The sequence below is a fragment of the Helianthus annuus genome, chromosome 15 (genome assembly GCF_002127325.2).
Source record: "Helianthus annuus cultivar XRQ/B chromosome 15, HanXRQr2.0-SUNRISE, whole genome shotgun sequence".
NCBI lineage: Eukaryota > Viridiplantae > Streptophyta > Magnoliopsida > Asterales > Asteraceae > Helianthus > Helianthus annuus.
The window spans coordinates 94,415,734-94,487,822 of NC_035447.2; the positions used below are offsets into that span (position 1 = coordinate 94,415,734).

General features: G+C 38.4%; 4 protein-coding genes and 1 pseudogene across 4 annotated transcripts; 2 read left to right on the forward strand and 3 right to left on the reverse strand.

Annotated features, from left to right (window-relative positions):
* Positions 1 to 10,603: 10,603 nt before the first annotated feature.
* LOC110913906 lies at positions 10,604 to 12,992 on the reverse strand (annotated as a pseudogene).
* Positions 12,993 to 19,690: 6,698 nt separating this feature from the next.
* On the reverse strand, positions 19,691 to 21,937 carry LOC110913907. Its single transcript, XM_022158724.1, has 2 exons — positions 20,085 to 21,937; positions 19,691 to 19,904 (listed from the first exon to the last, which is right to left on the reverse strand). The coding sequence occupies exons 1-2, from the start codon at positions 21,935 to 21,937 to the stop codon at positions 19,691 to 19,693; spliced, it is 2,067 nt and encodes a 688-aa protein (XP_022014416.1).
* A 10,301-nt stretch (positions 21,938 to 32,238) lies between these two features.
* LOC110913908 lies at positions 32,239 to 32,734 on the reverse strand. Its single transcript, XM_035984373.1, has 2 exons — positions 32,715 to 32,734; positions 32,239 to 32,605 (listed from the first exon to the last, which is right to left on the reverse strand). The coding sequence occupies exons 1-2, from the start codon at positions 32,732 to 32,734 to the stop codon at positions 32,239 to 32,241; spliced, it is 387 nt and encodes a 128-aa protein (XP_035840266.1).
* Positions 32,735 to 39,374: 6,640 nt separating this feature from the next.
* LOC110911958 (wall-associated receptor kinase-like 8) lies at positions 39,375 to 40,617 on the forward strand. The gene is made up of 2 exons (XM_022156621.2): positions 39,375 to 40,257; positions 40,424 to 40,617. The coding sequence occupies exons 1-2, from the start codon at positions 39,447 to 39,449 to the stop codon at positions 40,615 to 40,617; spliced, it is 1,005 nt and encodes a 334-aa protein (XP_022012313.2). The 5' UTR covers positions 39,375 to 39,446.
* A 1,301-nt stretch (positions 40,618 to 41,918) lies between these two features.
* LOC118487489 (wall-associated receptor kinase-like 9) lies at positions 41,919 to 43,210 on the forward strand. Its single transcript, XM_035984374.1, has one exon. The coding sequence runs from the start codon at positions 41,919 to 41,921 to the stop codon at positions 43,101 to 43,103; it is 1,185 nt and encodes a 394-aa protein (XP_035840267.1). The 3' UTR covers positions 43,104 to 43,210.
* The last annotated feature ends 28,879 nt before the right edge of the window (positions 43,211 to 72,089 follow it).

The window sequence follows — 72,089 nt, forward strand, 5'->3', positions numbered from 1 at the left end:
GGGGGGGGGGTAAAGTGTAAGTTTCAATGGTAAGTTAGATAATTTAGTTGGAAATTAAGTGTTTAAGTGTATGATGCATTATATAGTGTGTTAGGGTGTTCGGGGACCATAACTAGCTTAGAAACATTAAGACAATGTTTCTAGTATAATTTTGGTGTTTCGGGTAATGTCCGGTTATTCGGTTAAATACCGGTTCGTTAAAGTGTCAAACTATTCTGTTTAGTGGTCTTTAAGTATCCTTTTGTGACCCTTTCAATTCCCGACACTTAGGAGGGTATTCTGGATAATAAAACATGAATTCTGCATGATATTTATGTGTTAAAAAGCTGATTATAGCTGATTTGTGCAGAAATTTGCATTTAAAGTGCGTTTCGGGTGCTTTTTAGTGCATATTCTAGCTTCCGGAAAGTCTATATGTTAACCCTTGTATCCATTCTTGGGTTTTAATTTATTTTAGACGTTGGACCTACTCCTAGGCCCCAATTCTACTGTCTGTCTGCTTTTTGCAGAATTGCTGACACAATGTATCTTACCGGCGAGTTTACTAGTCTTTCTGACGCAACGCTAACATTAATGCATAAAGCAATATTTTAAGTATAAAACGTGCATGAATTCACATGTATAGCATGAAAACAGACAATGTTGACATTTAAGCACATAATTGCAGTTATTAAATAATTATTAAATTGTACGGAAATTACCGGTTTTGTGCCAGTTGTCACAGAAGTCAAATTTGAAAAGTCTTTAAAAGAACTTAAAAACAAATTGGCTGAAAAGGATAAAGAAATATGCAGTCTTAAAGATAAGCAGAGCATAACGAAGAACCAACTCCAAATAATGATAGAAAAATATCAAGTTTGCAAAAAGGAGTTGGAGTCCACCCAAATCACTTGTGAAAAATGGGTGAAATCTTGCAAAGGTTATGAGGTCATGCTTGAAAAACAGATCAAAAGCAATGTAAAATTTGGTATTGGTTTTAGAAAGCATGATGAAATTGAAAACAATGCTTTAAATGATTCTGTTCAATCCACTGTTGAAATCATTCCCACAAACAAGGATAGCCAAGAGGTTAAAATAACTGACAAATTTGGTAACAAGATCACTCTGGAAAGATCTGTGGGGTCCTCAACCTTTGAGGAAATTTAAATACCAATTTAAACCCACATGGTCTGATGAATGTGACATCCTTGAAAATTTCAAACCAATGGACTTCACAACCACTGATGGTGTAAAAGCTCCTAAAGCAAAGGTCATTCCTCTCAAAGACATCCCAACAGTGGTTCAAAACTCTCTTGCTAAGGAGTCTGAGAAGAAGAAAAGAAGAGAAAAAGTTAAAAACCTGTTCTGTGATTTCTGTGAAAAGAAGAATCATCTAACAAAAGACTGTTTTCATCTAAAAGCTTATGATATCAACAAAACAAGTGTTATTGTACCTGCTGAGAGCTGCACCATCTATGGTAAATCAAACCACAAAACTCAGGAATGTGTGTATCTCAAATTCTTTTATGTAAAAAAGAATGAGCACACTGCAAAAACATCATTGAGTTCATCAACATCATTTGTCAACTTCACCAAGAATCAACCATTGTTTGTGCCAGTTCAAACAGCTGTTACAAAACAGCTGAACCAAACCTCTGTTAAAAGAGATGTTCAGGTAACTGATACACCCCCTACCAACCAATACCGAAGAGGTAAAGGTCAACCACCATACCAAAGGATCCCACATGTTTATGAGGTTTACAAAAATCCTTCTAAACCAAGAGTGAATAGGCATCCTTTTGGGTATCAGCAGATCATTGGGCAAGACCCCCAGCAGTGGTTAGAGAAAAACATTCCCAAAAATCTTCAAACCCCTGAGCTAACCACTGTCCATCCACCTGAACAAAACACAGACACTGTTGAGATCCCATCTAAAGCCTTATTTGCTTTGGAGACCCTAATGAACTAATCCTTTTACTTCATGTGCAGGGAGCTTCTACATGCTTAGATAGCCTTTGGTATGTAGATAGTGGAGGCTCCAGGCACATGACAGGATGTAGAGCCCTACTCAAAGATTTCAAAATCCATGGAGGGGGTGATATATCCTTTGGTAATAATAGTAAAGAGAAGGTTCTGGGGTCTGGTACAGTAAGTCTGGTAATGTCAAATTTGAAAATGTCAATCTAATAGACAATCTAAAATTCAACCTCCTGAGTGTCTTACAAATGAGTGATAAGGGATATGGCTCATTCTTCACAAAGGATTGTTGTAGGATTGTTGGACCAGAAATGGTTAAAAAGATTGAAGAAATAATAAAAAATGGAAAAACTCAACTTGTTGCTCAAGGAAGTGGCAATGTTTATGAAGTTGATATGTCAAAAGAGAGCCCCAGGACTGATGCCTGTCTGTTCTTAGCTGCCTCTAACAAAGAGACAGAATTATGGCACAGGAGATTAGGGCACACAAATCTCAAGACAATCACTGCTATATCCAAACCGTGGTTAGTAAGAGGCTTACCTCAAAAACTGTTCACCTGTCCTGAGCATTGTGTTTCCTGTCTAAAAGGAAAACAACATAAAAGCTCATACAAATCAATTGAAGAGTCCAAAACAACCAAGTGTTTGCAAATGCTTCATATGGATTCGTTTGGCCCAGTTAAAGTCATGAGTCTTAGGAAGAAAAGATATTGCCTGGTATTGTTGATGGCTTTTCTAGGTTTACATGGACTTACTTCTTACATTCCAAAGATGAGATTGCAGGCATTCAACAAGACTTTGTTACACAGGTTGAAAAGCAGTTTGATCTTCCAGTAAAAATCTTTAGGAGTGACAATGGCACAGAGTTCAGAAACAAGGAGTTAGATGATTTCTGTGTGTCAAAAGGTATTGTAAGACAGTACAGTATTCCAAGGACACCAGAGCAAAATGGGGTTGTTGAAAGAAAGAACAGGACTTTGATTGAGGCTGCCAGAACCATGCTTGCTGATTCAGGTTTGCCATTAACTTTCTGGGTAGAGGCAGTAAACACTGCTTGCTATGTCCAGAACAGAGTTTTTAATCAACCCTAGACATCAAAAGACTGCTTATGAACTGTTGTATAAAATAAAGCCATTGATTTCATATTTCAAAGTTTTTGGCTGCCCATGTTTCATTTTAAACTTAGAAAATTCTATCTCAAAGTTTGCAGCTAAAATTGATTGTGGTTATCATCTATGATACTCAACCACTGCTAAGGCCTACAAAGTGTTTAACACAGGGACTAAGACAGTGGAAGAGACTTTGAATGTAAACTTCAATGAACTTTCATCAATGAAAATCCCAGCAAATCCTGCAGAATTATTTGATCTTGATAAATTCACATTTGAAAGTGTTGCTGTCAAGACTAACAATGCAGGTCCATCAGAAAATTCTCCATCAGACTTTGGATATGAAGTTATCATTCCACAACAAAAGTCTGCATCAAATGGTAGAGCAACAGATGTTCAAAACAGTTGTCAAAGTTCAACCACTGCTACCTCAACAGTTGTTGACCAAAGTAGCCCATCAACCCCTGCTTTCACATCATCAAACACTGTTGACAAAAGTCCCCAAACAGTGGATAAAAGTCAGCATGTGTCCACACCATTACCTCCTATTCCACCACCATTTGAAGCCACTGCTGGATCATCAAAGTCACCAGCAGTGGTTAGCTCAGATGATTCACTTCTGCAGGCTTCACCATCAAATGCCATTGTTCCATACCAAGGAGATCTGATCTTCTTGAAATCTCATCCACCTGACCAAATCATTGGCAACATCAATGAAGGGGTGCTCACAAGAAGTCAATCCCATAACATTTCTCTTTTTGCTGGCTTCCTATCTTTCCATTAGCCAGTCAAGTACCAAGAGGCACTAAAAGACAACAGCTGGGTAGAAGCCATGCAAGAGGAGCTCCAACAGTTTAGAAGACAACAAGTTTGGGAGCTTGTACCATTGCCAGAGGGTGTGAGTCCTATTGGCACAAAGTGGGTCTTCAAAAACAAAACTGATGAAAGGGGTATTGTTGTCAAGAATAAAGCCAGGCTTGTGGTTCAAGGGTTCAGACAGGAAGAGGGCATTGACTATTATGAAACATTTGCCCCTGTAGCAAGATTAGAAGCTATCAGACTATTCCTGGCCTTTGCTGTCAACCACAACATCAAGGTGTATCAAATGGATATCAAATGTGCATTCCTCTATGGTAAGATTCAAGAACAGATTTATGTTTGTCAACCTCCAGGTTTTGAGGATCCATTTAATCCAGATCATGTCTACAAGCTAAATAAAGCTTTGTATGGCCTGAAACAAGCACCAAGACCCTGGTATGAAACTTTTTCCACTTTTCTACTTTCCATTGGTTTCACAAGAGGTAAAATAGATAAAACATTATTTTGAAATAGAGAGGGAAAGACTTGATGATTATCCAGATTTATGTGGATGACATCATTTTTGGAAGAACATGTAATAAAATGTGTGAAGAGTTTAGGCATCTCATGACAGCTGAGTTTGAATTGAGTGCAATGGGTGAACTCCAGTGCTTTCTTGGTCTCCAAGTAAGGCAACTGCAAAATGGAACTTTCATCCATCAAGGAAAATATGCCAAAGAACTTTTAAAGAAATTTGAGATGGATGATTGTAAACCATGCAGTACACCCATTGCAACAAATAAAATAGTTATGTCTGATGAAAAGGATGATTTGGTTGATCAAACTCTATATAGAAGCATGATTAGGTCTTTATTGTACCTAAATGCATCTAGGCCAGACATCATGTTTGCAACATGTGTCTGTGCAAGATCCCAATCAGCCCATAGAAAGTCAAACCTTATTGCTGTAAAAAGGATATTCATATACCTAAAAGGTGCTCCCACACTTGGTATCTGGTATCCAGCTGATGGAAATATCAAGCTTTCAGGTTTCTCATATAGCGACTTTGCTGGATGTGACAAGACAAGTAAGCCACTTCAGGAGGGTGCCAATTCCTAGGCAATTGCTTAGTGTCTTGGCAAAGCAAAAAAGCAAGCAGCTATTTCCACATCCACTACTGAGGCAGAGTATATAGTTGCTGCAAGCTGTACAGCCTAACTGCTTTGGCTTCAAAATCAGTTGTTGGATTTTGGTATCACTGCCCTAAAGACACCACTCATGTTGGACAGTCAGGCAGCAGAAAATATCATCAAAAATCCAGTTTCCCATTCAACCACCAACCACATTGATATCAGACAACACTTTATGAGGGATTGCTATGAAAAATATTTGGTTTCTCTGCACCATGTTCCAGCTAAAGATCAGCTGGCAGATGTGCTAACCAAAGCATTAGACACATCCACCTTTGAAAACTTGATCTCTAGGATTGGCATGCTGAACATGGAATAACAGGCAAAATCATGTTTTTCTATGAATAAAAGCATTAAAATGTTTTCAAAAAATCAAAAATCCATCCTTAAAAATAGCTAAAAATGAAATTTTCATTAAAATCCTTAAAAGTCTGCCATAACCACTGTTTTGTTTCAAACATCTGTTCTGCTAAAAGGTTGTCCACTGCTGAAAGTCAACCTCTGTTCTCTCATCTCCTTGGTAATCACTGTTGTTCAAAATCAGTGTTTTATCCACTGACAGGCTATCCACTGATAGTTAAAGTCACCACTGCTTTCATTCTAACCGTTGCAACCACTGATCTTGTTCCATCAGTGGTTTCGATAAAACACCTGTCCTCCAGTATTCGTCAGAGGTTGGCACGTGGACAGTACATAGCGGTCAGATCTTTTGTAACTGCTGCCACGTCAGCATTCACTTTTTCCACTAGAAAACCCTGATTAAAACCCCCAAACAGGGTTTTTACTGTCGAATCGAATTCAAAATTCTTTTCTCAAGGCAGTTATCATCCTTTTCCGCCAAATCATTCATCAATCTTCTTCCTCAAAATGGCTAAATCACCGTCTTCATCATCTGAGAAATCCACTAAAAAATCCATCGAAATTCAAAACAAAGCTCCTCACAATTACTTGTGTCTACTCACAAAACCCACTCACACCGAAACTTTCGATTCCATCATTGATGCTCTTTCGTCTTCAAAGTACAAAACTTTGTTGACTGCTGATGCTCCGATTTATCTAAAAACCCAGAGAGAATTTTGGAAGAATGCCACACTTGAATCTCAAGGTGAGACAGTCATAGCCATCAATTCCTCAATAAAGGGTAAAACAGTCAAAATCACACCACAATCCATTTCAGAAGTATTTAAACTCGATGATCTGCAAGGTAAAACTTCTTTTCCCAAAATCGAGTATCAAACTGATTTTATTGAGAGGAGGTATGCTGAAGAAATGAAAATGGACACCTTACAAAAAGGTAGTTTTCCTCCTGCACCAAGATTTTTATTTCATACCCTCTTGATGTGTGTTTCAAATAAGACAACTGCTTTTAATGAAATACCATTGAAGATCCAATACCTGGGTTATGCTATTTTACATAAAGAAAATTTTAACTACTCTCAGGAGATCTTTGATGATTTGGTGAAAAATGTTGATAAAAAATCATTTTTATTATTTCCAAGGTTCCTAAGCTTTTATTTTCAAAAGAAATTTGGAAAGGAAGATGCTAATGTCCTTATCCAGGGTGAACCTTTTCAAATAAACAGCTTAACAGCTGAAACTTTTACAAGATTATCAAAACCTTCCAAAACAAAAGCAGAGGCTCCTGAGCAGAATTTAGCAGCTACCACTGCTCCTCAGGCACCTGCTGCTGAGCCCACTGCTCTAGGTGATCATAGCAGCAAAACAACTGCGGTGTAACCTACACCTAAAACCACCAAAAAGCCAAGACAAAAGAAAACACAAAAGCCCCCAAACCTAAAACAAAAAAGGCAACTCTGGAAGATGAGAACCCAGAGCAACTGCCAGTGACAACACAAAAGTCACCAGAAACCACTGCTGCTACTTCCTCACAGCAGATGGTAGAAAGATCTCAACCCATGCCTCAAACTCCTCCTGCTTCTTCTCAAAAAGAAAACGTTGTAAGAATAGGGACACCACAATATGATGCTCTGGAATCACTTGCTTCCATCATCCACAGCCCACTGCCCGGGGCAAATTCGCTTTCTACACCCATACCCACTGCCACAATTCCCCCACAAATAAAACTCTTGTTGGATGCTCTTGATTTGAACCAGACACAAACCAGTCCTTCTCACTCACCTGTAAATGAGAACATACCTCAACAAGTGACTGGGTCTGGTGTTTCAATCATTGCTAACCCACCAACAACACCTAAGGAGGTTACACCCCTTGAGTTACAAGTAACTCTTGGTGGTAGTTCAAGTGAAGTAGCTACTACAAGTGTTGAACCCACTAGTTTGCACTTGGACAGTAGTTCCATCAATCCGACTTCCTTGAAGGCAATTCCTTCTTTAGAAACCATGGTGTATCTAGTTTTTACTGGTTCACTAAAAGTGGTCACCCCAGCTGAAGGAAGAAGTCCCCAGTTCCAAGAAAAAGGGGCATCAGTGGATGACTTTTGGAATACATTCCCTGAGTCAACCAGTGTTACAACCACTGAATGTGGGAAATCAGATGATCCCATTAAGTTGGGTGATGGTTTAATGTACCAATAATTGACGGCTAGAGTTAACAAACTAGATACTTCTGTTGTAGAAATCAAAGACTTGCTGCAACAGTTGTTGAAGGTTCAAAAGGTACCACCCACTGCTGCACGAACTCCAACAGCTGCTCCATCATCTGCTCCTACTACAGATGAGCTGTGGAGTTTGTTTCAACCTCTGCTCCATCATCAAAGAGAGTTAGCTGATCAACAACATGAGATACAAGTTCAAAAGATCAGAAATCTCATGGAGGCAAGGTTTAAAGACACCCAGGCTGATATCAAGGCTATCAAGGCCCATTTATTGAACATCACTGGCACTGCTCCTCCCTCTATCATATTTGTGGATAACCCCCCAACAAATAATGCCAAAAAGGGGGAGAAATTAAAGCAGTTCAAAAAGAAGGGATATGAAGATGGGCTGTATATTGAACCAGACAAGTCAAGCATGCTTGCAGACATTCCCTTGCCAGATGGTACCAAAAAGATTGATGTAACCACTAATGCCATTGCTGATGCACAAGCAAGGGTAAAAAGGGATTTAGAGGCAAAGGATAAAGCCAGGTTTGAACAGGAGAAGAGAGTTTTCATGGAACTGAATGAGCAGGGTACTTCTGAGCCAAAGGATGATAAAAATCCTGAGCCAAAAAGAAAGAATCCCACTAGAAAAGTGAGGGAACCCAAACATACACCATCCAGATCCACAAAACATACTCCCAAACCTCCTAAAAGCTCCACACATCAATCTCCAAAAACAATAGCTGTAGTAACACCTGCTGTATCAACAACTGTTGGTACTTTAGTGGATTCAGCAGTTGTTAACCCTACAACCACCATTTCAACTACAATCACTGCTCCCACTTCAACCACTGCCCCACCAAAAATACCATCACCACCAAAAACCACCTCACCACCAAAAACAACTTCATCACCACCCCCACCTCCTGCCAAAAAGCAGAAGACAGCTGATGACACATCATCAGTTGTAATGACAACAGTGGTTGAAACACCAGTTGTTTCAACAGTTGTTAGTCAGCCACCTTCCACTACAATAACCACCACTCAAATCACCACTTCACAACCATCCAAAACACCACCAGCCTCTCCTAAACCAAAAAGGAGAAGGATGATTTTGAAAGATGATTATTCTTCACCACCACAAACAACCATACAACCACTGCCTCTTGTACCTATTCCTAACCCTATTCCTCTCTCTTCAGCCCAAATTCAAAAGCCAAACACTGCCATCACTCCTGCAGGTGTCCAATTTCCTTTAGAACTTATAGCAGTCAGATAAGAGATCAAATCTTTTTATTCTGAAGATGACCCTGCTAAAAGAGACCTACCATCTGCCCAAGGATATCCAAGGCCAAATAATATTGAAGAATATTTGAAGATAAAAGCCCAACAGACAGAGGATATTTCTAAAAGAGACACACAAGGAAAATCTGACAAGGAAATTCAAAGACATTATCAATTCCCGCTTTCACAAGTCAGTGCCTTGGAAAGGTTTGCAAAGAATCTCTGTCAACAGTTGTCAGAAAGAGATGATGAAACCTTGAAGAAACATTATGTTGAGCACATTATAGCCTTCAAAAGGTATAAAGGTGACAAAGCTCAATATAAAGAATGGACAGTGGGTGAACTCAAAGAGGAGTTAGAAAGGATTGAAAAGATGAATAAGAACAAAGTCAAACACACTCCTCCTGTTTGGTCAAAGTATTTGAAGAATGTACCAGACAAGGTGCTAGAGCTGAAGAGAATGAAAGGGGAACTTATTACTGCTGATTTTGGATCAAGAAATCAAGTAACAAGGTGGAAAGAAGACAAGGTCAGGGCAAGTTACCAAAGGCTGGAAGAACTAAGGAAGAAAAATCCTGACATTCCACAAAAGCCTGATTACCCTGAAACAGTGTTTTCAGCTGTGCCACAAAAGCAACAGTTCAAAAGATCCATTGCTCCACCCACAGCAGCAGATAAAGAATCAGGGGATTACCTTGTCAAAGAAGGAGTTAAAAGAATGATTATAGAAAGACTTTAATCTGCACAAACTCCAACTACTGCTGAACCAGTTATAACCGGGCCACCATCTCCAAACTCATCTGCAATAAAACCTCTCCCAAGAAACCCACTGGATTCAAAAATACTAAAGTGGAAAACTGAAAAACAGTCCCACGTATTGACTGTGATCAAATCCAGTGGTGAAGTGAAGAAAATATCAAGGGAACAAGCATTAGGCCTGGGTGTTGAAGATCTGCAGGATCTCCTTGATCTTCCACTGTGCAGGGATGAGGATGACACAGATGCCCTGGACTTTGAGTTACAACTTAAAGGCCAAATAAGGGAACTGCTGATGAGACAATAAAGATCTACAATAATGAAGGGTTTTGGCATCATCTGTTCTAGGGGGAGATTATTTGGATTGAACCCTACCAGAGGAACAGTTGATTAAAGCCAAAACCGGATCAGATCAGTGGATCCAAAATAAGCAGATGTTATGTTTACATTCTCTCCCTTTGAAAATGGTTCTAACATCTGATGACCTTCATCCACTGATCCTTTACAACAGCTGGTGCCTTACAACTGCTGATCAAGTTAAAGACTGATGAAGACTAAAGCACTGATGATCAATCTACTGTTATGGGTCAAGCACTGCTGAAGAAACAAAGTATTGCTGGAGTCACAACAGTGGAAGGATATAGCAGTAGTTTAGTCTTTCCTTTGTAATGAATTGTAACCAGTAGTTAGCTTAGCAGCGTTTGTATTAGATCAGTAGTTTTAGGTTATTAGGAGGTTAGATGTCACTTTCATGGTGACGTCAGCCAAGATGCTTCAGAGGTTTGCTCGTGCCTATAAATTGAACAGTACCCTGTACTGTTTTGTTAGCTCTTTCACCACTTGTCTTCCTGTACGAGCAAATACTGTGAGCTCAGGCTGAGGTGGAGTTTGTTTCATGCATGCAAAGTTGTAATCAGTGATTGGAATAAATTTAATCATTTGGTTCAATGTTCAAACATGTATGTTAATGTTGGCTATTACCAAAAGCACATCTCTCATGCCCTCTTTAATCACCACTGAATCAAAAATAGACATAACATTTCCTTCTTCCATAGCCAACATAAAGTGTGTAGCTAGATTTTTATGTTCACCAAATCTAGTTAAGGAAATTGGCTTTTCTCCGATCAAGAGTTCAACTAAAACAACTCCAAAGCTATAAACATCACTCTTTTCAGTGAATTGACTAGATTGGAAATACTCGGGATCTAGGTAGCCAAATGTCCCTTCAACTAAGGTAGTCAAATGAGTTTGATCAATTGCTACAAACCTTGAAGTTCCAAAGTCAGAAACTTTGGCCCTGTATTTGTCATCCAAAAGTACGTTGGTAGTCTTGATGTCCCTGTGGTATATAGGAATGGAAGTTGTTGAATGCAAGTAAGAAAGTGCTCCTGCAACCTCAGTAGCTATTTGTAATCTCACGTTCAAAGATATTGGGAACTCGTCGGTCTTGTTGTGAAGATGATCATACAAAGTACCATTTGGAATGAATTCTGAAACTAGCAAAGGAACATCTGTCTCTAGGCAACATCCCAATAATTTGACCACATTCCTATGATTGACTTGGGAAAGAATAACCACCTCATTAATGAACTGCTCTAATTGACTTTCATCAACTACTTTTGATTTCTTAACCGCCACAATCCTTCCATCCACCAACATCCCTTTATAAACCGTACCTTGACCTCCTCGGCCCAAAATCTATTCTCGGTAAAGTTATCTGTGGCCTTTTCCAACTCATGTGATGTGAAAAGTATGGTTTTATCAACTAAAGACTGGTTAACTTCTTGTTGTTGTTTCAAGAGTAAACCACCATTGCGTTTGAAAAACTTCTTTCTTCGTATCGTATCTTTTGTTTTCTTGATCAATTTGTACAACAAATAGCTGGTTGCCACAACAAAGAGTACACCTATGCTTATGCTAAGACCTGAGTGATGAAGCAATTCAAAAGGGAAAGTTAGCAACCATTCTAAACTTTTCGATATTTTCATTAGTGATTTCTAAATACTCTTGAAAAAATATACTTTCAACAAACATCCTAATTTATCAAATAGAAAAGTATAACACCTTTAAAAATATGCAACTTTAAATCATTGTATTTGACTAGACCCAATTAAAACAACCATAACACATTAACCTCATCAAATAACCAAACTATAATTTTTGAAATTCAGCATTATTGGATAATGTGATTTTCTGGACTCTGTGAACTACATATCACTGTCTAATTTATATGTTTATTGCTATCTGCATTAGTATAGTTAAAAAATGGGCTTACAAGTTAGGGAGATGGTAGGCCTAAATACAGTCTGATGAAAGAACACAGAGAGTAGGCATACCTAGAATAAAACCCAAAGATGTTTTTCCTGGTTTGTTATAACTGAAAGGAGTATCCGGGATACACCTGAATCTCACTTTGAATAAGCCATCAGCATCATATGTTGTGTCATAGTAACAGTCGTTTCCTCCTTCCTCGCACATTGCACACTCTTCTGTAGCTAAGATCATGTACGGAAGAGAAAGAAGTAAATGCATAGATTTAAGTAAGTAAATACTAACTATCCATAGAATTGCATACCATCGAGTCCATCGTAGACATAAGGGTTGCCTGCTTCCCTGTAAGAAATTGGATAAATTCGAAGTGAGGGACATTTCCAAGACGTCATTGTATTACCATTACCCAGATCTACCTCAACTATAAGTGGGATAGAGCACCTTGCTTGATTAGTATCATTTTTTGATAGGGTCCAAAGAAGTGATATTGGAATAAACGAGCTGTTGTCCTCTAAAACATATGAACTTTCATCCGCCAAAAAGGCAGACCCACAGGCTCCCTCATCTCCATCCTGCCTAGTTATGTTAATAGTATACGACTTGAGATAATGAGGAATTGTGTTTTGGCAACAACTGGTGCCAAAACAGTTGTTTCTCTCGCTACGACTGTCAATGTGACAATTGGTTGAACACCCGCTGAGTAGTTGACTTCTGTTATCCATCAGGACAGCATTACCACACCCCTCGAAAACAAATTTATTGTGTGCTTTGGAAAACAGGAAGGGACTCCTACCAAGATCCGTGCTTATGGTTTGATTGCTATTAAGAACTTGGTTCTGACAATCAGAGATCTTTGGAGTGTTAACAGTGACTGTTTGATTTTCCGTGTTTACACTCAAAATTTCTAACTGGTTAAGTGCAGGTAGATATGGCGTCGAGGAGTTACAATCAACGATGTACCATCTGTTGACATAACAATCGGCACCGATTCCAAAAGGGTATGGAATTCTGACGTTACCGCATATCATTACACCCATGCCAAGCGTATCTTGGAAAACCTGCCACGGCTATTGTGGTTGGTGTTACTGTTAATGAAAATAAGATAAGTAAATCATAAGTTTGAAATAAATTCATGCTTGTGCACAATGGAATAACGATGAAAGTGTTGATGTTTGTAATGGACTAATGGTGGCCGGGTATAATATGAAGAAGCTACTTGGTGATACACCAAGAGTCTACCCTGAGCTTCATAAGTCAAACCGAGGAATATTGTGGTTTTTGTTATGACTTTTTGGTACGTTCATAATTTCAAAACAAAAGTTAACTAAATTTTGTTTAAAATCAATAAACCATATACAATAAGTTTGAAGAATGGGATGGTGGTCCATTGATAAAGGCAAAGCCTTTAAAACACCTAGGTTGGGAAGTGGAAGGTCTTGGGTTCAAGTTCCATGGACGACAGGGATTAAAGAAATTGGGGTTCTTGTATAAATAATCTTAACATACTAAACATACAAATTAAAGGAAAACTCAAAAAGACAAGGTGACATTTTTGTAATTATCTATAACTATCAAAGTTACTCTACAAATGTATCTAAAAAAAACCCAAAAAAAAACTAAGCCCCCCCCCCTCAAAAAAAAAAACACTAAAAAAAACCTAAACCCCCCCCCCACCCAAAAAACCTAAACCCCCCTCCCCCACCCCTCAAAAACCTAAACCCCCCACCCCACCCCACCCAAGCTAAAATACTAAAAACTAAACCCTACAAAACCTAAAAAAATCTAAAAAAAAACACACAAAATAAATTTTTTTTTATATTTTTTATAAAAAAATCGCTACTTTTAGTAGCAAAAAAAATTGTAACAAAATGTAGCGATTTTTTAAAAAAAAATATTAAAAAAATTGTGTTTTTTAGGTATTTTTGGTTGAGTTCACGTTTTTATAGTAACTTTGATAGTGGTAATTACAAAAATGTCACCTTGTCTTTTTTACTTTTCCTTTAATTTGTCTATTTAGTATGTTAAGTTTATTTGTATTTGATCTTTTGCCTAAAGAATTTTACAATTCAAAAAAAAAATATACAATAAGTTTGATAAAGTTACCCTTTTTTTTTCTACGATAATCGTTGCTAATCTATGAGCAAGATTTCCATCCCAAGGGAATTTTTGGTTTTTGTCAGTTTCAGCCCAAACCAACGGATATACGAAGGTAGTTTTCTATAAATTATCCCTAAATTAAACAAGAGAAGTTTTACGGTAATGCTTTTTTTATTGGTTATATCTATAAATTATCCCTAAATTAAACAAGAGAAGTTTTACGGTAATGCTTTTTTTATCGGTTTTAGTGTTTGTTTTTCGTTTATTCTTTGTTCTAATCTAATAATGAAAAACTACATTCTTTGGCCCTGATGAAACACCGATTAACACCAAGGTTAACCGATAGGGTTATTTCTTCTATGGGTTCAACCTCTTTCCTTACTCGCGACAATGGCTCGAAACCTGCAAAACAGTAACCGCCGTCAGTCTAGTTAAGAGGGGGAGAAGGGGGATTTCCCTCTTAGCCAGGCTCCGGCGTGAGAATAAGTACTGTTCTGAGATAAATAAACAGTGTGTGTATAGAGTGAGTATAGAGTGTGAAAAGATCCTGAACCTGAATGATGAAGGATCTTATTTATAGTCGGAGGGTAAAGGAGGGAGGAGCAGCTGAGCCAGCTGTAGGTGCGCGCCAGCTGTCCGACAAATGGGAATATCCTCTTGGTCTGCTCTGTGTGGCTGGTGTAGTAGTACACGTGGCGCGCTTACATTTGCTCATGTTTGAAACCTTGTACTGATGTCGTCAGTTCTGCCACCTGATTTGTCGCAGGCCTACGTGGCGCCCTGCGAGTGGTGACACGTGTTGTCCTTTATGTCTGGTAGAGCATCTTTGGTGCCACCTGCGGATCTTCCAGAAGTTTCTAGAAGCTTCTGGATTGTTTTGCTGATGTGGTCGCCAAGTATGCTCAAAAAGTGGTGTGGTCCCTGCCATGTAGGCAGGGAATTGGGACCATACCTCTTCAAGTCCCCCCAGTCCAGTGTGTCTTCTAGTTGAGTTGATCGTCTAGGAGGGATTCTGGACATATGAGAATAGTGGTTTTTGCAATGCGTGGGTTTTGGTGATTTGAAAGAAAGATTTGAACCAAATGGACGCGCCGCGCGCAGGTCTTGGTACTTTATAAAAAATGAGCCAAATGGACGCATGGCGCACGGGTTTTGGCCCTTTGTAAAAAGTGAGCCAAATGGACGCATGGCGCAAGGGTTTTGACCCTTTGTAAAAAGTGAGCCAAATGGACGCATGGCGCATGGGTTTTGGCCCTTTGTAAAAATTGAGCCAAGTGGACGCATGGCGCATGGGTTTTGGCCCTTTGTAAAAAGTGAGCCAAATGGACGCATGGCGCATGGGTTTTGGCCCTTTGTAAAAAGTGAGCCAAATGGACGCATGGCGCATGGGTTTTGGCCCTTTTTTAAAAATTGAGCCAAATGGACGCATGGCGCATGGGTTTGGGCCTTTGTAAAAAGTGAGCCAAATGGACGCATGGCGCATGGGTTTTGGCCCTTTGTAAAAAGTGAGCCAAATGGACGCATGGTGCATGGGTTTTGACTCCTTGTTGTTTCCTTCTGATGGAAGTTTGGTGGTCTTGGGGAAGCGTTTGGTGTGACTATCTGACATCCCTGTCTTATCGGAGGCGAACATGTGTTTTTTCAGTTACTTTCTGTCATGTCAGCCGGCCCTGTTACCCATGCTTCCCGAAAAAGAGCTGACGTCTTCTCTCTCTTCTGACGTGTCACTCCCTCATTGTTTGCTTTTCTTGGGCTCTGACGGTTCCTTACCCATCGCATTAAATGCGATGGGTATAAATAGGAGACGGTTTCTCCCTCTTCTTTACTTTTCGAATTTCTCAAGTTAGGTTTTCTCCCTTTCTTTCGTTTCCTTCTTTCTTTACTTCGAGTATTTCTTTGAACCTTCGTTGTCTTCATCATGTCTGGTACGAATCCTACCCAGAAAAAGAGAAAATATAAGGGGAGGGCTCCTCCTGGTCCTGACCAGGCAGTCATTGGATGGAAGGAGGAAGAGTTCATGAATCTTGTTCAGGGGATGGCTTTTCGTCCCAAGTGGGGAGCCCAGTATCCCCCTCCTGGATCCACCGCCTTGGATGCTCCTCCTGGTTATATCACTTTGTATGCTGCCTTTTTTCGAGAGGGTAGTTTTAGGTTACCGATTACGAAGTTTACTGCCTCCGTCTTGAGGGGTTATGGGTTACACATTTCACAGATCAACGCGATTGGGCTTCCACGTATTACTCATTTCGAGTATGTTTGCAGGGCTTACCGCATTGAGCCGACGTTTGAGATGTTCAACGTCTTTTATAGCGTTACGTATACCAGTGGGTTTTATTCATTTCAAGCGCGGACTAGTGTTGCTCCGGTGTGTTTCGTTCCGTTGAAAAGCCTGCACGACTGGAAGCAAAAATTCTTCTACGTCCGTCGTGGTGTAATTCCGATAGATATGCCTTATCGGCAGGTGAGCCAAGGGATTCCAAAAGTTGATGTCATGGGAGATTATGCTGCCCAAGATTGGTACAGAAAGGTAACACACAAAGCGACTGCCATTTCTCAGTTGGAGGAGATGGCTTTGGTTGGTGCCGGAATGAGTTTGCTGTGGGTGCCGAAGCATCCTCTAGGTCAACCGGTTTATAGCCATCAGGGCAAATGTGTGTTACTTTCATAAGTTATTTCTGAATTATTCTTCCTTGTGTTTTATTATGTTTTTTATGTGTTTTCCCTTATCTTCTTGTCTTTTTGCACTTGGCTATAGCTTGATAAATGTTTTGGACCCGAAGGCGGCGGGTGCTATGGTTGAAGCTATTCAAGAGGATGGGAAACCAACATGGTTAGACCAAATCCGGGGTCGTTTCTTGCACCCAACTGATGAAAGCCTGAGTAGATATGCCAACGATGTTTTAGGTGAAGATGTTGGGGATGACCCTGTCGATCTGGTTCGACAGGAGGTCGTTATTCTTTCGAGTGGGAGTTCTGACCAAACCCCTGAAGGTTTAACTTCTCGTTGTGCGCGTGCAGGTACCGCGTGAGGTGATGCTGCAGAACCTGTGCATGAGGTTGTTGATGATGCTGCTGATGCAGAGATGCCTGTTGATCCTTCTGCTCAGTTGGAGACAAGAAGAAAAACAAAGGCTGATAAATCTGAGAGGGGAAAGGAAAAGGCGGAGGGCCGAGTTTCTGGTACTTCTCGTAAGCGACCCCCTATTCTTCCTTGTCTAGATTATGTGGTTGTCTCTGACACGTTGTCTGGTCTAGGAATTGGTGAGAGACCGCGCGAGTCCGATCCGGACAACCGCGCTACTTTGACTGAGCACATGAAGAAAAAAGCTCTTGAAGAGAAAAAACGCAAACTCGATGAGCAGGCTGCTTCACTTCATGCGGCGAAGAAGGCTAAGCTTCACAAGGAGGCTTTTCCTGCGCCTTCGGAGTCTAAATTGACATGGGTATTTTTAGTGAGAACCGCGGGAATCTTTTGGAAGAGATTTTTGCTGCTTCTGCCCCTCCTGGTAATAATTTTATAGTTGCATTTTTCTTTAATGTTTCTTCGGGTTCTTTCTGACTGTTGAGGTTATTTTATGATAGAAATCAAGACTGGCAAGAAACCGCGTAAGATTGATATCTCACAGATTACTCCCCCTGCCTCTCCACCTGAAAGGACAGTTGAGTTAACCCCTCCGCGTGGAGCTGGGGAGAAGGAGAAGCTGGCTGAGATTGTTGCTGAGACTGTAGGTGAAGGTGGTGGTGATGTTGCTAGGGATAAAGGTAAGGGTAAGGGTTTGGAGACTGAGTTGGAGTCTAGTGAGACTACTCCGCGCCAAACGATCTATACCAAGCGTGTTCCGGGAGGTGATGGTGCCACCTCCGGTGTTGTTCATAGCCCTCAGTTTGAGAAGGTTCAAGCTGATTTGTGGGAGACACGCAATCCTGCTTGCGATGATTTGCCGCACGTTCCTCGGTGGAATCTGACTCAAGGTTCCCGGATGAGTGACTTGGCTAATTGTCGTGAATTTTTCTCTCTGTCTCTCCCCCCTGCAGAAAGAATGTTTCAAAAGAGGCGTGATCGGTTTGAGTTGTTGGATGACCATGTCCATGCTGGGGTTAATTTCTTTGCCACTTCTCAAGAGATTCTGCGCGAATGGCAATTGATGGGGGAGGAGACAGTAGAGTTTGAGAATGCGAAGAGGGCGTTGGTTGAGGAGAGAGAGAAGTTTAATGCTGAAAAGAAAGGGTTACAGTGGAGAGTTGCTGATGCCGAGCGGAAACTTGAGGAACAAAAACAAGTGAATGTTCAAAAACAAAAAGACTGGGAAGCCGCGTGTGAGCGTACCAATGCTGAGATGCAATCTCAACGTGATGCGGTTATACGCTTGTCAAATGAAAAGAAGGAGTTAGCAGAAGAAGCTAACCAGGCGCGTCTGGCAGCTGAGAAGAAGGAGAAAGAGTATGTTGACCGGATTGATAAGTTGGAGCTCCTTGCACAGCAGAAGGCGTCTGAGTGTGAGGCTGTACAGCGCCTTCTTGACGAGAAGACTGCCGAGTGTCGAGCTTCTGAACTCCTTGCTGAGGAGGCATCTGCTGACAGTAAATGGTTGCTTTCTCGTGGTGTATCCTTGGTAAGCTTTCCTTCTTTTCATCTTTGTTGTATTTGGTAATGTCTTTTTGATCCTAGGGTTTGCTTTGTGCAGCTTGCTGATCGTATTGTGAATTCCCCGGAGCTTGCCACTTACATGTATGAATTGGGACAGGCGGGATACAATAGTGGTCGAAAATATGGTTATTCCGAGGGTAAGGTTGCGGTTGCTAACAAGGAAAAAGATCACCATTTTGAACTTTACAAGGAAGATTGTGATGGTAACTATGCTACGAAACGGAAGGCGTTCACATCCTTGGAGTTTGCTGTTGTGAAGGCTGCAGAAAAGTTAGCCAAGAAAGCTGATGGTGTTTCTAGGTTAAAGAAGGCTCTTGGAGATGGTGCGGATGCGGCAGGAGGTGCTGGTACCAGCCATTCTTAAATGGTGGATTCCGGTCTGCGAGCCGCGTATGGCCTGGGGCGGCCTTGTAATTTTGATAACCTGTTCAAACAATTTCGCTTTATTTTACTTGTTATGTTTACGGACAACTACTCTTCTGGGTTTTGGTATATCATTTGTCTATGTTGTTACCTAGCTTTGGTTATGCAAATTTTGTTATTGTCATAATATGTGCATGTGTAATTACTTTGATTAGGTGTCACGAATGAATGATGGCGCTGACAGGTGATGTTGTGTTTACCTACAACGTTTTATTCTGTCGTTCTTATGCGCACGTTGATTTGTGACTACGAAGTGATCGAGTTGCAGGTTATTGTGTGAGCTCAGCTGTGTTCAGCCTTGGGAGCATTACAATGTTTAGTTACCTTGCTATCGACATTTTCGTGTTTATGTGGGCACGAAGTTTTGTTTTGGTGTTTTGTAGGCTTTGGTTGTGTTTCCGACCCGGCTGTGCACTTGGTTGTGACGAGCCTTGGAGGTCTACAACGTTTCCTATGGTCGAGCCATTGATGTTTTCGTGTATGCCCAAAGTAATAAATGCTGTTGTGACAAGAAATTTGCATGAAATAAAAGTAGCCAAACACTTCTTGTATTATAGTAAATGTGTTGGCGATTCGGCCTTTGCGGTTACATAGTTGTTTTACATGTAGCACATTTTAAGTTGCTGAGCGTTCCAGGTTCGTGGAACCTCTTTGTCGTTGATGGTGCGTAGTTTGTAGGCTCCCTTGCCGAGTACTGCATCGATGACATATGGGCCTTCCGATTTATGGGCCAGTTTTCCGGGCTTTTCTGCGTTGGAAGCTTCATTGTCTCTTAGGACGTAGTCTCCCGGGTTGAAAGTGCAGACTCGGGCTCTGGAGTTGTAATATTTTTCCAGCTTCGTTTTGTACTTGGCCTCATTGATTGCTGCCATCTCTCTCCGTTCTTCTAGGAGGTCGAGATCAATCCTCCTTTCTTCTTCATTGTTGATTAAGTTCATGGAGAGCATTCTTGGAGATGGCAGCCCTATTTCTGCTGGGATGACTGCCTCAGACCCATAGACTAAGCTGAACGGTGTTTCACCGTTTCTTGTCTTTGGCATTGTCCTATGGGCCCACAATATGCTGGGTAGTTCATCCACCCACCCTCTTCTTTTCTCGCCTAGCCTTGCCTTGATACCATCAACGATGCTTTTGTTGACTTTCTCTACTTGACCATTCCCTTGCGGGTGCGCAACCGAAGAGAAGGTGTGCTCGATGTGTAATTCTTTGAACCATCGTTCGAGGTCGTCTGCTGCGAAGTTTGTTCCGTTATCGGTGATGATTCTGAGAGGTAGGCCAAAACGGCATATGATTTGTTCCCATATGAATCGCTTGACGACTGTTGATGTGGTTGATGCAAGTGCTTTCGCCTCTACCCACTTGGTGAAATAGTCGACTGCGACTATTATGAATTTAACCGCCCCTGGTGCTTCCGGGAAAGGACCGACCATGTCTATGCCCCATTGTTGAAAGGGCCATGCGGTTGTGACTGATACTAGTTTGTTTTTGAGGCGCATGGTCTTGGGCGCGTGTCTCTGGCATCCACTGCACTTCCTCAACTCTTTTACAGCGTCTAAATGCATCCCGGGCCAGTAGTACCCGGCGTTCATCACTTTTGCCACCACCATTCGAGGCCCGGCATGTATACCACAAATTCCTTCATTAACTTCCCGGATTAAGTAGCTTACGTCTTTGGCGTCTACGTATCTTAGCAACGGGCCTAGGTATGACTTCCTGTATAAGATTCCGTCGGCCATCTGATAGTGTTCGGCCTTGTATTGGATTTTTCTTGCCTCTGCTTTGTTTTCCGGGAGAATTCCTGATTGAAGGTACATGATTATTGGGGTCATCCAAGAAGTTGTCCCTGTTTGGATGACGCTTACTTCTCTGAGTGGAACGGATGGGTTGCTCAAAACTTCTATGCGCACATCCTTGGCTAGGTGTTGAAAACTTGTTGATGCGAGTTTCCTCAGCACGTCTGCTGGCTTGTTCTCGCTTCTGTTTATGTGGTGCACCTTGTAGGAATAGAAGGTTTGTAGCAACGTTTTTGCTTGGCTGAGATAGAGTGCCATTACATCTCCCTTGGCTTCGTATTGGCCGTTGACTTGCCCTCCTACTAGTATGGAGTCCACATGCGATTTGATGTGTCGGACCCTCATTTTGATCGCCAACCGTAAGCCAGCCAGGAAAGCTTCATACTCAGCTTCGTTGTTTGTACTTTTAAAATCCAGGCGTATGGCGTACGTGAATTCATGTTTGTCGGGGCTTACCAGCCTTAGCCCTGCGCCTGCTCCGTCTTCGTTAGACGCGCCGTCGGTGTATAACAACCATGGCTCTTCTGTTTGCTTTTTCTCAGCTTTTTCCATTGCTTTACATTCTCTATCTTTGTCATCTGGAACTTCTGTCATAAAATCTGCCAAGACTTGGCCTTTGATTGATGGTCGTGGTCTGAAAACCACATTGTGACCTCCCAGTTCTATCGCCCATTTGGCTAGTCTTCCTGATATTTCTGGCCTTGCAAGGATGTTGCCAATGTTGTAGTTTGTTAGCACATGGATGACGTGATTGGCAAAGTATCTGCGCAGCCGTCTTGAAGCATGAATCAGTGCAAGGACTAGCTTTTCCATGATGGCATACCGGGTTTCTGGGTCGGTCAAGGTTCGTGACACATAGTAGACCGGTGTCTGGGTACCTTGACGATCGACAAGTAAGACTGCTCCGACTGCCCTATCGGAAGCTGATAGGTAGAGTACCAAAGGTTCCCCTTTGTTTGGTGCGGTTAGTGTTGGCAGTTTGATGAGGCAATCTTTCATCTCGCGGAACGCGCTCTCTGCTTCCGGAGTCCACTGAAACTGGCTTTTCTTCATACAATTGCGCTAGGTTTTGATGAACGGAAAGGACTTTGCAGCATGATTAGCTAGGAAACGATTGAGCGCGGCTAGTCGCCCTGCTAATTTTTGCATGTCTTTGATGTTTGACGGAGAAGGCATCCTTTCTATGGCTTGGACTTTTTCTGGATTCACCTTAAAACCATCTTTTGTGACGATGAAGCCTAAGAACTTTCCTTCTTCCATTCCGAATGAGCACTTTGCTGGGTTCAGCTTGATACTCACGCTGCGTAGCGTGTTGAAAGTTTTTTGGATGTTCGCCAGCATCGTGCTCTCTTCCTTGCTCATAATCACTAAATCATCCATGTACACTTCTATGTACTTGCCGATAGCATCACTGAACGTTTCGTTCATCAATCTTTGGTATGTTGCGACTGCATTCTTTAGGCCGAAAGGCATTTTAGTGTAACAGTATAGCCCTGTCGGTGTGCGGAATGCGGTTTTATCCTCATCTTGGACAGCCATTTGAACCTGGTGATACCCCTTGTAGCAGTCAAGAAAGCATTTCCACCTGAATGTTGCTAGAGAATCGATTTTTTCGTCTATGTCTGGTAAGGCGTAGCAGTCGCGCGGACATGCCTTGTTTAGATCTTTGTAGTCGACGCACATTCTCCAGCTGCCATTTGGTTTCTTTACCATCACTGGGCTTGCCACCCATGTTTGGTATCTGACTTCTCTAATGATTCCCGCATTTAGCAATTCCAGTACCTGTTCTTTTATGGCATCGTGCTTTATGTCCCCCAAGTGGCGCTTGGCGTGTACCACTGGCTTTGCTTCTTCTGAGACATTTAAACGATGTTCTGCTATATGCCGTGGAACACCAACCATATCAGCAGGTGTCCAGGCGAACACGTCCATGTTTTCATGCAACAACTTTTTGAGCGTCGCGCACGTTAAATCGGACATCGCAGGTCCTAGGGTAACTGTTTGTTCTGGGTATGTGCTGTTTAATACCCATTTTTCGGCTTCTGTGCGCGGTGCTGGCTTGCTTGTTTTTGTGGGCCTGATCTCATCTGTTGCTAAGATTTCTTTGCTCGCGTATATCAGTGCAATGCCTGTTTCTGTGGGGAATCCAACAGCTGAATGTGGTGCAGAGCATATCATACTGAAGTCTCCTTGGGATTCTCTTCCTAGGAGGATGTCATGTCTTGAGTGTGCTGGTAACACCATGAATGTGACTTCTTCTGTTCTTGAATTTCTTCCATCTAAAAGTAACACCGGGAATGATATCTGTCCCAGGGGAAAGACGGCTTCGTTGCAGAACCCGGTTAGTGGGTAATCAACTGGTTCCAAGCGCGCCTTGTCCTCCTGATCAAATTGATTGAAGCATTGTTCGTATATGATATCCGCAGTGCTCCCCGGGTCGATGAAGATGTAGTCTGTCTGGTAGTGGCCAATCACACCCGGAATGACTATTGGTCGTTTTTCCCTCGGGCCTCCTCTAACAACTGGGAAATTAACTTGCTTCTCGCGCCATGAATCATCCTGCGTGCGCTTGTTGTAATTTTTCCTTGGTCTTCGTGGACCTCCCTGTACCATGTGGGTTTCCAACTTCCTGAGTTTTTTGTTATCTGGCCCTTCGTCTCTTCTTTGGATTTGGCGGTAGTCGCGCTTTCCGCCTTTTACCAAGTGAGTGAGCTTTCCATCTCTCAGGGCCCTTTCGATTTCTTGCTTTAAACTGAAACAATCGTCCGTTAGGTGGCCCATATCTTTGTGAAATTCACAGAAAAGATTTGGATCTTGACCCCTCTTGTTGCGCATATGTAGGGTTGGTTTGAACTGGTGATTTTCGGTAGCTAACACTTCAGAGGGGGTTTTTGTCAGTGGCGTCCACTGTTTTTCCCTATTTTCTCGTTTCACTTCCTTTCGGTGAGCTATTTGGTTGATTGTGTGGCGCGCATCTTCCCTTGTTGGGCTTCTTTCTCTATGGCCGGAAGCCTTCCATGGCTGGCTCCTGCCCCTTCGGTTATGTCGGTCATTGTGGTTATGTGCGCGTTGACGGTGATCGTCACCGGTCAACTGTCTGTCGGTCTGCGCAATGGTTTTTGCCGCCTCTATGAAGGTTTCCCTATCTTTGGGTCCTCCGTCTCGCCCTTTGATTCTTTTGACTAAATCGTCACACTTGACCGCCCTCATAAAATGTGCGCGCATCATCTTTTCGCCTACGTCTCCGATTTCTAAACATTCTTTGTTATACCTTGTAATGAAGTCTTCCACACTTTCGTGATCTTTTCTCCATATGTTTAAACAATCGCCGGGATCTCTGGCTTGTCTTCGCTGCTGGGAGAAGTGTGCTAGGAACTTCTCTCGGAAGTCAATCCACGACTTGATTTTTCCTGCTGGTAGGCTGTCGAAGCATATGCACGCTGCGCCGACGAATGTTTGTGCGAACAGGTGGCACCAAGTTGGCAAGTTCCATCCACCTGTTGCTCCTGCGCCATTAAAAACTTGGAGGTGGTCATCTGGGTCTGTCAGCCCGTTGTATGTACCCACGTTGTGTGGTAGTTTCGTTTTGTCGATGGCGGCGCAGGCGATTTCTCTGATGAATTTTGAATTCTCAGCCATGTCTTCTGGACGATAGCTTAAGGTGTAATCATGCTCTGCTTTTGGGTTATACCCCGCGCGTTTGGACGGCTTGTATGCTTCGTGCTCTGGATGGAGTCCGCTGAACACTGTGGTTTCCCCTTTGTATGTTGGGTCGTCTTCTTCTTCATCCCATTCTGTATTCATGTTGCGCGCGCCTAAACGGGTTTGGATCGGCCTCCTTTGCAAGTTGGAATGTTGTACAAAGTTGCTTTCTGTTTCGCCGTAAGTGTCGCGCGTGTCATGCGCGCTTGGTCTTCTGACATTTTGCACTGGTCCTTTCTCCGGACGTAGGTTCCATGCGTTAGTCTGCTGAGTTGTGTGTGTACTCATAGACCTTGGTTGTGGGGTTACAAATGCTGACTGGTTAGCTTGTGCTTGGAGCAGAGCTTGCTGTGCGTTGAGCTGCGAGTAAACGAGGTTTATGGATGCCATTTGTTCGGCATACCAGGAAGCCAGAGTTTTTCTTTCGGGTAGCCCTAAGAGTGCAGAAAAATTGAGTTGTGCTTGTTCCGATGGAGCTGAGGGGCCAGCTCCATGGCTTGGTGTCTGCATTGGTGGAGGTGTTTGGTGCAACACCCCCGTTGGAGTTTGAAAAGCGACTCCGTTTGTTGTTTGAGTGATGATCCTGGTTGGAGTTTGGAAAGTGGGTCCAGTTGTGGTTTGGCTAGCAACCCTGGATGCACTTCCGAAGATAGCAGGAAAATCATTGTTCATCTGTTCCTCTTGGATGATTTCGTTCCTTTGACCCCTTTGGACGTGTGCTGTGTCCGAAACGAGTTCGAAGGAAGAAACTTCTCGATCGACTGGGTGTGAGGGATTTTGTTCAGCCATTTAAGACGAGTGTTTTTCAAGAAAGAAAAGAGATGAAATTGGTTTTGCAAAAAGCGGATGGCGCCAATGATGAAACACCGATTAACACCAAGGTTAACCGATGGGGTTATTTCTTCTATGGGTTCAACCTCTTTCCTTACTCGCGACAATGGCTCGAAACCTGCAAAACAGTAACCGCCGTCAGTCTCGTTAAGAGGGGGAGAAGGGGGATTTCCCTCTTAACCAGGCTCCGGTGTGAGAATAAGTACTGTTCTGAGAGAAATAAACAGTGTGTGTATAGAGTGAGTATAGAGTGTGAAAAGATCCTGAACTTGAATGATGAAGGGTCCTATTTATAGCCGGAGGGTAAAGGAGGGAGGATGTAACACCTCGAAAATTCCTGTCCATTAGAATAAAGACACGTGTCATGTGTGACAGACGTGTCAGAGAAACCGGATTCAATAAAAAGATGTGTGGTAGGATTTCCAATAAAAAGGGCGTCATGTTATTTAAAATACCTCTGAACGACTCAAGGGCGACACGTTATTAAATCACCTCTGAGCGACCCAAATTTTTTATGAATCCCAAGATCCTTAAATCAATTAATGATCATCTCATATGATAACCGGTTGAACTCAAATAAATAAAGTTGCATCTTTATCAAGGACTTTGGAATTATAGGTTGTTACTACTTCTAATCTAAATGAAATTCTTGTAAATAAGAATTAATATAGTTAATTATTCCTTGGTCAACTTCTATGAGAATCCAAGACTCATTCTTGGAAATCTCCGTCAAATTTTCAAGGCCCTCATAAGTTGAATTGAATGGGGAACATGTAAGAGCAAGTTAGGCATGCAATGGCTGGTCAAGATGGCCCACAAACTGAAAAGAGAAGGCATGTTTCGGAGTTAGTTGAATGCATGGTCAAGACTTAAAAATTCACAAGTTTTGTCCTCTGGCCATCGGTTACGGACCGCAAAGCCTTAGGCTTACGGTCCGTAAGGAGGGCACCTGAACCTGTTTCAGTAAGGTCGGTTACGGACCGTAACCCCTTTAGCTTACGGTCCGCAAGAGGTCCTTACGGACCGTAAGGCCTCAAGCTTACGGTCCGTAAGACCGTCACTGGCAGCAGCTTTTGGACAGCTGCCTGTTTAACCTGTTTAACCGACATAAATTGTAACATTTCGAATCTATGGGCTTGCTAGGCAGTTTTTAGGCCTTTAGGGACACCTGGGATCATCTCCTAACTACCCTAGACTATCTTGGCAAGATCCTAAGGCTCCTAGTTCACTATATAAGGGACTTGAGTGTGATCATTTGGCACTTGCTCACTTGGAACATTGGTTCAAGACTCTCTGGAGCTTCCCTGGTCAGCAACCCATTTTCTTAGGCTCCATAATCCTTCTTAGGACTCTTGTAAGTGTCCTTAACCTCCTTTAATCCATTCTAACTTAGTTAATTAAGTAAAAGTCAAACCGTCGTAATTAAGGTTTGACTTCGTGATTAATCATAATGTGCTCTGTCAAATCACGAATTAAAGGTACCTTTAGGAAGGTAATTAAGTGGGTAACAAATCCTTAAAAGGGTGTTTCCAGATTCCCACTCTAAGCATGTCAATTGTCGAGTCAAAGTTAATCATAAAAAGTCAACAGAATGCTTAATTTCAAATTAATGCATAATTAGCAATGTAGGTTGCATGTAACCTGTTTGAACATTAATATAACTTGGTAATAAGTATAAGAACATGTTCCAACATGTTCAACTCGACAATTTTCTGTTTAGACCCGGTTCAGAACCGAAAGTCGCATCGTTTGACTTTCGCTTTGACTTTCAGTTCTGACCCGTTTTAGTTAAGATTAAGATTGCCTTAGAGCTTCTTTTGGACCTAATAACATGTTAGTATATCCTCCTGTGATTATACAACATGGTTCATTAGATATCTTGTTCGTATGCATGTTTCCGTTAAATGCCCATATGTTGACCGTTATGCCCAAATGTCCAAAAATCATGATTTTTGAAAATGTATAAGGGTAGACACCTTAGTTACTGAATTATAAACTTGTCCCCAAAATTTGACATCAGTTTGAAGTCTAGAATAAGAGTTATGCTCATTAGCGTAATTAGAAGCTTTCTTAGTAAATAATTAGCGTAATTAACGCATAGCCTATTTAAACTTAGATTTTATACCAAAACCTTATACCCACTGTTATGTAATAATATTTTGGGAATTTTAAAGATTTTTATTTATTTTTAGGCTGAGCATAACTTGAGGTTTTAAGTATAATTCGGCTTATGCCGGTTTTGCCCTTTTCGGCCATAGAATGAGTTTTACTAAACCTTTTGACCCCAAACTTTTTCCTACTGATTTATTATGCTAAATATAATTTTTTGAGCCTTCTGGAATTATAAAAATATCAGCTTTTCTTTTAAAACCCGGAAATGGCCCCAAATCGCCTTTTTAGGCATTTTTACGACATAGTATATGTCAAAACTAGTTTTTATATAAAAGATCTAATACCTACTGATATATTTAGAAGAATTTCATATTTTAACAGTAAACTAGAGATGAAAACTCAGATTGCCCGTTTTTATCTTTTTAACTTATGTAAAATTACCAAAATGCCCTTATGAGGCGTAATTGGTGTTTAAAATCATTTGGGGCATAATTGGACATACCTTACTGATATTACAACATAATTGGTACATATAATCTCAGGAAACTTGCATATGACTTATATGATTACCCGTTACGCACTTTCGCGTTCGGATCGGCTTATGTGACTAGTTCACGCATATTAGCCAAAACGGGTCAAATCGTATCATCTTAGTCTCTAAATTCAGAATGTGTTTGGTTTACCCATATTATACAAGTATCCAAGCTTGTAGGGTCCAAATCACATTCCTTCCCGGTTTTCGCATTCCTCGCGATTAAACCATATTTATTCTTCGAAACTAACCGGTCTAAGCTTAGGCTATGTTAAAAGACCCGTTAGGATTCTAATAGGTTATTATAAACCTTCGTTCCAGAATAGGAGCCCAGTAAAAGACACTTGCATTGTTGCTTTTGTGGTTTATACTTGCTCAGGTAAATACTTTTAACTTATTTTCCCTTATACGGGCTTGGGGGTACGATATATAAAATACCGCTTGGTCGGGCAATTGACCCCAACTCATTAGTAGTTGGGTATTATCAATGTGACCCGTTTGAAAACTTGGTTTTGTTTGTTTTTACGCCTTTGGGAGCTTATTGACCATGTCCCGGATATCCTTGGCATCATTTTTGGCCACGACCTTGACACCCGGGTGTAGGCGTACACCCGGTACTATGTCCATTATTAAGGTATAAACGTTGGCTTCCCGTCGCGGACTTATACTAAGTGGTGTGTCAATTAACCTTAAACCCGACACGACTCGGGCGACTGAACGCACAACAAACATGTAAATCTTTTACAAGTTTAACTTTGATTAATTATTCCTAAGTTATAAAATGTTTTGTGCCTTGAGCATTTAAATCAATTTTTAAAACCTTTTCAAAATGAGTCAGTTAAATTGTATTTACCAGTGTAAACTGATGTATTTTCCCCAAAAAGATTAAGTGCAGGTGCTATACGTAATAGGCTGGTCTCTCCTTAGCATCATAGAGTCTCGCAAGCTTTGGGATGCATTTATCTGTCGAACAATTTTTCTCTTTTTATTCCGATCCGCCTGTGGATCTATTTCCACTACTTGTGATACTTTAATATTACATTTGATAGTTGAAATAAATCTATTTCTTTTGCTTCCGCTGTGCATTATAATTTGTGTTGTTTGACTATGATGATATCAACTACGTCACGATACTCCCCCACCGGGCCCACCGGTGACACGTGGAAATACGGGGTGTGACAGAGGAGCAGCTGAGCCAGCTGTAGGTGCGCGCCAAGTGTCCGACCAAGGGGAATATCCTCTTGGTCTGCTCTGTTGTGGCTGGTGTAGTGGTACACGTGGCGCGCTTACATTTTCTCATGCTGGAAACCTTGTACTGATGTCGTCAGTTCTGCCCCCTGATTTGTCGCAGGCCTACGTGGCGCCCTGCGAGTGGTGACACGTGTTGTCCTTTATGTCTGGTAGAGCATCTTTGGTGCCACCTGCGGATCTTCTAGAAGTTTCTAGAAGCTTCTGGATTGTTTTGCTGATGTGGTCGCCAAGTATGCTCAAAAAGTGGTGTGATCCCTGCCATGTAGGCAGGGAATTGGGACCATACCTCTTCTTTTATTGGTCCCTGTATTTATCTCTTCTTTTATTGGTCCTGTATTTATCTCTTCCAAAGTACGAAACTTTGACCCTGTATTTATCTCTTCTTTTATTGGTCAACACGGTTTTTGTTGTCTACGTAGTTTTTGTTTTTTCTTTATTTTAAGAGGTAGGGGTGGTCATCAGTCATCACCAATTTATTACTCAAAACATCCAATCAAGTTTCGCCACGTCATCGAGCTTTATCCCTATCAGTCACAACCTTTTTTAGTAGAAATGTCCATGACTCACCACCATACCCACAATTTCCCTCAACCAACAATTTCCCTCACAACAATCAAAACTCAACGCGTCAAAAATATAACGCGAATTAAAGTTAACGCTTGATGGAAAGGGGGTGGCGGTGATGTTTGGGCTTCTTCCACGCGTGAAACTCTTTCATCAGGCAGCCACCCCAGGTGGCCTAAAAATGAACAAGTAACTTGATTATTTTTGTGTTTTCAATAATTGTGGGTTAGAATTTCTCATGATCAAAGCTCAACGAGTAACATGATCTAAATATTTCTTAATCTACTGCTTTTTTATTATTTTTACCAATTAATAATCTGATATTCTTGTTACTACTAAATATTAATGGAATATTATATATAACACTAATTATGATCGAATTTTCTACAACTAACGAATTGAAACGATATTAACCAAATTACCATCGCATCACGTGGGGAAATGTTGTTGCCCGCTGCGAAGTGTGGCGAAACCTAGTTATTAAATAGAAACAAATGCGTCATGTTCCTACCATCTGTTTTTCTAGCCTAAAATTGGCTCTCTCCATGTATTTAAAATACTAGTAGTGTGGCCGTGCGATGCGGCGGGAGTGACAATTTACACTTCGGTACTCGTTTCTTTTTTTTTTTTTGTTCGTATAATAAGTGAAGTCATTGATCAATCCATTGCATTGTGGTAGGCATGGTTCGGTACATTCGGCTAATATCCTCAACCGAAGTTGAAATCGAAGTCATCAAATAGTCTATTTTACTAACCAATCAGTTTTTAGTTAATCAGTTCGGTTTATTTGATTAGATTGATGGTTTTTTGTTCAATTCTGTTAATTTTGGTTAATAGCCAAAACAACAATTGGGCTAAAACGTTTCTTTAAAATACATGAAACTGAGGCATAATTACATGAAGTTGAATAATAAATACATGAAATGGAGGTATATAATTATTTTTTTTTGGTAAAGGGTTACCCCGGTGATTTTATAACATAACCAAAAAATACAAGTAGGAAGGTTAACAAACACCCCCTAGTTCTCTTTGTGACATACCACAAAAGAGTAGACAAGGAAACACAGCCAAACAAACAAGACTAACATGAAAACTAGATACAATCAACTACGATCAGTCTTCATCAAAATACTCCACCCCATCAATCTTCCACTCGTCCAAGAACCGTCTGACATCATTGGCAGCTTTATATTTAAACGAAAGAAGCTTTGAGCGAACCGTGCGTATAAAATATAAAATACATGAACTTGAGATATAAAAACTAGAAATATATAAAAATATGAAAGGTCCGGTTCGGTTAATTTTAGTTAAACGATGGTACAAAAAGAAACTGATAACCGGTTTTTGGTTAATTTGGTTTTCGGTTAATCAGTTTTCAGTTAATTTAGTATTTCGCAGATTTCGGTTCGGTTTCGTCTGTTTTTGGTTAACAATTCAGTTGTTGCTTACTTCTACAGATTGTTAATCACGTAACATATCAATTTTTAATTAAAAAAACTATAGCTATACTACACTCAAATTAAAGAGACTAAATATTTTTATGGCACAATTTTTTTATAAAAATATTAACATACAAAAAAGTTATGTCGTTTCGATATCGTGGGGGTTGTTAGTTTTTATAAGGGGGATAAAGCATAGCTATTAACTAGGGCTGTAAACGAACTGAACTTTCAGCGAACAATTCATGAACCGTTTGGCTTGAAGTTTGTTTACATTCATTCATTTAAATTAATAAACGAACATGAACAAGAAATTCCGTTTGGTTAGTTAAATGAACGAGCACGAACAAATGCCTCGTTAGTTCAATTGCGTTCGTGAACGTTCGGTAATGTGTTCATGTGAACATTTGTTCATGTTCGTTTATTTATTAAAGATGTTTTAGCATTTAATTATTTTATCTAAGCTTTTTATTTCTGTAATTCTTATTTATCTCATTACCCAAACAAAATAAAATAGGAAACCATATCTACACATTGTTTATGCACCATTCACATTTCCTTCTCATTATTCACATCGAAAAAACCATCGGCTTTCGTCCAACGATTAGAGCTTCAAGGTCCAGCGCCGCTCCCTCTCGCCATCTTCGCCGATTTCATCTTTGTTGGTTTGTGTTCATGAACCATTCTTGAACACGTTTCTTTCCTAATGAACGAACACAAAAAAAATCATGTTCGGTAAGTATTCATGAACCGTTTGTGAACACACTATATCCTTAACGAACGGACACGAACAAGGCCTTGTTCGTGTTCATTCGGCTCGTTTACAACCCTACTATTAACTTTTTTTGGAAGGCGAATTTCATTAAAGACACAAACCCGCGCCAACGATCTCTAAGATCGAGATCGATGAAACGCGGAAAAGATTACATCAACGGAAAATCAAACGTACGCCAATTTCTCCAATCTATCGAACCCTCCTTATGTCTACTCTTAAACCAAAGATACGCCAAAGACTTGACATCCGAGACAATACGCACCACGTTAATAGCTAAACCGTTGAAAACCCTTTCGTTCCTAGCCTTCCAAATTTGCCAACAAGCAATAGCAATGATGCCACGCAGAATCTCCTTCTTCTTGTTTGTGTAAGGCAAATCGTCAATAGCATGGATCACATCAGAAAACGAGAAAACAAAGAACTGAGGAACCTTGCACCATAATCCGATAGCGTCCCACACACCACAAGCAACCCTACAACCGGAGAACAAATGATCCACCGTCTCGTCTAATTCGCTGCATAAGGCACACACACCATCACCAACATTAATGTTACGATACCGAAGAGCTTCCTTGGTAGAGAGCCTATCCAAGCTAGCTCTCCACATGAAAATGTTACATTTACCCGGCACCCACGTACACCATTTATATGTCAGATTATTAACGGATTGATTGCTCCCTTTCATCCATCTCCGAGCTTCTTTAACCGAGTAACCTTCTCCAGGATCATGAGACCACACCCAATAGTCCTCGCGGGTACTAAGCACAACACTAGAGAGATGACGGTGGCATTGTATGAGCTCCTCAATTTCCAACTCGCTACTCGGATATCGCTTCCAGTTCCAGCCTATCATACCAGAACCGATACCTTCAGGAATACGATCAGCAACTGTGCAGCGCTTATTGCCGTCCAAACGGAACAGCCTAGGAAATCTATAATTTGGTTAAAGATGAGAGAATTAAAGTGTAATTAAGATGAGAGAATTAAAGTGTAATTAAGATGAGAGAATTAAAGTGTAATTATTGTTTGAATACTAATTTACCATCATTTTAGCGTTGTACATTATGTATTAAATTAAAGATTTTGTTTAACTTTTGTGTATCTTAAAATGTTCTTCCCTTATGCCTTATAATATAATATAGATGAATGATCATTGTTTGGGCATGAGACTTGGATTTTTTTTTTTCGAATATGTGAATACTCGTCCCACATGTTTTAGAATTATGGTATTTTCATCGAGCTCGAGTTCTTTTTCCATTCTTATCAGATATCAACTCCTGCACCAAATATAATATAGAGGTGAGCAGGTTATGGTTCAAGAACCATGAAACCATGAACCCGAACCAGAACCATAATAGACCCGAACCTTTTAAAAAATAGGAGATACCATCCAAATTTAAACCATCTAACTTGAGGGTTCGTTTGATTGATGCTACTAGTTTGAATTGTTTTAGCTATTGTACAGAAGTTGATTTTTCTTATGCTTTCAACTTAGGTTGGTTTTTATTGTTTTTTAGCTACTATACAACATGTTAGGAGGTTGAGAATCATCCAAACAAATGCTATCAGTTTTCACTAAAACCATTTTGTTGCATACCCAAAGTAAATTCAATATCCACTGATTATTGAAAGCCCCAAAAAAACTTGTTTGCAAATGGTCGTACAGGGTCTAAAAGGGTATAGGACCCGTGAGACCCTTCTTAAACTCGTCCCGGTTCTTATATTTTAAGATAAACAGTTCCGGGTCGGGTTGATTCCGAGTTAGTTCTTGAAGGTTCGGAACCTTTGCTCACCCATATCAGCCCAACTCTTAACTCTGAATGAAATCCTTAATCGAAGCTCAGAATTAATATGATAAGCCGATCGGGTTCCCCAACTCTTGGGATTACAAACGGGCCCGTTCCGGGAGTTGATTTCCCATGTGTGCATATTCTTCAGTTGGCATAGCATATACATGTGAAAATGAAATTTAGTTTGTGTTTAATATCTTGAAATGTAGTATACTAATTTTAAGATGTGAACGTAGTTGTAGCACCCCACGTTTCGAAAGTCAAAGTCAAGATTGAAGTCAAAGGAAGAAAAGATTACTAATTGCGATCTGTCACTTCTTGCTCAACTCCTGTTTGGACTTCTTTGACTTGTAGATAATCTATTTCTTTTATCGCATTAGTTGTATTATGTGGAGTACTTATTAATAGTCGAGGTTGAATCGCTATTTGTCGCATGTTTTTATCGCTTTATCGCTTATCGCAATCGAATTCGCAACTCGAACTATGCGTTCTGGATATGGTTTTACGTGTGTGTGCTACTTATGTGTTGCTTGTGCATGTTTATTTATAGTTATGATGTGGTGATTAATCGAAAAGCAATCGCAACTCTGTCGCAATCGAATCGCGAACGCTAAACGCAAGTTATTTATGATGATTGTATGTTAGATATAGTAGTTGGGATTAATGGATAATACTATCGCACCGCAAACTCGCTTAAACACATCGGAAAACTCAACGCACGAAACGAAAACGGATTTGGTAATCAAACCACGTTAATATTAAAAAGAACGGGTTAAATACCCTTAGTGGTAGTATTAACCCGGTGGATATTAGGTTTTAAACAAATAATCCTAATATTAATTAAAAGGAAAATAAATGCTTTGAGAAGACAAAGTTTATAAGAGACCCGAGTTAACGGGACTTAAAATAAAACGGGTTATAACTCTCTGAACCCACTAAGTTAACTAGGAAAAATTAACCTAGTTTGTAATGTGTAATTAAGTGATAAACTATGAGTTGTAGTTTCATTTGATCAACCGGACACGTGGCAATCATCGGTTGGTTGATCTGAAAGGATTTTTTAAACCGTTTCAGCTACTTAAAACGGCTCGTTGAGATGTTTTCAATGGCTATTTTTGAAAAGTTAACCATTCTTTGGCTAATCTAATGGTTTTCAAAATAAAAATCCAACTTTTCAAATGTCTTTAGGTGAATTTGTCAACCTATGGCCTTGTCATATCAATAATATATAGATTTTATCGTTGAAATTTTTCTTGATATATATTCGACCATATTGAATACCGGCCCTATCAAATAAAATATGTATACCAAGTCTGACCAAAAAGCTTGCTAAATGACGAAATTTTCAATAAAATGTATCCGTTGTGCGTAAGGCAGAAAAAAATCATTATGATGGAAATTTTCAATAAAATATCTTCACGTGTTATGGGCAAGGTCGACTACTCAACCACCGCCAGTCCCTTGGCTCTCCCTAGATGCGCGGAAATCCGACCTTGACCTGCCCGAAGACACGACAGTAATAATCGGTAAAATCTGCCCCCCATCCAAGTCGAACCGGCACCACCCGTATTCGCTCTTCATCTAGATGCCGCAGAAAATAAGGAGGAGAGTGAGAATCGAACTTGGGTCACAAGACACCAATTATTTCCCCAACCACTTCACCACTACCTTATTTATCATGAAAACATGTTGTTTCTTCTAGGATATTCCCTCACCTACTTGCGTTAACATCGTGTCAGTTAAGACAGTGAAGCTAGGGAGCGTCTTCGATCGCTTGACTAACATCTTGGACATTGACGCAATTAGTTAAAAGTGTGATTTAATTATGTATGTACATAACCTACCAATGGGCCGTCGTTAAAAAAAAAAAAGAAGAAGACCTATCATTGCGCTTTAGTCTAGTGGTACTGATGTGTTAGAAAAATGTGTCCTTTTAGTGAACGTAAACCGTATAATAGAAACAAAGGTGTAGATTTAAAAGTAGGACTAGAGAGTATCTAAATTAGCCAATGTCCACAAGGTAAAATAAGATTATTTTTATTTATTAAATGAAAAGGTGGGTGGAGATACAATAGAAGTTTATTTGGCTAGGAAGGCTAGGAAGTGATCTTGACCATCCAGTAAGTTAATCAAGTGCTAAGATTAAATCAGGGAAATTGAAAAGAAGAAAAGAGGCGCATGAGTTTTTTCAAGGGCATTCTAGTCAATCCAAGCCAATAGTTTCTCTCTCCTTCAATTCCCCCTCATTTTTTAAACGTTAATAACTCTTTCATACGACATTATTTTTTTATAAAAATTGCACTAAAAAAACGAGCGTTTTTTTATCTTTAAAACGAGTATACTATTGCTATATTTAAAAAAAAAAATTAAAACCCAGTTGCGTAAAACGCAATAGAAAAACCACCAGTTACGTAAAACGCAATGAAAAAAAAACCTAAAAAATGACATTTTTCTAAAACGCAATGCACCAAAAACACAAAGAAATGTCTTATTTGTAAAACGCAATGGCCAGAAAACACATAAAAATGTGTTTTTACCTAAAACGCAATGCACCAAAATCACATAAAAATGTGTTTTACCTAAAACGTAATGCACCAAAAACACAAAGAAAAGTCTTATTTGTAAAACGCAATGGTCAGAAAACACTTAAAATGTCTGTTTTCTAAAACGCAATGGACTGAAAACACATAAAAAAGTGTTTTACCTAAAACGCAATGCACAAAAACACAAAGAAATGTCTTATTTGTAAAACGCAATGGCCCGAAAACACTTAAAAATGACTCATTTTAAAACGCAATGGACTGAAAACACCAAAAAATTGTGTTTTACCTAAAACGCAATGACTAAAAACACTTAAAAATGTGTTTTTTTTCTAAAATGCAATAGCCAGAAACCACATATAACTCTCTTATTTCTAAAACGTAGTGGACATATAAAACTGTCTGAATTGTCTACGAATTACTGTCTTCGAAATAAGCCAATTTCTGGAAAATTAATTTTTCTGATGCGTTTTTAGTATAGCAATTTAATCGAAAAAAAAAATTTCCGAGCTCAACCCCAGCCACGGGCTCTGCCCCTTGGACCCCGCCAGGGGCTGCCGCCCCTGGGACCCCGCTACCAGGGGCTGCCGCCCCCGGACCCCCGCCAAGATCGTAAAACGCAATGACTAAATAAAAAACCCAGATCGTGAAAATGAAATTAAAGAATTTCTTACATGGATCGAAGCCGATTTCTTCATCAATTGACGAATTTTGAATGATAGAAACACTTATCAACGCTCGAATCGAACGAATCGAGTGATTATCTCCAAAATCACCCGAAAAAATGAGATTTTTTTATGAAATTAAACTGGGTTTTCTTCAAAAAAAAGGTGAAGAACACGTTGATCGGGTTTTGAATCATTGATTGGTGATGAAAATCGCACTATAATGTAGTGATTATTGAGATAGAAAGTGAAGAAATGGTTGAAGATGGTGAGTTTTGAAAATGGTGGGTTTTGAAGTTAGTGGGTTTTGAAAAAGGAAGAAGAAGAAGAAGTTGGATTGACTAAAATACCCTTTTTATTTATTTTAAACTAGGTTATAACCCCGTGTATTACACGGATTAAGTAAATAAAAAATCAAATAGTTAATAATGAAGGTTTAACAATTATAAAACGATATTTTTAAGACGCTTTTCTAATATCCAAACAAAATTTTGTGTCATGTATGATCAAATCTTATGATGTTTGTCAAGTTTATAAATATGAAAGCATTTGAACCATCGATTAGAAGACAGACTGTATCGTCGACTTTCTCACGAGTTTTAACAGTCATGTGAACATACATTTAACAACCCAGGTTTTATTTAAATGATAGTGGTCTTAATTTATTAGTTCGAAAAAATGTACTCATCCACTTAACTTAACTGAGAAAACTAACCCCCATATTGAAGATTCTTAAATTTATATTTATCTTATATTAACTAAATAAATAAATATAATAAATTAATATTAAATCTTATAATACTTTAATAAAATATTATTCTCAAATTTAAATTGTTAATTTAATAAATTTTTAAAACAAATACCTCTCTTTCATACTTATCTTATATTAAATATATAATTAATAAATTAACATTAAATGTTATCCTAATTTATAAAAACTATAACTTTTTTTATTATTTGGTGTACAAAATTATATTTATTCAACTCGTGTAAAGCCTAGGGTTTTTAAAAATATAACTTTTTTTTATTATTTACTATACAAAATTACATTTATTCAACACGTGTAATACACGAGGTTTTTAAGGATACATTTTTTTAATTATTTGATAGATTTTTAAGGATACACGAGTTTTTTTTAAAGATACGACGTTTTTAGTATTTAATATACAAAATTACATTTACTTAATATGTGCAATACACATGGTTTTTAAAAATATAACTCTTTTTATATCTATTTAACATGTGTAACATACACGTTTTTAAGGATGTAATTTTTTTTTATTATTTGGTAGGTTTATTCAACCTAAATACACACGAGTTTTTATTTAAAGATACGACATTTTTAGTATTTAGTATACAAATTACATTTATTTAATCTGTGTAATACACATGGTTTTTAAAGTTATAATTTTCTTTATTTGATATATAAAATTGCATTTATTTAACCCGTACAATATACGGAGTTCATAAATATATAACTTTCTATTATTTAACATATAAATTACATTTATTCAACCCGTGTAATACACGGGGTTCTAACCTAGTATATTTCTAAATAAATTATGTAGTAGTATATATATCTTAAATAATAATCTAATATAACGTGAGTCTTTTTATTATCAGAATTTTTATAATTATATTTATCCACCATTACTAAAAGGATTTTCTTCGTCTCTCTCATAATATATAATTTCCATAAACAATTATTTAATTTTAATGGATTAATACTTAAATCAAGATAAATGAATATAAAAAAAAAACAAAAGAATAAAAGATAAAAAGATATAATTTATGTGATTAAAAGAATATATAGAAGTCATTCCTTATCTCTATTTTTTTTGTTTTTAATGGATTAAGACTTAAATCAAGATAAATGAATATAAAAAACAAAAGAATAAAAGATAAAAAGATATAATTTATGTGATTAAAAGGATATATAGGAGTCATTCTTTATCTCTAATTTTTTGTTTATCCATTTATTTAAGCTGGAAAAAACAATTGAGAGCAATCCAGAAAGCGTCATGTGTCCTTCAAATGGTTTACTTTATTATATGTATAGATGTTGCCACATGTCATAATCCTATGGCTTCCTATCCTTCCTAGCCAAAATTAACTTTCTATTTGATCTTTTCCTATGAAAAGGTTATATGTTTATTGAAACGGTCTATGGTAATTAAATAGATTTAAACAAAAAAATAATAAACAAGGTAGACTAATGAAGCACGGCGTAGACTCTTTGGGTCTTTGGTGTATTACCACTACCAGGTACATTCCTCATGTCATACCGGGCATCATTATAAGCATACGAACACTGATCACTTCCACTTTCATTGTATCATTTTTATTCGATCGTGAACAAAAATGAAGCTACCTGAAGCTTTCATATTAGTTATCTTATATTCATCAACAACAACATCAATAGCAAGCTACTCCAAGGATGGATGCGAAGATATGTGTGGGAAGGTGAGGATTCCATTCCCTTTTGGAATCGGGACGAGTTGTTCGGTCAACAGATGGTACACGGTTGATTGCAACTCCTCGACGCCATATCTATCTGCATTCAACCACCTCCAAGTTTTGGGTGTAAACTTGGAACTTCAAACAATCACTGTTAACACACCAAAATACTATGATTGCCAAAACCTAGGCAGTGAAACTAGGAACATTGATCTAGGTAAGAGCCCCTTTCTATTCTCCAAATCACATAATAAATTTGTTTTTGAGGGGTGTGGTAGTGCTCGCATGATGGATCATGGAACTCATGTGCTCACCGGTTGTTCTAACAATTGTTTAAATGACACTCTAAGCGACAGAAACAGCTGCTTTGGCGACAGTTGTTGCCAAAACACAATTCCTCGTTATCTCAAGGCGTACGATATTAACATAACAAGGCAGAGTGGAGATGATAGAGGTTGTGGGTCTGCTTTTTTGGTGGATGAAACTTCATATGTTGAAGGGGACAACAACTCGTATATTCCAACATCGCTTCTTTGGACCCTATCGGACGCTGACATATATGTTTATCCTATGGTTGATCTAGGCGATAAAGTAAGATGTTATTACCAGCCGAGTATAGTTGAGGTCGATCTAGGCGATGGTACTCCATTGAAATCTTGGAAATGCTCCACTTGGCCAGGAGAAGGAAACCCTTATCTATTTCATGGAATAAATGGTACGGGTAATTCAATATATAATAATTAGTGTGTTTATCTGCTTCCACGGACTTTTTTATATAGCAATAGTAACAGTAACAGTATTAGTAATAATAATTAGTGTGTACCAGGGCTTGTTTTTACTTTTTATTAACTTGTAACTTTGTCTTCCATACATTCCTTTAGTTACAGATGATTGTGCAAAGTGCCGGAGGAGTGGAAACGACTGTCACTATGACGAAATATATGACCCAGATGGCGTATTAATCAAATGGAATGCCACATGTGTAGACTATGGTTGGCTTAATGATAAAGAAAACAAAATATCATTGGGAGTTATTCTAGGTAATGCCTATTCTCGATCTCTAATTGGTGCTTAATCATAATCTATATTGGGATGTGCAAAGTCGGTTAACCAAGGGTTCGGTTAATTGAAAAATATTAATCATAATCATAACCAATGGTTGGTTAACCGTTATTCAGGTACTTATCCAATGTATATAAACCTTATAAAATATAAACTCATAAATATGAAACTTGCAAAATTATATCGATATCATATGCATATTGGTAATAGACCTTATGTACATAATAAAACAAAACTAATGAACCTTCAATTGAACTAAAACGTTAATGCTTGGGTTCGGTTAATTCAAGTTCGGTTTCAGTTAATTCGATTTCAATTAATATTAATTCGATTTTACGCTCACCCCTACCTATACAAAACATTAACATATACAATAAGATAGTGTTAGGTTCAATAGAAAATTGCAAAAAAAGTGAGTACCATAGAACCATGTAAAAAAACCATAAAGTAAAAAGTTACTTTTTACCTAATTCTCTTCAAAGCTTTTACATATAAATACATATAAAGCTGTTTTAATAATAAAATTTAAGAAAGAATAATGCAAAAAAAAACATGTAAAAAACAGTTTAGAAAAAGTAAAAACAAGGTATTTTTTACACTTTTTTATTTAATTTATCGTCTTCTACATTTAAAAATGAAAAAGCTTTGAATTAATTTCGTATAAATGATTTGTTATTCTATTTAAAAATAATTTTTAAACATTTTTTTACACATGTAAAATTTTTGAACCATACATCAATATTATATTGTTGCCAACGTGTTAAGGCCTCCAAGATTTTTACATTTCATTTCAAGTAATTAAGACTAGATAAAAGAAGTAGAATGGCATATCGTTTTGGTTATTCGATAACGCATATGATCCACATAAGTTTTTTCGCTATTTGGACTTCATAATGTTAGTTTGACCTTGATTACTGTCATTAAAAACAACTGAGTGATCCGCTATACCGGTGATGGTGGTTCATGATTGAAATCCAGAGTGATCCGCTACCGGTTTCTTTAATATACCATTTCCATTTTTTAGGAATTAACTGGTAATGCTCACTGTGTGCGGATGTGTTTGGTTTGATTTAATGTAGAAAGGTACTTTTGGGTCCAATCAAGTTATCTGAATTATTTTTATTAACGAATACTTTACTTATTCATAAGTTATTTACATGAAGACGACGAGTTACCAATCGGAGCTTTGTAATCTCTACATATATTTATTTACTTAATTGAAAGTTCCATTTCTTTAGAGCATGATTATTTTAGAAATAAAAAAAAAATACACATTTGGAGAATTTAAGCTATATGCTAACAATCTCTTTTCTAATGTCCTTAATTCGTTCAGGTATTAGCATAAGCATGGGTATACTTTTGCTTGTGATAACTAGTTACTTATTGTATAAAGTCATCAAGAAAACAAAAGAAAGGAGACAAAGAAAGAGATTTTTTAAACGCAATGGCGGGTTACTCTTAAAACAACAAGAAGAAGCTGACTCATCTTTAGTTGGTAAAACCATACTTTTTACATCACGTGAGTTGGAGAAGGCCACTGACAACTTCAATGAAAACAGAATCCTTGGCCGAGGAGGCCAAGGTACAGTCTATAAAGGGATGTTGGTGGATGGAAGGATTGTAGCAATCAAGAAATCGAAAGTAGTTGATGAAAGCCAACTGGAACAATTTATCAATGAGGTGGTTATTCTTTCCCAAGTTAATCATAGAAATGTGGTAAAGTTATTGGGATGTTGCCTAGAGACAGATGTTCCTTTGCTTGTTTCGGAATTCATTCCAAATGGTACTTTGTATGATCGACTTCACATCGAGATCGACGAGTTACCAATTTCTTTGAACATGAGATTACAAATTGCTACAGAAGTTGCAGGAGCACTGGCGTACTTGCATTACGCAACATCCATTCCAATATACCATAGAGATATTAAAACCACTAATATACTTTTGGATGATAAATTTAGGGCCAAGGTTTCTGACTTTGGAACATCAAGGTTTGTAGCAATGGATCAAACTCATTTAACTACCTTAGTCAAAGGTACATTTGGCTATCTAGATCCGGAGTATTTCCAATCTAGTCAATTCACTGAAAAAAGTGATGTTTATAGTTTTGGAGTTGTTTTGGTTGAGTTGTTAACAGGAGAAAGACCAATTTCTCTAACTAGAGTTGGTGAAAATAGAAGCTTGGCTACACACTTCATGTTGGCTATGGAAGACATGCGTGTTATGTCTATTTTTGATGCAACAGTGATTAAAGAGGGTACGAGGAATGAACTTCTAGAAGTAGCTAACCTTGCAATGCGATGCTTGAATCTGAATGGGAAGAATAGGCCAACTATGAAAGAAGTGGCCACAGAATTAGAAACCATACGAATGTCACACATTCCCAATATTAATCAAAGTACTATTGGGCCTACGATGCATGCAGAGGACTTACCCGTGTCGCTATATGGTGAATCGTCATCAATATTCTTGAGTTTCAATAGTAACATTAGTCAATAATAAAATGTTAGAATAAATTTATTTGTCATATAGGTATCAAATATGTGGTTGAACTTTGTAAGATCATAAATCGCTTAGTTTGAGTAATACATCAGTAAATTGACTTTGTTTTTTTGTTTTAGATTTTGGAAACGTACTTTGAGTTTTTAAAATAGATATGTAATGGTCATATGGGCTTGAAGCTTCTTCCTGTATCTGCTGTTACCCCCCAACTCGTAGGGTATTATCGGTCGAAGTGCAATGATTGTTCAAAGCTTGTGGCATTATTACATATTTCATAATTATTCAAGTCACTGTATTAAAATGCCACATCAAAACATAACAAGTTGCATATAATCCAAAAAAAAATCCAAAATGAAAATACACAGAAATTTCCAATTCATTTATTTGTAAAGCATTTCCTATGTGATTTCAATCCTTGCATCCTCAAACTTCAATTCTTGTACTACGTGTAAAATATTTGGGTCAACTACAAAGAGTTGGTGAGTAAATCTATGTTTAAATAAAAATAATTTATTTAGAAAATAAACATGAAATTCATGTGTTAATTGAATACAATAAATAATGAACAATAACCAATAAATAAACAAAATAAACCAATGTGTGAGTCTCAAACCCCGAAGAGTGAGACTGTCTAAAGCGTCGAAGAGCGAGACTAAATGAAAGCGATACCAACATCCCATATACATAGGGAAAGGTCAGTCCGTGGACCCACAATGTAATTGTTTGCTTGAATTGAATAACATAAATAAACCAAATAAACACATAAACAAATAGCACATAATCTACACAATTAATTTGCATGCTTGATAAGCGAGTAAATGAATATGTAATTTGTGTGACACACTGATACATCCCAAAATGTTTAATGTGAAAAATGGGGGAAAATCTACTCACTATTTGCAAAGAATGATCCACAAATTGCTACCGCACGAGACAATGAATATCCAAATGTAATTACCCTATATATTTATACTAGAAGAAGGTGTACAAGATTGTTCTAGGTGTTAAGGATTGATATAGGATCACTCCAGGTGTCCATGAACGTGTTAGAAGCTGCACAATGGCTCAGTATTGCGAGATAGGTGACACAAGGTCAGAATGCCTTGGCCTCCAAACAAAATCTATCCAGATACCGTCCTTACGAACCGTATGAGCTTTCAGCTTACGGTTTGTAAGCTACTCAGCGCACACAAGTTTTCACCTCCTTACGGACCGTAAGGAAGAAGACCTTGTGGTCCGTATACGATGCTCAGACACAAAAATAATATATGCTTGCGATCCGTAAGCACAAAGCTCTACGGTCCACAAGGGGTCGCTCAGAGGCCAATAAATGGCATGTTGACACATATGGTCCCTCCACAATCATAGTTTCACAATTTGGCAAAATTAGCCCCTCTCGTCCAAATTATTAGGATATCTGAGAGTGGACACGTGTCATTAAATACTTTGACACAATTTTACGAGGTGTTACATCCTCACCCCCTTAAAAGAAACCTAGACCTCTAGATTTTATCAAAAAGATGGGGGTACTTTTGTCGCATAGTGGACTCAACCTCCCATGTATACTCGGGGCCACGATGGGCATCCTATTTGACCTTTACAATAGGTATCAATTTCCTTCGGAGCTTTTTAACCTGTCAATCCTCGATCGAAATCGATTTCTCAACAAACCTCAGGTTTTCATCAATTTGCACATCGTGATGTGACATTGCTAGCGACTCATCAGCTAGACATTTCTTTAAGTTACAGATGTGGAACACATCATGAATTCCACTAAGCTCCTCAGGTAGTTTAAGCTTGTAAGCTACTGATCCAACACATTTGATTATCTCGAATGGTCCGATATATCTCGGGCTCAACTTGCCCTTCTTTCCAAAACACATTACACCCTTTCAGGGTGATACCTTCGGTAAGACTTTGTCCCCTACTTGGAACATAAGAGGTTTACGCCTCTTGTCTGCATAACTTTTCTGCCTATCTCGGGCAGCTTGTGATGATCACGGATTTGAATAATCTCCTCCGTGGTCTCTAGGACAATCTCTGGTCCAGATAGTTGGGCTTCCCCAACTTCAGCCCAACATACAGGCGTTCTACATTTTCTCCCATACAAGCTTCAAAAGGAGCGGTCTTGATACTCGTACGATAACTATTGTTATAGGAGAATTCAATTAAGGGTAGGCGGTCATCCCAACTACCACCCAAATCAATCACACATGCCCTAAGCTTGTCTTCCAAATCAACAAGATAATACCCGTATTTGTAGTGCACATTGTTCCCATAAAATGATGAATCCAATACGACCCCGTCTATGAAATCATCAGAAAGATTCGATGAATATAAAACTTGAAGATCGTTGTTTGAACCGACCATGCCAAAGTACGCATGCCAAATCCATAAATCTTGAGACGCAACTGCTTGGAGGATTAAGGTTGGACCATCGTGATCACCTCGAATGTATTGGCCGTTCCAAGCAGTTGGACATGCCGCCCAATCCTAATGTGTGCAATCAAGGCTACCCAACATCCTAGGAAAACCGTGTATTCCTTGATAGGCCGTGTATAAATGCGCGATATTGTTGGAGGTTGGACTCCTCAGATATCGTCATCCATAGCTCAATGACACCTAAAAATACTATAGTTACAATGCTAATAACAAAAATAATAATAATGAAAAATAGTACGTCTTAGAAATATTAATAATAACAATATTAATTATAAGAAACGTAAAAAAAAACAAATATACCTTCACAAAAATTATGGATACTTTCTTTACACGTTCGAGCCAACATTCGTATATACACGTCCCAAACTTCACTCTTTGTTTAGAACGCTGGTTGTCGAATGGCGGCCATACATTTTTGCAACGGAGAGAATCCGAATTTACCCCGTGCATTAGCTCTTTTTTTTGAAAAAAGTATAATTGTGCTCTAAATCGGCACTAATTCACAAATAAAGACGATGGCTCATACGAAAGCGGCGTCGAAATTGATCTTCATTGTATAACGGATTATCCATAAAATAATCACTAACCAAATGGTTGGGAGCACCAATCTGGTCTCGTTCAAGATGTGGTTGTCTGGAACATGTTGGTTGTGACACTTCTGCATCCTCCTCTTTAAAAACTTTTACGGCCTCTTGTGCCACCGATATGAGCAAATCGTCAAGCATGCCCGAGTAGGTAGGAGAATCATTTGAACGAGATTTTTTTTGTATTTAAAAATAATTTTTAGTTTGTATAAAATATATTGTTTGAAAAACAATATTTTGATAAAAAGGTTTATAGTATATGCAAAAATATACTTTGGTTTTAAGAAAGTCGAATAAGTAATATATTAAAATATATTTCAGTTTCAAAATCGTTTACCCAAGTGTACTAAATAACGCCACGATATGCAATGTGATGAAAACACTTATATATAAGAAGTACCAGGGGCGTATCTACCATGTTTTCATCACATTACACCCGTCCCGTTATCTAAACACGAACCAAAACCCAATTGTTAAACAAATAGTATATTAAATAGACTTTAGTTGTTAAAAAATAATAATTTTCAGTAGTATATCAAAAGTATACTTTGGATTTATAAATAACATATTAAACTATCCTTTGGTTTTGAAAATAACATATTAAACTATGCTTTGGTTTTGAAAATAACATATTAAACTATGTTTTGGTTTTATAAATAACATATTAAACTATGCTTTGGATTTTGAAAATAACATATTAAACTATGTTTTGGTTTTATAAATAATATATTAAACTATGTTTTGGTTATTAACAAAATATATGTTGGTTTTGTACAATATCACATATGAGAGCATATCAAACTATACTTTTGGGAATATAACTAAATATACAAAGATAATGTGATTTAAGAATTCATTCAGACCTAGTGAATCAAACTACACCTTTGTGACTATAGGAATACCACAAAGGCAATCCCTATTTGGATAAAAATAAATTGGTTTTAGACATTCCATGACAACAGGAATGGGGTGTCAAATCCTATAGCGCTATATCATACTACCAACCTGTCTGGTGAACATAAAATAAGTACTATCCAACAATTAATTTTATAATCTTTGAAAAATTAGAGTTTAAACCATAAATAATCATTCAGTTTGTAAAAAGATAAGTACTAATATGTATAATCAATTATACTTTTGAAAACATGAAAATAACAAATAGGTACACATGATTCACCCCAAAACAGTGAAAAACAGTAAAAGAGGGGACTATGTACTCACTTGAGAGTGCTTAGAAGTCTTGAACAACTACCAAGCAAGCTAGAGGGAGCACGGAATCAAACGACACCTAATATAGGTAACCACATAAATAAACCGGACCTAAATTGGAAGATCGGATAGGATGAGGTCTCGTAAACCAAATGAGTGTGGGAACTCATATGATATGGTTTAACAAGGCCTACATACTAAAAGGAAACCTAACCTAAGTGCTTACGACCCATTATGACCCGTTTAGGTAGCTTGCGCTACTTTAATGCGTCGTTCGCGTAAAACGCGTTCGGACCGCCTAACTAGTCCTATGACAAGTATTATATGCCTAAACATGTTTAATTATGTTGCTTAATTAGTTAAGTGACAAACGTTTGGGTTACATATGCTTAAACATAAATTATGCATAAAAAGGGTATTTTGATAATTTTCCTAAGGCATATAAACTACCTATCATATGACTAACTAAACGAAGTGACCATAAGGTATAACCTCGGAAGGTTATTCCCTATACAACTATGTGTTGGACCGTTCCGATGACCTTAAACGTCAGTAGAAGTAGTTCATTTCAATTTACTAAGGCGGAATCAAAGTAAACCGAGTCAAAACAGCTTGTTCCTTCCAATTTCTCTTTCTATTACTGATTGCGAGTCTTTACAATGATTCTGAGATAAATTCGACAGCACCTCGACTCACAAACACACAAACATCTCTGCTGTCCGTTTGAGATGAACCTGCTATATATAGACCTATGCTGTCCGTTTGAACATGTTCAAACGGACATGCTTCAAACGAACAAGCAAGCTCAAACGGCCAGGCTTGCTTTCAAACGGCCAGAGCTATTTCAAACGGCCAAGCATTCTAAACCTATACAAACCCCAATTTAATCATGTTTGAACACTTGTTTAACCTATCTAGACACAAGACTTAATAAGACGTAGTCAACAGACATTTCGTGCACCAACAGACTCCCCCTTGGATGTTGACGTAGTCTTTAGCGCATGAGTCTTTAGTCTTGGTCTTTTCTCCATCTTTGTCTCTTCATTGTAACAACTCAATCTTCACAGGTTCAAAATCTTTTCCGAGCTCCATCTTCAGATTTCCCTTTTGTTGTTGATCCAGACTCTTCCTTTCACAGACTCCCCCTCTAAGTATGCTGGGATCTGAGGTTTCTGGTTCAAGCTTTAACAATTTGCTTCCGTGGGAATGATGAAGACTCCAAACCTGTTACTCAACCAATAACATTAGACTTTATCTTTTCAAACAATAAACACAAATTCAATCAGCTCTAGAAATCCACTCAAGTATTCAAGTTCAAGTTAATGACCCTGATTACTTGATTTATCTACCAAGTTCAATTTAATGACCCTGGTTGATCTTTTGACGAATCCAACTGATTTTAGTAAAATCATTTTCAACTTTTTCTAAAAATAACAAGTATCAAGTTAATGAACTTGTTTTTGTCTTTGAAACAATTCAACTTCCAACAATGTAAGCTCTCCTCATTCTTCAGCTCAGAATCTCCTGCATCTGCTTCATCTTTCTAGAATCCGACAATCAACTTTCCACTCTGGTTTGTCTAAAATAAAGCAGAAATAAAATCTTTTTGGATTTTAATGTGATCTAAACTAAGAACTGAAGTAACAGAAAAGTTAAATTGCAGAAATTAAACTATTTACAAACTTATTTTTGGCGAGCATGTCAGGGAATCATATCAGCTTTTCAGACAAATTACTAGTATCGTTAAGCTACATTACATACTCAGACTTAAACAATTCACCTCGATTGTCGATATACTGATCCATCTTAAATTCTCACACAAACTTCAATCTATTCAGGATACCGTTTAAGTGTCTTAGAACTTAGATCAATTCATGTGTCCCACCTCTTGAATATACTCCCGTATCCAGAATCCCAATATTCAGTCTTACAGGCAAGAATACTACAATGATATATGTACATAAATTAGGGGTTAAATGCGAGAACTGAGGGATCTCAGGTCAGAACTTCCGTTCAGCAGAGAGATATCAGTTTCGACTTTGCAGTGTGTCCCCTTTAGAGGATCTTTTCAACTACAACAGATGATTATCAATTTTATTGTCTAATCAGCTGAGGGCTTTATGCTATATTTCAAGCATTATGGATAAAGTATTAGCCAAGGACTAGGTCAGAACTACCGTTCAGCAGAAGTCCCGGAATAATACCCCAGACATCATAGAGTATAAACACCTAGCATATCAGAATACGAGACCTTTCAAACGAGATTTCAGGGGTTACCTATATATCCAAGTAGTGTTCCCCACGAATTTCACAAGTTTGAAATTTTAGGTTTATATCCCGAATAAATTTACTAAATGTACGAAAACCTATCGACACATCGTTAGTGAGACTGTTTAACTCATTTTGTCTATCCAAATCTTTAGCATACTGTAATTGTCTAGCTGATGTACTATCATTTTCCCTATATACACAAGCTCTTTTTCAGATTTTATCATGTTTTTGTATTTTTCATTTTTTACTGTTTTTGTATTTTCTGAAAGTATAACTATGTACAACTAACTATCTCCCCCTAAATACCAAAACACGTAAAAAAACGACAAACCATCACAGATTGTCTCTCGTCTTCAGCCGCAACAGTATTCTCATCAACGCTCACAACCCCATCCGACACCGAAAGCAATTTCACACCATTAAGTTTTAACAAATATTGAAACCGATTTTTATCAAAAGCTTTGGTATGCAAATCAGCTTTTTGTTCGTCAGTGTGGATTTTCTCAATTCGTATCAACTTTTTCTCGAAGCAATCGCGAATAAAGTGATGATGAATTTCTATATGTTTAGTTTTAGCGTGATGTACTGGGTTTTTAGTAATGTTAATTGCGGCCTCATTGTCAACAAACAGAGGTGTGTTAAGAAACTGCAAACCGTAGTCGCGCATCTGTTGCTGTATCCACAGGATCTGAGAGCAGCAACTGCTAGCAGAAATGTACTCCGCTTCACATGTAGATAGCGCCACAGATGTTTGTTTCTTACACTGCCAGGTAACCAATCTAGGACCAAAGAACTAGCATCCTGCAGTTGTTGATTTTGCGTTGACTTTGCAGCATCCGAAATCCGAATCGGAATACTCTTCGAGCGTAAAATCGCCTTTCCTAGGATACCATAACCCCAATGACGGAGTACCTTTCAGGTAACGTAATATCCTCTTGACAATAATCATGTGCGATGCTCTCGGGTTAGACTGAAATCTTGCTGCGAGGCACGTTGGGTACATAATATCAGGACGTGAAGCAGTCAGATACATCAAAGAACCTATCATGGACCGGTAAAACGTTTCAATTTGCCCTGTCTCCGGTGAGATCTGGGTGAATCCCATGATTAGTCGCAAGTGGGGTAGCAGCTGGAGTAGAACTTGACATTCCAAATTTCTCTAGAATATCATGCACGTACTTCGTTTGATGAATGAAAATTCCCTCAGGAAGTTGTTCAACTTGTAGACCCAGAAAGAATTTCATCTCCCCCATTGATGACATTTCGAATTTCTGCTTCATCACCTGTTCGAAATCTTTGCACAATTTCTCATTTGTTGACCCAAAAATTATATCGTCCACATAAATTTGTACTATCAGAAGATGACCATCAACGACTTTAGTGAAGAGAGTGGCATCCACTTTTCCACGTATGAACTGGTTAGCGAGTAGGTGTTGAGACAAAGTCTCGTACCAGGCTCTCGGCGCCTGATGCAGACCATACAACGCTTTGTCCAGCAGATAAACTTTGTTCTTGTGGATTGGGTCAGTAAAGCCCGGTGGCTGACCAACATAAACCTCCTCTTTGACCTTCCCATAAAGAAACGCTGACTTTACATCCAACTGATATACTTTGAAATTCTTCCAAGACGCAAATGCTAGGAAAATTCTGATAGCCTCTAGTCGAGCTACAGGAGCATAGACTTCGGTAAAATCAATCCCCTCCTGTTGACTAAAGCCCTGAACAATGAGTCGAGCTTTGTTCCTTACAACCACTCCTCTGTCGTCCCTCTTACACTTGAAAACCCATTTTGTATTAATTTTCCTTTGACCATCCGGCAAATCAACTAACTTCCACACCCCCAACTTTTCAAACTGACTTAACTCTTCTTGCATCGCTATGACCCAAGAGTCTTCAGTAAGCGCCTCTTTGTAAGTTCTCGGTTCGACCTGTGAGATAAAACAACTTAATGAAAATTCAGTTTGTAAAGGTGCTACTGTAGAATAAAAACATGTTAAGCCCTGGTCAATTTGACGTCTCGTGCGAACGCCCGATTGCAATTCTCCTATGATCAACTCCTCTGGATGATAAGAAAGAGTTCGCGGCATCACTTCGCTTGGAACATCTACATTTCCCTCCAGATTAGTAACATTTTGCTCTGCATCTTGTTCACCAACTTGGTTTGTTTGACTTGATAACTGGATCTGCTCCCCCTCAAGATCTGAATCACCATGGTCAAATACTGGCATGTTATCAGCTTCTTGATCATCATTCACCTCCGACTGATTACTAGGAGCAACTTCATCATCATGTTCACCAGCATTACTAGGACCTGCTTCATCGTCATTTGAAGTTTCCCAAGGTCTTCTAGAATACTCCGCTGGGAACCTGAGCTGCGACTCATACTCTCGTAAAATATCCAGCTCATCAAAGAAATCTTCTTCTTCCTCAGATTCTTCTCTCATGTCAAACGAATCCAAAAGTTTGTCATAATGATAACGCCATGAATCACCAGGATTCTGTGGCGGCATAGTGTACCCCTGACATTCAACATTCGCTGCATCAATAATCCGCTTCTCGCTTGGAACAAAGACACGCCGTGTAGGACTTGAATATCCAACAAAGATTCCCTCAATGCTCTTTGAACCAAACTTTCCATTAGGCTCTATTACCGTACAGGGTGACCCAAACGGTTCTAGATACTTCAAATTCGGCTTGCGTTTATTGAGTAGCTCAAAACACGTCTTGTTGAACTTCTTCACAGTAAGAACTCTGTTGAGAGTATAGCATGCAGCAGAAACAGCTTCAGCCCAGAAATTAATTGGTAACTTAGAATCTGCAAGCATCGTTCTGGTTGTCTCGATTAGCGTCCGGTTTTTGCGTTCTGCAACTCCATTCTGCTGCGGAGTGTACGGAGCACTAAACTCATGCAGTATACCTCGTTCGTCACAAAATTCTTCCATCTTACTGTTTTTGAACTCAGTACCATTATCACTTCGAATTCTACAAATCGGCCTCTGGTACAAATTCTCAATTTTCTTAAACAATGCTATCAAGCTGTCAAACGTTTCGTCTTTGGATTTCAAAAACATAACCCAAGAAAATCTGGAGTAATCATCAGTCACAACCAAACAGTAGGAATCTCCTATTATACTCTTGACATTCACTGGACCAAACAAATCCATGTGAAGTCGTTCCAATGGTCTTGACACTAAATTAACTTGCTTTGTAGGGTGTGACTTTTTCTTCTGTTTGCCTTTGACACAACTTATGCACTCCCCTTCCAGATGAAAACCTTTGACATGCACTCCTGTCACCAAATCGTTATGCACCAAGTGATTCATTTTCCTTAGGTGAATATGCCCCATCTTTCGGTGCCATAACTTCGACTCTTTTTCCGTTGCTCTGGACACAAAACAATGAGCCTGACCCGTGGTTGTAGTAGCAACGCTCATATCCAACACATACAGATCCTTGACTCTTGGTGCCCTCATGATGATCCACTCTTCAGGTATCACAAATCCCGGTTTCAAGATCAAACATTCTTTGTCGGTGAAATGAGTAGTATACATTCTTTCACAGATCTGGGAGATACTCAGCAGGTTGTTCTCCAACTCAGCGATGTAGTTAACTCTATCAAACGTTACAATGCCATTTGACAACATTCCTTCACCTATGATCCTTCCTCCTTGATTACCTGCAAAACCCACGTAACCACCATTAATGTTATTCACATCATACAGCAACGCGGTCTTCCCTGTCATATGCCTTGACGCTCCACTATCCATTATCCACCTGGATACAAGTTTTGGAAGATCCTGCACATAACAAATCATCATTTAAACAACTTCAAGAAAGATGCCGATACATGCTTCGCGATCCAGGAAGCTCCGGCAATTCAAACTGCTTAATCAAACATGGTGTCCACCCAGGCTTCATCAGCCTTAGGTGTAACCTTGACTCTCGCAATTTGAATTTTGAAATTTTCAGCCTCTTTCTTTGTTTCCATCATGTATGTTCCTGCACAAAAAATTTTAACAAAATCAAGAGGATTCGAATTTTTATCAATATAACAACCCCTCTTAATATCGTATCTCATATTCTTTTTTGCTGCAAGACATACATCAATTCGTTTTCTCATTTCAATGAATACATCCAAATCTATCTTTTTTGATTCTTCTTTTATTTCATCCAATAATTCCCTTTTTCTTCGATAATCATAACCACTCTGATTTGTAACTGTGTTGAACAGACTTTTTAAATCAGTACGTAATAACCAAGAATCCCGTTTCAGTTCATTATTTACAAATTTATTCCATTCCAAAGGTAACGCATCAACAAATTTTAGCTTTCTTTCATCATTTGAGTAATATATCTTATGTTTTTCTAACTTGATGATTAATTCCCAAAACCTTTCTTTAAAACTCTCCATTGATTCATTCTTCATACACAAGAAATTTTCGTATCTTTTTACATAAACATCCTTATCATATCTCATCTCATTCCACGATTCTATAGTCCAGTTATTTAAACTTTCAAGATTAGCATTTTCCTTCTCATCAAACATTTTGATCTCACTTTCTTTATTAAGTGACTTGATTAAAAAATTTTCGTTCAAAATTCACAAATTTAACGTCTTGATATTTGCACCTTCTAAAAACACTTCGAATCTCCTGCAAACACACAAACAAATGATCAGTTTATACTTTTCAAACGGAACCTGTTCAAACGGAATGGTTCAAATAGTGATTCAAACGAGCAGGTTATTTTCAAACGGAATGGACTTGTCCGTTTGAAATAACAATAGTTTCAAACGAGAGATATTCAAACGGAATGGACTCAAACGGTCACGCTTCAAACGATATGATTCCAATTCAAACGACAATTTCAAACGGAAGTTGTCCTGATCGTTTGAAATACACCTATTTCAAACGATAAGTTCAAACGGACTCCTTTTTCAAACGATCTGTGCGTTTTCAAACGGTTCGTTCAAACGATAGGATCACTTTCAAACGAACTGTGTCATTTTCAAACGGTATGACGTCACTTTTTCCGAACACTTTCAAACGGACACGACTATTTCGATTAATTTTAGATCGAATTTTAGTTCCAAATTGTCAAGGATTAGTTAAAAGTGAATTTCGTTTGATATGTGAACGTTTTAAGCCATTTTAACTGTGACAACTATTCAAAATCAGAAAAGAAAGGTAGAAGTGAGATAATCCGGCGATTTCAAGCTGTATTTGGTATGAACTCCTCGTCCTGAGCTCTGATACCACTTGTAGGATCGTTCCGATGACCTTAAACGTCAGTAGAAGTAGTTCATTTCAATTTACTAAGGCGGAATCAAAGTAAACCGAGTCAAAACAGCTTGTTCCTTCCAATTTCTCTTTTTATTACTGATTGCGAGTCTTTACAATGATTCTGAGATAAATTCGACAGCACCTCGACTCATAAACACACAAACATCTCTGTTGTCCGTTTGAGATGAACCTGCTATATATAGACCTATGCTGTCCGTTTGAACATGTTCAAACGGACATGCTTCAAACGAACAAGCAAGCTCAAACGGCAAGGCTTGCTTTCAAACGGCCAGAGCTATTTCAAACGGCCAAGCATTCTAAACCTATACAAACCCTAATTTAATCATGTTTGAACACTTGTTTAACCTATCTAGACACAAGACTTAATAAGACGTAGTCACCTAATGTGTTTGGTCGGATCCTAAAGATCGACCAAACGGGTCTAGTTCGTAAGTCTAAGCGGGTGTTTAATCCGCTTGACTTACGACTCTATACAAGCACTAATCTAAAAGTGACGAGCTAAACATGCTAAAACATGTTTAGTTAAGTTAGAAAACAGGTTTTGGTATCAAAACAAACGGTTTTGATACCTAGAAGTAGTTTGGTTACAAAATACGCAAGAATACGCATTTTGGCCGAAACTACGACTCGTCACTGAGCCTAGATAACGTGGTAATCAGTAAGTATAGTCACTAGGGACTATAACCATCGTGATTACGCTCACGTTATGAATTTCAAATGAACTTCGCATTGACCGTAAACTGGTCAATGCAGAAAGTCAAACGCAGTTTGACTTTTAAGCTAAAAACGAAAGAAAAGAACGAAGGAATACTTACAAAGGGTCCCCGCAAGCAAATCTTGATCCAAGTAGCTCAGGTATGAAGCAAAGGCTTCAACTTAGAGCATCTTAGATCAGATTTGAATGAGGAAGAAGTGAAACTATGGTGGGTATTTATAGATTTGGCACAACCGTTAAGATCGTTCATCGAATAACGTGCTTCGATCTAGGCCGTACACATGTGCGTATAGTTTTCTGAAACCATGAGAGACCCTAGAATGGCCCATAGTACCAAAAATACCATTAAAAACCAGCCCATGGTTTTGCAAAACCATGGGTTAAAACCATTAACACTTCAAAATTTGACTAGGTTCATTAAATCTGGTCAGAAATTTCAAAAATGGTCCCTGCACTTGTAAAATTTGATTTTTTTGCACTTTTAAGCCCTGTTAACCCAATTTCAAGGCTCTAAAATAAAGTTAAAGTATAAGGAACTTAAAATATGCTCAAAAACATCTCGGATGTTGTTAGTGCATTATCTGTCTATCGCCTCCGTCAATCTAGTCCGTAGTAGAAACCGAAGAAATCTAAGCTTTTAGTGTTATATCTAGTTAGAAAGGCAAGGTGGCAATTTTGTAAATAATGAGATTTCTCATTATATCCCTTAGCCTATAAACAGATCATTTAGGTTTAGTGTTTAAGACTTTTTGCTCATTTTGGAGATTTAGAGATTTATTCTAGAGAGAGAAAGTCTAGAGAGAGAAAGTCTCTCTACGTGATTCACGGCTTTGTACACGACATCATATCTATAGAATCACGTCATTAGTACGTTCTTGTGTGTTTGGTCACGCGCGTTCACGAATTCCGCACGTCGAACGTTCGTTACGCAATCGAACGGTGTCAAAATCGATCCTACAGATGTCGGTTCGTTTGGTCGTACGGTTGCGTTGTTCGGTTAATTACGACGGAAATCGTAATGAACGCAAAAACGATCCAAATTACGCGACGAATAGAATTTTATCATGCCAATCACTAAAATAAAATATTTTAATGATTACTTAAAACAAAATTATTTTATCCATGGTTGTGAAACAATGATTCTGTTACAACACTCCCCGACGTTTCCGCCACGCTTGTTGTTTTACGTGGTCAGGGTGTGACAGAAAAGTTGGTATCAGAGCCAATGGTTATAGGGAATTAGGTTATTAGTAATGATTTGATCTGGACTATAACCTTCCTAGAACCCTAACACAAGTTATCTTGTGTTTAGTTTTAAAACAATATTGACACCTATCCTTAGGTGACAACCACAACAAGAACACAAATTTCGTTTCCACTTTGAAAACCAATCATCTGTTCTAGGATGATTGATTACTAGGTTTTGAACCTTCTATGTTTTCAAAATCTCGTCAAAGTTTGGTCTAAATAATGTGAACACGTGCAAACTGGAAGGGTGGGTGCCTGTACCCTGGGTCTTCTGTCTAAGGCTAGAGTGTTCGTACAAATCCGCAATATCGGACCAGTCACTCTTACCTGGGAACTCTTGGGGTGAGTGTCCACTTATAGGCGAGCATGTCTTCGCGATACATTATATTGACCCATTTACTTTGATTAGTCACAGTCTCATTTGTTTACCTTAGGTAACAAACAAATGATCGCAATTTTTATGCGTTCTGTTTTCATTTCCCTTGTTTCCTCCCATGTCTTCCATTTTCTTCATAATGCCTCTTCATCGCAACAAGACTCGAGTGTCCGGACCAGGTGCTACAATTGCCCAACAAATAGGCGTCGTACTCTAGAAGACCGTTGATTTAGCTATCACCATGACTCGTCTCAGGGATGAAGCCGTGCAAGGGAACCGCTCCTTGGAGCAATCAATGCAACCGTCATCATCCAAATCAAATACCCTGTTACAAATGTACCCACGGTGGACGATGGAGACATTTGGTTAACATGTGTCGCTTTGCTGTTCAAAGCAAAGAAGTTGCAAACCCTGTTGCTGCTTAACCTTCAAGTTCTGCTTCATATGTCGCCTTGGCATCTAGCGCCTCAACTTCATGAACTTTCTACCTTGTGCATCGACTTAAGCACGCCTAGTGCAAGGTGTCGAAGCACCTCTCATTACACAAATTCCAAAATCCATGTAGGATCTTTCTATCCTCATAATTAGATCCTTGTGGGTGAATATCACTCAAATCAGAGCCCTTAATTGAATTATTCATATGCCTTAATACGTACATTACGATTTAATAAGGACAAAGCCGAATTCTTATTAAGATCTTCCTATCTTCATAGTTAGATTCTAATGATTAAAGTGCCAAATGGAATCCACGGATTGGATTCCTGGCGTGCTTTAAATATCTGTGTCCAAAGATAACAAAGTAAAGATCAAGTTAAACAATTATGTGATTATGTGCTTATGTGCTTATGTGTTTTCTTATATGTTTTGTGTTTTTATGTGATCCATCCAAATCCTCGTAGAATCTTCCATATCTCATATGAGGAATTCATAGTAGAATATCCAAAGGTACTATCTTAAATCCTTAATGGACTTTTACGTTGTAGTTAAGTCCCTTAGGTTATGAAGTACTATTCTATAATTGGACCCCTTGAGTGGTCTAGTTAAACAGATTGATTTGAAAATCTGGTTAGGAATATCATATGGTGATATAACTGAAAGTATCCCTTAAGTGGTCTATTTAAGGAGATCGTACGACGGTCTAGTTAAGAAGATCATGTGTTGATCTAGTTAAAAAAATCGTTTGTTGATCTAGTTAAAAAGATCCTTTGGTGGTCTAGTCAAGTCGCTTCATGTTTATTCAATTGATTTTTCCCCTACACATTATGAAATGAACTGTGTGGACTGTGCAAGGAATTACGTAATTATGGATTCATACATAATTATGGAATTCAGTGCACAGAAAACACAACAAGTTTGTCATGTGTTAAGACCTATAGTGACAAGAATAATGATACGGGAGAAGTCCTGGTCCTTGACCGATGTCATTTTATCTTACACTCCACAATTCTGATTTCAAGCACACACAAGTTTCCTATGATAAGTCTTCATAAGAAACGTTCCTCTGTCCGTAGTTCGAAACCCCATGTTTTGATACTACACGGACTTCACTTTGAGGGTTGACAATTTCGCTAAGAATCCTAACATGGCCCAGATTTTTACTTAGGGTTCAATGGATTTATTTAAAGGCGAAACCATCACAGCTGTCTTCACAAGTTTCCTCTAAAATTAAATTTCGGGACGAAATTTCCTAAAGTAGGGGAGACTGTGACACCTGTGTCACTTCAACCATCAAACAAATACCAAATTTATGAAACATTGTGTTTCATACTTGGGATTTGTAAAAATATGTGTATCGTTTGCACATATCAATTCATGTTCGATTCCAAGCTTTAAATCGCTTTCTAGAAGGTTATACGCGCACTGATGTGTAAATATTACCAGTTTAATGCAACGAACACTCTGGAATAGCTAAATAGCCTTAACATACCTTAAATAACCTTTACATAACTTAGAAATAACTTGTGGACGGTTTGGTGTGTTGAAATCAAGTTTATTCGCTTACAGGGACTAATTTCGGCAAACTGCGAAAGTATGCCGATTTGTACTGTAGCGAACATTCCGGAACTTGATCATAAGTTAAATATGCCCTAAATATCCTTTACATAAGCTTAGAAAGAGGCTTTGAGATGTTTTGTGCGCAAAAATATACTTTCTTGATCAATAGGGACTAAAAGCGTCAAAAAGTGCACAAGTTTGCATTTTCGCGCATATCTTACGTCCTGAATATATCCCGATATCCAAAAATTTATGTAATCATTAAAATATTTTATTTTAGTGATTGTCATGATAAAATTCCATTCGTCGCGTAATTTGGATCGTTGCGTTCATTACGATTTCCGTCGTAATTAACCGAGCAAAGCAACCGTACGACCAAACAAACCGACATCCGAGATGTTTTTGAGCATATTTTAAGTTCCCTATACTTTAAATTTATTTTAGAGCCTTGAAATTGGGTTAACGGGGCTTAAAATTGCAAAAAAATCAAATTTTACAAGTGCAGGGACCATTTTTGAAATTCTGACCAGATTCAATGAACCTAGTCAAATTTTGAAGTGTTAATGGTTTTAACCCATGGTTTTACAAAACCACGGGCTGGCATTTAATGGTATTTTTGGTACTATGGGCCATTCTAGGGGCTCCCATGGTTTCACAAAACCATGGACACATGTGAACGGCCTAGATCGAAGCACGTTATTCGATGAACGATCTTAACGCTTGTGCCAAATCTATAAATACCCACCATAGTTTTACTTATTCCTCATTCAAATTTAATCTAAGATGCTCTAAGTTAAAGCCTTTGCTTCATACCTGAGCTACTTGGATCAAGATTTGCTTACGGGGACCCTTTGTAAGTATTCCTTCGTTCTTTTCTTTCGTTTTAGCTTAAAAGTCAAACTGCGTTTGACTTTCTGCATTGACCAGTTTATGGTCAATGCGAAGTTCGTTTGAACTTCATAACGTGAGCGTAATCACGATGGTTATAGTCCCTAGTGACTATACCTACTGATTACCACGTTATCTAGGCTCAGTGACGAGTCGTAGTTTCGACCAAAATGCGTATTCTTGCGTATTTTGTAACCAAACTACTTCTAGGTATCAAAACCATTTGTTTTGATACCAAAACCTATTTTCTAACTTAACTAAACATGTTTTAGCATGTTTAGCTCGTCACTTTTAGATTAGTGCTTGTATAGAGTCGTAAGTCAAGCGGATTAAACACCCGCTTAGACTTACGAACTAGACCCGTTTGGTCGATCTTTAGGATCCGACCAAACAGATTAGGTGACCATAGTTGTATAAGGAATAACCTTCTGAGGTTATACCTTATGGTCACTTCGTTTAGTTAGTCATATGATAGGTAGTTTATATACCTTAGGAAAATTACCAAAATACCCTTTTTATGCATAATTTATGTTTAAGCATATGTAACCCAAACTTTGGTCACTTAACTGATTATGCAACATAATTAAACATGTTTAGGTATATAATACTTGTCATAGGACTAGTTAGGCGGTCCGAACGCGTTTTACGCGAACGACGCGTTAAAGTAGCGCAAGCTACCTAAACGGGTCGTAATGGATCGTAAGCACTTAGGTTAGGTTTCTTTTTAGTATGTAGGCCTTGTTAAACCATATCATATGAGTTCCCACACTCATTTATTTACGAGACCTCATCCTATCCGATCTTCCGATTTAGGTCCGGTTTATTTATATAGTTACCTATATTAGGTGTCGTTTGATTCCGTGCTCCATCTAGTTTGCTTGGTCGTTGTTCAAGACTTCTAAGCACTCTCAAGTGAGTACATTGTCCCCTCTTTTACTGTTTTCAAACTGTTTTGGGGTGAAACATGTGTACCTATTTGTTATGTTCTTGTTTTCAAAAGTATAATTGATTATACATACTAGTACTTATCTTTTTACAAACTGAATGATTATTTATGGTTTAAACTCTAATTTTTCCAAAGATTATAAAATTAAATTGTTGGATAGTACTTATTTTATGTTCAGCAGACCGATTGGTAGTATGATATAGCGCTATAGGATTTGACACCCCATTCCTGTTGTCATGGAATGTCTGAAACCAATTTATTTTTCTCCATCCAAATAGGGATTGCCTTTGTGGTATTCCTATAGTCTCAAAGGTGTATTTTGATGCACTAGGTCTGAATGAACTCTTAAATCACATTATTTTTGTATATTTATTTATCCTCTCAAAAGTATAGTTTGATATGCTCTCATATGTGATATTGTACAAAACCAACATATATTTTTGTTAATAACCAAAACATAGTTTAATATGTTATTTACAAAACCAAAACATAGTTTAATATGTTATTTATAAATCCAAAGTATACTTTTGTTATACTACTGAAAATTATTATTTTTGACAACTAAAGTATATTTAATATACTATTTGTTTAACAATTGGGTTTTTGTAAGTGTTTAGATAACGGGACGGGTGTAATGTAATGCCTGTGAGATACATAGGTTTTATTGTAATTAGGATTCATGACTTATAAGTTTAAGGAAAAATGTTTAAGAAAAGTAGTCATGGTCCTTGAAAAAGGTTTTCTTTTATAAATCATACTAAAATTTATATAAAATCAGATGATATAAAGTAATAATACATAGGTAAATAAATAACTAAGTAAAATGAGTTTGTATAAAATATATTGTTTGAAAAACAATATTTTGATAAAAAGGTTTATAGTATATGCAAAAATATACTTTGGTTTTAAGAAAGTCGAATAAGTAATATATTAAAATATATTTCCGTTTTAAAATCATTTACCCAAGTGTACTAAATAACGCCACGGTATGTAATGTGATGAAAACACTTATATATAAGAAGTACCAGCGGCGTATCTACCATGTTTTCATCACATTACACCCGTCCCGTTATCTAAACACTAACCAAAACTCAATTGTTAAACAAATAGTATATTAAATATACTTTAGTTGTTAAAAATAATAATTTTCAGTAGTACATTAAAAGTATACTTTGGATTTATAAATAACATATTAAACTATGTTTTGGATTGAAAATAACATATTAACTATGCTTTGGTCTTGAAAATAACATATTAAACTATGTTTTAATGATTAACAAAATATATGTTGGTTTTGTACAATATCACATATGAGAGCATATCAAACTATACTTTTGGGAGTATAACTAAATATACAAAAATAATGTGATTTAAGAATTCATTCAGACCTAGTGCATCAAAATACACCTTTGAGACTATAGGAATACCACAAAGACAATCCCTATTTGGATGAAGAAAAATAAATTGGTTTCTGAGATTCCATGACAACAGGAATGGGGTGTCAAATCCTATAGCGCTATATTATACTACCAACCGGCCTGGTGAACCAAATAAGTACTTTTCCAAACATTTATTTTATAATCTTTAAAAAAATTTTAGAGTTTAAACCGTAAATAATCATTTAGTTTGTATAAAGATAAGTACTAGTATGTATAATCAATTATACTTTTGAAAACAAGAACATAACAAATAGGTACACATGCTTCACCCCAAAACAGTTTGAAAACAGTAAAAGAGGGGACTATGTACTCACTTGAGAGTGCTTAGACGTCTTGAACAACTACCAAGCAAGCTAGAGGGAGCACGAAATCAAACGGCGGTGGTATTCTTGTTTGGGACATGTGTCAGCATCACGTTTACAGTTTTTGGCCTCTACAAGTGCTTTAGGTCATTTGAACACTTGTGATATTTCTGATTTAGTGGTTGCAAACATGCTAGATTTTTTGCTTTGCCTTTTGAGAAAAGTATCTCTCGTTCAGTTGCTCCTTTCGATCTTGGGCATCCTGATGTGTGGGGTCCGTCACCGGTATCCACTAAGGGTGGGTCAATTTATTATGTATATTTTATTGATGATTATACCCGTTATACATGGGTGTACCTTATGAAACGTAGATCTGAGTTCTTTGGCATTTACAAAAAAATTAAAGCCTAAGTTAAGACGCAACACTCAACTACGAAAAACTGCTTCAGGTGTCACTTAGGAGATGAATATACCTCAATTGATTTTACCCAGTTACTTGCATGTAACTGGACCTGAAATTGTGTATTAACGGTACTAACCACGTTACTTTTGAGAATGAAATGAAGTTGCAGGATAGTTATCTTTTGGCTTTTGAAGGTTCGTTGCCAGGATGCAATGGTTGAATTCAAGATGATAATCGAATGGAATAGCTTACGTAGTTAGAATGCAATATGGTCTTTTATAATATATGTATTAAATTATGTATGATGTCACCATTTACTAATGTATTGGTTGTATATGGTGACCGAAGGTTACACGGATCATCATTATCATCATGAAGGATAAGTGGGTGAAGATCAACTTAAAGAATATGGATTGTACAGAAGGGTGGTCACGTAGTTTGTGTTAGGGTTATATTTGATACATTAATTAAGGATGAATGATCTAGTTCTATTAAAGGAGTCGTTTTAAATGGTTTTCAAGTATGTTAGAACATTTATAAAGAAATAATTTTTGTGGTTCGTATTTCCGTTGCGTCTTTTCAATTAAAACGTGTCGGGATCCTACATTATATATCCGGAGTCTTATAGCAATTGAGTTCCCACTCGCCGAAGCCAACCACCAGTACTTAGTACTTGGTAAAGTGTCGGTAGAAACGGAGCTCATATTAACCTAAGGCAACCTTCCGTAGCTACCGAGTTTGTTCTGACTATAGCCAACCGTAGCTACCTATAGATCAACAATATTCATAAAATTTGTTTTTTGAACTTTCGATTACCCGTTTGTAATATGTTGGTGATTAAGAAATGATCAACTACATATACTTATAAAACTTCTTTTTAAATTTGGATTTTCTGTTACCTGTCTATATAATGTCGAGGATTACCTACAAATATTTATAAACTTTATTATTTATTAATACTTTTTTTGTTTTTTTTATAATATATCCGTCCGTTACAATCAGTAATTAGGAATGGTATTTTGTTTTTGGTGATAGTCAATTTTGTAGTTGGGGTTTATTTACTTCAGGGAAGGTTATTAGCAGTTTTACATGATTTTTGTGTGATTACTTTGTGAACTCTTTCATATGAGACTGGAGGGTATAGAGAGCCTCATCTCTAAGGTGATGGGTCACCACATAAGCAGGGATTGAATGGGATGGACCTAGAGGGGTGGGGGATGAACCCCTTTATATATATATGTATGTATGTATAGCTGTGTGTGTGTGAGGAGAGAGAAACATGGCCCGTCGAGCACGTCGTGTGGGAGACGGAGAGGACACACCGGGCCTATGGGGGGCGGTGTGGGGGTGCGGCGCAGGGCCACGCCAGGCCTAAGCCGGCCCCATACCTTCCGGTCTTAGTCGTTGAATTACTATTTGTTGGTGATTTGATATGAAAAGAAATGGGAACAGAAAATCTAATGGATCATTTCGAAAATCTTTCTTTGTTAAATTTGTCAATTGATGGTATTGTTTTTTATGTTGAATTTTCGATTAAAAGATATTTAATTGATTTAAATACCGGCCCTATCTAATATATATTCAACACACGTATATTACTTCTCACTTATAAATTACAAAGAGGAAAAAAAGGACATATAAATAACAGATGCATATGAGCTGATAAGGCTAGAGGGTATGGTGCCTATCCTTCTTTGGAGAATGATTCGCCACGTAGGCGCCACATCATAGTCCTTCCAAAGATGGTTTATCACACAAAACTAGTGGAAATGGGAGGATGATCCTAGATGATCATACTCCACCACTTTTATGTTTTTTTTTTATTTTTTTAATCTTTTATTTTTTTTTAACATTTAACAAATAAATTAACAAAATATTTTCATTAATATTAAAAAACATTACAAAAACCTAAAAAAACATAAACTTAAAAAAACATAGACTAAAAAAACATAAACTAAAAAAAACATAAACTTAAAAAAAAAATCCTAATATATTAAAAAAAAAGCTACTAGTCTTCGTCTTCCATGTGGTCGTCTGGTTCGTTTTGAGCATTGTTCCAAATGTACTCCACCAAATCCGCTTGTAGGTTATGATGTGTGTACTCGTTACGTAGAGCGAACATGTTCAAATCTTGTTGTTCCCCACTAACTAGAACAGAATTTCCGCTAGACGCGTTTTCGTTGTACTCGCATATCGCTCTACCTTCGTCTTCAATGACCATGTTATGAAGGATGATACAAGCGTACATAATGTATCGTAACCTCTTTGGTGTAACCGAACGTGGTGGATGTTCAATGATATGCCATTTTGTTGGGATTGAACCCTATCAGAGGAACAGATAATTAAAGCCAAAACTGGATCAGAGCAGTGGAACCTGAATAAGCATATGTTTACATACAAATCTCTCCCCTTGAAAGTGAATTCAACATCTGCTGACCTCCTATCTGCTGATCTTGCTAAATGCTGACCTACAACTGCTGCTCAAGTAAAGACCCGATGAAAGACTAAAGCCCTGCTGATTCAATCTACTGCTTTGAGTCAAGCACTGCTGATCCGGACAAGTGCTGCTGGGTTCACAACAGTAGAAGGTTGCAGCAGCTGATCAATGGTCTGTTTTGTAATGTAATGTAGTAGTAGTAGTTAACACAACAGTGTTTGTATAGATCAGAGGTTAGAGTTTGTTAGGAGGTTAGATGTCACTTTCATGGTGACGTCAGCTAAGATGCTCAGTAGTTTGCAAGTGCCTATAAATAGTTCAGTACTTTGTACTGTTCTATTAGCTCTTTTGCACAATCGTCTTCTTTGCATGAACAAACAACTGAGCTCTGGCTGAGGGGGAGTTTGCATTCATTCATCAATCATTGTAATCGTTGTTGAAATAAATTCAATTTCGGTTCATTGTGTAAAGATGTTTGATCAAAGTATTACTCTCGTTTGATTGTATGCAAAGTTTGTTTTCACCATAATTCCGCTGCACACTCATCCACTTTCACTTTAATTACAAACACAAAATACAATCAAAATCAAACTCAGATCCAACAATTGGTATCAGAGCTAGGACAGTCAAATTTGATTTAACAATCATTTTGACGTAAATAGTTCAGCTCATAATAGTTGATACTGATCGTTTGTTCGTTTGTTGAAAAACAGAGCAAGGATTAATCACCATTAAATTTGATTTCTCAGTGTCTGTAAAACAACAAGAATGACGTCACAATCTCAGGATGATAAAAACAACATCGGCTCGCTTTTTAAACCACCTATGCTAAAAAGAAATGAGTACAACATCTGGCAGAGGAGGATGGGTCACATCCTCGCTCAACAAAGCACAGGTTGTTGGAGGTCTGTTATCTTTGGTCCCCATGTTCCCACAGTGCCAAGCGCTGAGGATGCTAAAAAGTCCGTTCCAAAACCAATTGAAATTCATACCGAAACCGACTTTCAAAAGATCGAACTAGATGCTAAAGCGTTTAGCATCATAGCATCAGCGCTGCCCAATGAAATATATGCTGGACTGTTACACTGTAACAGTGCCAAAGAGTTATGGGACGCGCTTAATGAACAGTTTGGGGGAACCGAAGAAGTCATAGAAAACAATAGGGAAATCCTGAACCAACAGTATGAAACATTTTGCCATGTTAAAGGTGAATCACTGACGCAACAATTTGAGCGTTTCAGTTGTCTCATCAGTGAACTGAGGCTTGTTAATACCACTTTTACAAACTCAACTCAAAATAGCAGGTTCCTCAGGTCACTGCCAGAAAAATGGGACACCATAGCTTTTGTCACCCGAAACTCACCTGAGTTCAAGGATCTGACCTTGACCCAACTCCATGGTCGACTCCTGACCTACGAAAGGGAGTTGAACCAGAAAAGGAAGTTACAAGAGTCAGGAAAAACCGTTGATGATTATACATTCGGTAACACTGCTCTTTTGGGTCAAGAAGAATCTGGGAGTAGTGGTAAGGATCAGGGTTATGATCACTTCATTGACATAACTGCTGGTGCAAATTTTAACAACCCTGATCCTCACTCTACAAGTTATGCATTCACTGCAAACGAAAACCAAATGTCAGACAATCTAAGCTTTGAACTCAATGATCTACAGCATTTTGACCCCACTGATTTAGAGGAAATGGACATCCTGCATCAACTGGCCTTGCTAAGTGTTAGAACTAGCAAATTTTATAAAAGAACAGGGCGAAAGTTCCCAGGTTTACATGGGAATCTAAGGGTTGGGCTGGATAAATCGAAAATAAAGTGCTACAAGTGTAATAGGTTGGGACACTTTGCTAGGGAATGTAGGAGTCAAACTACTGGTCCCATAATCACTCATCCTAGCTCAAATCCTAGACCTCAAAATCAAGGCACTGTGCACTATGCCCAATATGCCCCAGCAGCTCAAGTGAACACTGCTCACTATGTTGCTGCCCCTGTGCCAGTGCATTATGTCCAAACCACTGTTCCACAAATCCAGTATGTTCAAACCCCTGTCCCTCAGGCACAAGTGCAGCCTGCACCTCAAACCACTGCTCCAGCAGCAGTACAACCAGATCAACAAAGTTTTTTCACTCAAGGGTTTGTTGACTGGAGCAGTATGCCTGAAGACCTAAGTGATGAAAATTTTGCACTCTATGCTTCCAATGTTTCTTCTAATAATAAATTTTGTTTGATGGCATTAGAGTCAATACAGGAGGGGGTTGAAACTGAGGAGGAACAGCTGGAAATTGAAACAGTGGATGAGGTGACTGAAGCAGTGGTTACTGCTGTGGCTGGTGAACTACTGTTGGAAGAAAGTTCAGGTACCCTGATTGAACCACTGACAGACCCATGGTCAGAAGAGAACAAGGAAGAAAAGAGAGAAGAAAAAGCAGGTGAGAAAGAAGAAGCAGCTAAAGATGAAGAAAATCCTCAATGTGATTGTGCAATGATGGTTGCTGCCAAGGTAACACCTCAAGTTCTTGAAAAACTGTGTTCTGACAATTGCATTATTGCTTTTGCTAACATCAAAGAGGTGAACGAAAACCTTCGGGATAAAATCTTAACTGATGAAGTCAAATTTGAAAGATCTCTAAAAGAACTTAAAAACAAATTGACTGAAAAGGACAAAGAGATTAGCAGCTTGAAAGAAGAGCAGAGCATAACCAAAACCCAACTCCAAACTTTGGTAGAAAAATACCAAGTTTGCAAAAAGGAGTTAGAGCCCACCCAGATCACATGTGAGAGATGGGTGGAATCATGCAAAGGGTATGAGGTTATGCTTGAGAAACAGATAAAAAGCAATGTGAAATTTGGGGTTGGCTATAGAAAACATGATGATGAAAACATTGCTTTTGAAAAATCTGTTCAAACCACTGATGTAACCACTGAGTTCATCCCCACAAACAAGAATGGCCAAGAAGTGAAAATCACTGACAAACTTGGTAACAAAATCACACTTGACAGACCAATGGGATCCTCTACTTTTGAGGAGCTTGAAAATCATCAGTTTAAACCTAAATGATCTGATGAGTGTGATATTCTTGAAAATTTCAAGCCAATGGACTTTACATCAACTGATGGTGTCAAAGCTCCAAAAGCTAAAGTCATACCTCTCAAGGACATTCCAGCAGTGGTTAAAACCTCTGCTGCAAAGGAGTCTGAAAAGAGAAAGAAGAAAGAAAAAATTGATAACTTGTTTTGTGAATTCTGTGAGAAAAGGAACCATCTAACAAAAGATTGTTTCCACTTAAAAGCTTATGATATAAACCGAACAAGTGTCATAGTTCCAGCTGAAAGTTGCATTGTTTGTGGTAAAACAAACCACAAAACTCAAGCATGTGTGTATCTCAAAAACTTTGATGTGAAAAAGAATGAGTACCTTGCTAAAACATCCTTGAGTCCATCAGCATCATCATCTGTCAAATTCACCAAAAAACAACCACTGTTTGTACCAGTTCAAACAGCTGTCACAAAACAACTGAACCAAACATCTGTCAAAAGAGATGTTCAGGTTACTGATGCACCCCCTGCCAATCAGTTCAGAAAAGGCAAGGAAAAACAGTCTTACCAAAGGATTCCACACGTTTATGAGGCCTACAAAAGGCCCTCTAAACCTAAAGTGAATAGGCATCCTTTTGGTATTCAGCAGGTGATTGGTCAAGACCCTCAACAGTGGTTAGCAAGAAACAGTACTAAAACTGTCCAAACCCCTGACCTAACCACTATCCATCACTCTGCATCCATACCAGACACTGCTGAATCCCCATCCAAAGCCCTGTTGGCTTTGGAGCCCTTAATGAACTAATCCTTTTACTTCATGTGCAGGGAGCTTCTACATGCTTTGATAGTCTTTGGTATGTAGATAGTGGAGGCTCCAGGCACATGACAGGATGTAAAGCCCTCCTCAAAGACTTTAAAATCCATGGAGGGGGTGATATATCCTTTGGGAATAATAGTAAAGGGAAAGTTCTAGGGTCTGGCACAGTGCAATCTGGAAATGTAAAATTTGAAAATGTCAATCTAATAGACAATCTAAAATTCAACCTTCTGAGTGTATCACAAATGAGTGACAAAGGGTTTGGGTCATTCTTCACAAAAGATTGTTGTAGGATTGTTGGACTAGAAATGGTCAAAAAGATTGAAGCAATAATCAAAACTGGTCACACTAAACTTGTTGCTCAAAGAAGTGGCAATGTTTATGTTGTTGATATGTCAAAAGAGTGTCCCAGAGCTGATGCCTGTCTGTTCTCAGCTGCCTCTAACAAAGAGACAGAACTTTGGCACAGAAGGCTGGGGCACACAAATCTTAAGACAATCAGTGAAATCTCAAAAAATGGTTTGGTGAGAGGCCTACCACAAAAATTGTTTTCATGTTCTGAACATTGCATTTCTTGTTTAAAAGGAAAACAACATAAAAGTTCTTACAAGTCCATTGAAGAGTCCAAAACAACCCAGTGTTTGCAAATGCTACACATGGATTTGTTTGGCCCAGTTCAAGTCATGAGCCTCAAAAAGAAAAGATATTGTTTGGTTATTGTTGATGACTTTTCTAGGTTTACATGGACTTTCTTTTTGCACTCCAAAGATGAAACTGCAGGCATTTTGCAAGACTTTGTGACACAGGTTGAAAAGCAATTTGATCTTCCAGTGAAAAGCTTCAGGAGTGACAATGGCACAGAATTTAAAAATAAGGAGTTGGATGCCTTCTATGTGAAGAAAGGGATTGTAAGGCAGTACAACATCCCTGGAACACCAGAGCAAAATGGGGTTGTTGAAAGAAAGAACAGAACTTTGATTGAGGCTGCCAGAACCATGCTTGCAGATTCAGGTTTGCCACTAACTTTCTGGGCAGAGGCAGTAAACACTGCTTGCTATGTCCAGAACAGAGTTTTAATAAACCCCAGGCACAAAAAGACTGCTTATGAAATTCTGTATAAAATCAAACCACTGATCTCATATTTCAAGGTGTTTGGCTGCCCATGCTTTATTTTGAACTTAAAAGATTCCATTTCAAAATTTGCAGCCAAAATTGATTGTGGTTATCATCTGGGATACTCAACCACTGCCAAGGCATACAAAGTGTTCAATACACGGACCAAGGCAGTGGAGGAGACTTTGAATGTAAAGTTCAATGAACTTTCATCAATGAGAATCCCAGCAAATCCTGCAGATCTGTTTGATCTTGAAAAATTTACTTTTGAAAATACTGCTGTCAAGACTAACATTGCAGGTCCATCAGAGGATACAACACCAGACTATGGGTATGAAATCATCATCCCTCAAAGGTCTGCCACAAAGGGAAAAGCACCAGCTGTTCAAAACAGTTGTCAAAGCTCAACCACTGCTACCTCAACAGTTGTTGACCAAAGTAGCCCATCCACCACTGCTTCCACATCCTCAAACACTGCTGACAAAAGTCCTCAAACAGTGGATAAAAGTCAGCAGTTGTCCACTTCATTACCTCCTATTCCACCACCTTTTGAAGCCACTACTGGGTCATCAAAGTCACCAGTAGTGGTTAGCTGAGATGATACACATTTGCAGCCTTCACCAACAAATGCCATCATACCATACCAAGAAGATTTAATCTTCTTGAGATCTCATCCACCGGATCAAATCATTGGCAACATCAATGAAGGGGTGCTCATAAGAAGCCAAACCCAAAACATTTGTCTTTTTGCTGGTTTTCTATCACTTCATCAGCCAGTCAAGTACCAAGAGGCACTGAAAGACAACAGCTGGGTAGAAGCTGTGACAACCCTCACTAAACCAGGTATCCGTACGACTTAATTAATAATTAATTACTGCTTAATTGTTGTGCTTGCTTGAAATTACTGATGAACTGCTACTTGATTTCTGATACGTGTACATGTCTGCATCATACTTTAATTACCGTCACTACATTATTTACATGCTGAATCTTAGTGACAAACATGATGCACAAAAGCACAGTAGCACTACAAACAGATAACCTATTGAACATGCTGATAAAGCCAGCATCAGGCAGACACTGCCTCTAAGGCCTGTATGAGCCAGAAATATTTCACTACACTAATAGTGAGTGTAGGGATACAAGGGTTGTAGAACTGCGTCTCTAGGGATAAGTTACAATGACAGGATGAGCCTAGGACATACGCTAAGCACAAAACTCAGCACTTTAATAAACAATTCAGCTTTTAGCTAACTAATAAAGTGCCAAAACATGAGAAAAATATTACTAGACACTTTCCAAAGTGTCGGGAATAAGTTGTGTCACTAAAAATGGTATTAACGACACCCTAAAGCTTTGTTAAGCACTTTGACGGATTACTATCCAACCGGACAACCGGACTATACCCGGAACATGAAAATATTGTCAATTACATTATTTATCTTTTTTCT

Excerpts from the sequence above, each read along its gene's own strand:
- LOC118487489 (XM_035984374.1), top strand. The coding sequence starts at position 41,919 with ATGTCCTTAATTCGTTCAGGTATTAGCATAAGCATGGGTATACTTTTG.
- LOC110913908 (XM_035984373.1), bottom strand. The coding sequence starts at position 32,734 with ATGGTGTACGTGGGTGCCGG. Across the intron at positions 32,606-32,714 it reads ATGGTGTACGTGGGTGCCGG|CGAATTAGACGAGACGGTGG; the intron begins GTAAATGTAACA and ends TGCCTTATGCAG.
- LOC110913907 (XM_022158724.1), bottom strand. The coding sequence starts at position 21,937 with ATGAAGAAAAGCCAGTTTCAGTGGACTCCGGAAGCAGAGAGCGCGTTC. Across the intron at positions 19,905-20,084 it reads CCGTTCAGCTTAGTCTATGG|AGCCCGAGTCTGCACTTTCA; the intron begins GTCTGAGGCAGT and ends TTACAACTCCAG.
- LOC110911958 (XM_022156621.2), top strand. The coding sequence starts at position 39,447 with ATGAAGCTACCTGAAGCTTTCATATTAGTTATCTTATATTCATCAACA. Across the intron at positions 40,258-40,423 it reads TCTATTTCATGGAATAAATG|TTACAGATGATTGTGCAAAG; the intron begins GTACGGGTAATT and ends ACATTCCTTTAG.